Source organism: Rosa chinensis, chromosome 4 (assembly GCF_002994745.2).
Source record: "Rosa chinensis cultivar Old Blush chromosome 4, RchiOBHm-V2, whole genome shotgun sequence".
NCBI lineage: Eukaryota > Viridiplantae > Streptophyta > Magnoliopsida > Rosales > Rosaceae > Rosa > Rosa chinensis.
This window is the reverse complement of record NC_037091.1, coordinates 43,000,109-43,072,197: the sequence shown is the minus strand read 5'-3', so window position 1 is coordinate 43,072,197 and position 72,089 is coordinate 43,000,109. Positions and strand designations below refer to the sequence as shown.

At 38.7% G+C, this 72,089-nt stretch overlaps 3 protein-coding genes and 2 long non-coding RNA genes across 16 annotated transcripts in view; 4 read left to right on the top strand and 1 right to left on the bottom strand.

The window, feature by feature from the left end:
* Positions 1-3,052, top strand: part of LOC112199973 (putative disease resistance protein RGA4) — a 6,485-nt gene extending 3,433 nt beyond the window's left edge. For 2 of the 5 annotated variants that reach the window (XM_040517322.1, XM_024340969.2), the window contains 5 exons: positions 53-163; positions 685-803; positions 1,516-1,674; positions 1,833-1,894; positions 2,382-3,052. The gene's annotated coding sequence lies outside the window, so the exon portion shown is untranslated. The other 3 variants (XM_040517323.1, XM_024340968.2, XM_040517324.1) reach the window with 3 other exon arrangements.
* An 8,790-nt stretch (positions 3,053-11,842) lies between these two features.
* Positions 11,843-27,512, top strand: LOC112195929 (disease resistance protein RGA2). 8 transcript variants are annotated; one of them, XM_024336165.2, is made up of 12 exons: positions 11,843-11,962; positions 16,536-16,660; positions 17,463-18,283; positions 19,156-21,063; positions 21,184-21,370; positions 21,470-24,131; positions 24,235-24,317; positions 24,432-24,476; positions 24,983-25,108; positions 25,823-25,981; positions 26,140-26,201; positions 26,714-27,512. In XM_024336165.2, the coding sequence occupies exons 4-7, from the start codon at positions 20,822-20,824 to the stop codon at positions 24,237-24,239; spliced, it is 3,096 nt and encodes a 1,031-aa protein (XP_024191933.1). In that variant the 5' UTR covers positions 11,843-11,962; positions 16,536-16,660; positions 17,463-18,283; positions 19,156-20,821; the 3' UTR covers positions 24,240-24,317; positions 24,432-24,476; positions 24,983-25,108; positions 25,823-25,981; positions 26,140-26,201; positions 26,714-27,512. The 8 variants fall into 8 exon arrangements, with proteins under 8 accessions (XP_024191933.1, XP_040373908.1, XP_024191931.1 ...); XM_040517974.1 differs by having other exon boundaries at positions 17,670-18,283; positions 19,156-21,370; XM_024336163.2 differs by having other exon boundaries at positions 19,156-21,370; positions 24,983-25,101.
* Positions 27,513-36,309: 8,797 nt separating this feature from the next.
* LOC112195930 lies at positions 36,310-37,670 on the bottom strand. The gene is made up of 3 exons (XR_002934849.2): positions 37,543-37,670; positions 37,213-37,349; positions 36,310-36,381 (listed from the first exon to the last, which is right to left on the bottom strand). It is a non-coding gene; the product is annotated as an uncharacterized LOC112195930 (long non-coding RNA).
* Positions 37,671-45,817: 8,147 nt separating this feature from the next.
* On the top strand, positions 45,818-48,523 carry LOC112199350 (putative disease resistance protein RGA3). The gene is made up of 2 exons (XM_024340380.1): positions 45,818-46,369; positions 46,472-48,523. The coding sequence occupies exons 1-2, from the start codon at positions 45,818-45,820 to the stop codon at positions 48,521-48,523; spliced, it is 2,604 nt and encodes an 867-aa protein (XP_024196148.1).
* An 8,812-nt stretch (positions 48,524-57,335) lies between these two features.
* On the top strand, positions 57,336-59,635 carry LOC112200538. Its single transcript, XR_002936357.2, has 3 exons — positions 57,336-57,509; positions 57,630-57,721; positions 58,867-59,635. It is a non-coding gene; the product is annotated as an uncharacterized LOC112200538 (long non-coding RNA).
* The last annotated feature ends 12,454 nt before the right edge of the window (positions 59,636-72,089 follow it).

Sequence of the window (72,089 nt, the reverse complement as noted above, 5' to 3'; positions counted from 1 at the left end):
ATGCATTAACCAATCCTACTTTTTCCTTTTGGTATAAATTATATGGTAGCAGGCTCTATCGCACTTGATGGGAAGATCAAATGATGCTTAATAGGTGATGATCCAGTCCCAGTAGTTCAATCACCCATGTATGGCTTGTCTGCTGTGTTTCATTGAAGATAAGGTGACCATGATACTGGAAAAATATACTTAATTAAATTCAATCTAATTATATCATATTTGCTCCCTCATGAAGGATAGACATACTATTAGAAATCATTTCAGTCTGTTATAACTTAGAATTTAACATCTTTTCCATGAAATGCAATGCTGGTTTGGATGCCATGTTCCATTCTTTAAGGAAGACTTGCAATGAAATAAAAATACATCTATAACCATTTTGATTAATAGTCAATTCCTCGATTGCCATTTGCATTTTCATTCCCCGCTGATTTAATATTAAGTAACTTTCCTTTACAAATTTACGAGGTTTCGATATCTTTTAGCTGCATACAGAGTTGTTTGAAACCAGTGGTGCAGTTACTTGATAAAGAAGTTTCCACAACATTGTTTTCTTCTGATGTTTATGACGCATAATGAACTTGGAATATATTGATGCAACCCTACTAGGATGATTGCTTAATTACTTAGCTTCACTTTATTCATAGGTTGTATAGTCATTGTAACCTGTTATACTTTTCTCAGGTGTTAATCAGCATCAGCTATGAGAATGAGAAATTGAGAAGTATCCACCTAAAGTGGAAGCTATGCAAACAAAAGATGAGGACAGCAGACATAAGTGGCTGGCTTCTAATATTCCAAAGGTAGATTGTAAGTATCTTTGTCAAATGAGTAATTTGTGTATGTTCTTGTTCCCTGTATTGCTTCCATCTAGTTTTTTTAACTTATCAGTTATCCTCATTTCTTGTGTCCCATTATTTCATTTCCTTTGTGAGTACTAGTTTTTGCAATGGGAAAGTTCATCCTCTAGTATAACCAAAAAGACATCGATAAGGATGTACATTATTGTTCTTATTTTGAGTTGAGGGAGTGATGTTTAATGGCATTTATTGTAATGTATTCGCCAGAACAATTCAGACCCTCATTCATTTGCAGTTGTCAGACAATAGTGATCCCTCGAACAATGATGTGAAAAACTACTTACTGCTGAATCTAGCAGGAACCTCACCATATTACTGCAACTGGAAATTATTGGTTTTCACCGTCTACGTGAAGTTATGCTGAGGGTCCCAATTGTGAGATTACTTGTATTCCAATAATATGAATGGATGGTAAAGTTAACATTAATATCCTAGATGCTCAGTACTTTGTTTAAAATCAACTGTAAACTTTCGAGATCCCTTTCACCTCCACAACTGTAAACTATCCACAGATTTTTCCTTCACGACTATTCAGTGTAGCGCGTCATTGCTTTGTTGTGGAAAAGCTGTTTGAAGCATTTAATAAAAGAAGTAAACTTGTTATCCTTCTCTCCTCCTTCTCCTCAGCACTGACGAATCATCTTTTAAAAATCAGGTCTGTATTAAAGCTATGAGAGACCTCCTTAAACTAGCACAGTGGGATATTCATGGGGTTCAAGTTCCAGAGGAAACATTTGCCTTGAGTGTTTAAAATTTCAGTTGTGCACGATCGCTTCCATTGATGTTCCAAGTCAAACCAGTTCCTAAAATCATTGTAAGCTTTTCAAACCCCTACCTCTTCTTCCCTCCTCACGTTCCTCTTTAATTTGATTTGCCAGTTTTCAAATGCATTGTACTCTGCTCTATAGGCTATTTACTTACTGCAGTGCTGGCTTTATAATTGTTTTGGCATCATTTGTAATCTCTCACCAGGCCTCTCTATCCTGCTCAAATGGAAGAGCAGCTTAACTTGACATGGTCCAAATGAAGTACAGGTACTTCAGTTCTCCATGTTATGCATGTATTCGTTTCATTGAATGTTATGCTGTCTCATGTTCTGTTTTATTCTTTGTATTTTCCCTCTTTTGATGGGTTTTTCTTTTTCTTCTCTTTCTTAGTAGTCAAATGTTTCATAAACTTTTAAGTAGTATACTAAACTTAGCAAAATAGAATGAAACATCAGTTACCTTTTATTAGTTTCAACTATTCTCTGTATTTCCAATCTCTGCAATCTTCTGCTTCCAAGTAGCACATTGTGGTACAATAATGATTCACCTTTACATAATGATACCATTCATGTATCTGCGATAAAACACTGGTTAAGTTTTTCCTTTGCAAGCTATTTCTATTATGTTGACTTAATGATTTCTTCTATGTTCATTTGGATATTTTTGATCAGTTTCTTCTAGTAGGTTTGGTGAATTACCTGGTTTTTTTTTTTTTTTTTAATTTCCAGTCTGACTCCTCTCCTCTCTTACTCAGATTTTGTCTCAAGGATCAAGGAATTGGAGCACCCAAATTCGTGGTCTCAGGTGGCTGCTGTTTGTTTGGATCTGGCGAAGGCTGGTAACTTTGCCCTATATGACAACAAACTCCATCTGCATCTTGGATAAGCCATTTGGTCAAGCATGAATGGTTTCTAGGAAACAGGCATTCTAGTATCTGCGAGCTGTATGAACAACCTCCTGTCAGATTTCACATTTTTGTGCTCCCTTGGTGTTTCAATGAAAGCTTAACAAATGGAGCAACAAACAAGTCCTGGAGGACCTGGACAATTTGGTACCGTGGGCTTGTTTATGAGTTACTCATATATGGTTGTGGAGCTTATTGTGAGATTCTCGGCACTTCTTATACTTTCAATTATCAAGCCATATTTCTGTGATTTGAGCAATTATCTTTGGCGAGGTAAAAATGGCATCAGTTGTGGTAGTCTAAAATATTATGTTCTTTGACTCCTTTGAGCATTAGTCGCTTGGTTGATAATTTTCATGGAGAACTGAGAGATCAAGTGTTTGTGAGCTTTGGGTGTAATTGGGGTTCTCTGTTGAGAATGGGTGAGAGAAAGTGCGAGATTACTTAACAAAAGAACATTTTATTTTGACATTAGTGGATTATTGCCGTGGACAAATTGGGGTGAACCACGTTAAAACTTAGCTTCTTTGTTGATTGTGGTGTTCTTTATGATTCTAGATTTTTCTCTTAATAAAATGGGTGCGATCTTGGGCTAGGGATACGAATTGGTGAAATTCCAAGCATGTAATAAAGGGATACAAGAATACAACTTTTCACATTTGCTTTTTCTTGCAACAGTTTCTGCTGTTTAACATATATAAGGGCAAGTGAAATAAATCAGAACTGATCAGGTGAAATCATTCTGAATGTGGTTCTAATTATCGTCAAGTTTGCTTACCTCACGCATTTTGAATTTTGTACTTTGTACTTTGTATTTAATAATCTGCACGGTTTGTTCTTTGAAGCCAATGTATGCTTAAAATTGATATCCGAATCGCTCTAGCCTTTCACTCAGATACAATCTTGGTTTCTTAAAGATGCAGTAAATGAAAAGGGTGAAACAACAATAGACAAAGATTAAAATTTTAGATCCTTAAGGAGGATGAAAACTGCTGCACAGTTTTAGATTCAATGAGCTCTGATACATTAAAAGCTGCAATTTTGAACTTGTAGCAACTAGAAAACCTGGTTAAATGGTTGAAGGGTATATTAGAGATTGGAATGCCTCCGAAAAGTGCCTTGTTACATGAGGTATGCTACATTTTGTTATACCATTAAAAAGACAAAATGGCATTTAGATTGCTTCTAATTCTTGTGACTGTATTCTCTGTAAACACTGTGGCTTTGTTCTTTGTTGAAGTTGACTATATTTTTCGTCAACGGTATGCGAAGCGTGGTTATAAGTTTGTCCCTTTCTGGATATACCATATGTTTTGTGAATGATATCCTTTTCTTTTGTAACCTGTTCACAAAGAAGATCTGGTGTTAAGATTTAAGGATTATAACTGCATTGTTGATAATCGATCATATAGGTCTCCGGCTATTTCTTGCGGTGCAGATGCAGCTGTCCTCCATCTTGACTGTGAAGCTTCACAAAAGATCAGAACAACTATAAAGTATGAAGCTTCACAGCCAGCTCCTACAGCTTGCCAGCTCCTACAGCTTGCAGAAGCAGGTGGGATGTGTCAGTACTCTGGGTCTCTGCCAACCATGCCCAACGTCCAGTTCACACTATACATCATTCAAGGGCACTGGACCTGGGTTAGTACTCTGTACCATTCACTCACCCTTGAGATTGAATTGTTAAGCTCGAAGTCGGTATTGTAGATTGTTCTCTCGAGGAGAATCTACAATACCGACTTGAACCTTAGGAATTCCATAATCTACGGCGAGACCCCCCGTCACCATGGCCACCCGAAACGCTAGCAACAACACCTCATCAGACAAAACTGTGGCTTTCAAATTTCCAATCGCACAGGCACGCCGAGCAACCTTCACTGCTGCAATCCAAACTCAACTACTTAATTATCTTCTTTAGTTCTTTTCTCTTTCATTGACTAGTTGGGAGAAAGCGGATTTGGATTTGGATCTCATCCCATATTTTTGGATGACAGATACCTCTAAGGCTCTATCCCATAGCTAGTTGGACATCCCCCTTCCAATCTTCAACAAATATTCTGTTCCTTCCGTCCGATGAACTCAAATGATGGCCATTATAGCACATCCTCTGGACACCCATCTCTTCTTTCTCTTGCCAAATAATTTTTAGCTTTCACTCAATGACGCCACACAGGAAGCTGTGGGTTGTCCCAATCCAACATAGCCGCCCTTGTCCAAAGGGCGTTGACAATGAAACATCGTGAAGAAAGGTAGTTAGTCTCTTTCTCAAGGATGAAGCAATAAATTATCTAGGTAGGCAACTTCCTATATTGTATTCAATTCCATGTCTCGTATTGTTTTAAAAGGATTAAAATATTTGTATTTACATATCTATTGGAATTTTGAAAAAGAGAGATATCGGAAATATTGAGATATAAGAGAAAATATATCGTTTTTGAAATAGTCAATTTATTAGAATTACATATACATACATATGAATGTCAAATTCTTCTACATCCAAAAAGAGACCCTAGATGGTTGAAAAGTCGCTTGCTGGTTTACAAAACTGCAATATCAGACCAAGACATATGACCTATATAGTACGAATTGTAGTGATGAACATGATAGTTATAGATCTCTTTAGAGCCGCCGACTATTTCCCCTATAATGAGATAATAACTCATTAGTCTGTTCTCTTTGTCCGAAACTTTAATATAATTGAGGCCAATCCCATATAATTGAGAAAGATGAAGTGAATGAGTTACTTTTTAAAATTGCTTCATCATGAATTATCCTTGTCTAGATTCATCTTTAGGAAATTTCTCCTCACTTGAATTCCACTCCTCACTCGGATTTTTCTCGAAGGGAATACTCCTCATCCAAATTTGCTTTGAGGAGATTTCTCCTTACCCATATTCGCTTTGAGGAGATCTCTCCTCACACAGATTTGTATTTAGAGAATTACTTCTCATACAGAATCGCGCCTTGATGATATTTCTCCTCACCTGGATTCACCTTGAGGGGGATTTCTCCTCATCCAGATTTTCCTTGAGGAGATATCTCTTCGCACAGATTTGCATTTAGAGAATTATTGAGTCTTTTCTATTTTTTTTTTTCATCAGATTTTATAGATATTTCTTTACTTTATCAGGGATATTTGACGATGTCGGAGAAATTTCGGGAGAAATGATAGAAGATAAGATATTAATCCCCTAAGATATATCGGCTCGTCCAAAAAGGGAGATATATAGGAAATATTGCTGATATTTCAATCATTGATTAAAACAAAGGGTACTTGACTAGAAGATAGTGCGCATGCATATTATAAATATACTAAAGTCCCTAGAGCTCGCACTGTTCATAGCACTGTTTGACTGAACGGACAGTTTTGCCCCTTTTTTTTCTTGTAATTTACGATTTACTAGTGAAGATCTGTCTTTTTCTAAAGGGCGGTGGTCAGACCTAAAACAATTTGGGCTTATCAGTTGGCCTTCTTGAAGCTACAATTACTGCTGAATACACCGAGTCACCGACAGTGTTTTTTTGTGTGTGTGTGTGTGTGTGGGGATAACTTTAGAATGATCGAGAGATAGCGAGAGAGAAAAAGAGAGGGCGAGACGGAGAGCTTCAGTTTGAGAGAGAAATAGCACGAGAGAAAGAGAGAGAGAGAGCTTCAGGCTGCGTTCTATCTATCTAGGGATAGAGAGAGAGAGTTTGAGACTGAAGAAGAGGGAGATGGGAAGAAGTTATGGTCGATTCGAACAGAAATTGAGTGAACTGATCATCCCAAGTATTCTACGATGGGTTCGAATTTGTTTGAGTTACTTTTTTGTCGGTCTCTCACCTTTTCCATCATCATACATCACCGTTTTGGGTTTTTCCTGTTCAAGAGCCAATCTAAGTAGTTTTCAATTAATCTGGGTTTGGATTTTGTGGTTTTCTTTTCAGTAAAAGCAAGAGAAGTGTTCGGTTTCTTTTCTTGGTAGGATTTGGATGTTCTTCGGTTATATCATGTTGTGCTTTTCATTGTGTTATTTGTGTCTGAATTTTATCTGATATTAAACGGTGGCTTCCTTGATTTCATGGATTTGTTTTGTGATTTTTGATTAGATTAGTGTATGCGATTTGGCTTTGTTTGGTAGTCTGGGTTTTAACTTTTCAACGCTCCCAAGATTCAATTTTTTTTGAAGATTCTGAGGGAAAAGGATTGGGTTGAAAAGAAATAGATCAGGCTTTATTTTTAATCTTTCTCATTTTTGTTATCGTTTAGTGAATTATGAACAATTTCTGTGTGCCAACGATCGTGAAAAGGTTGGTGGGATTTCGGTTTGGTACAAACATACTCTAAACTGATTTTCTTGAATCGGTATTTTTTTTTCTTTCCAATTTTCTAGCTATTATAATCAGTGTTGTTTCTTTTTGTTTTGTATCCAATGCTTTGCATTTTGAGTGAGTCGAGTTTATGACGAGAAGATTGGATTGAAAGCAAATAGAATAGGTGCGGTATTTGATTGTATTTATTTTTGTTTATTTGATTAGCTGAAAATTGTGTTTGCTGTATGTGATTGGGCTCTAGCATTAGACTTCAAATAGAACAGCTCCAGTTGGTGAATTGGTTGTGTATCACAATTTTTACTTTCTTCCTTTTGAAAAGGAAGCAGGAATATGAACTATCACAGAAAGATTTTTGTTTGAATTGTCCATTTAATTAATACTTTTTAATTCAATTTTCAGACTATCAACTCAGCTACGATCGAGAGAGAAAGAGATTGGGTGTGTTTCCCGCGGTTCTGAAAATGAAAGGATAAGAGGAGAAATTTAATCCCAAGGTTTGAGAGCTTTTGTTATCTGAGTTTTGTTCTTCTTCTATTAAAGTTTATTTTTTATTATTATTTTTTTTTTGGTGAGAAATTTGTTGGATACTTGAATCACTGTGGTTGATGATTTTTGTTCATTTGAGTCATTATGTTTGATTGTTTGGTATCCGAGTTCTCAAAGTTTATGCATTTGATTGATCATGGGTTGTTAGGCAAACTGCTTCTCTGTACCATTTGGTTCACACAACAACTCTCTCTCTAGCTTCTGGGCACAGTTTTTAAGCAAACTCTATAACCTGTGAAAAAATTGAGGGTTTAAACACTTTGATTACCAGCAACCAAAAGAAGCATTAGTGTTTTTTGTCAACCAAATCTTAATTGGAATAAAACAAATTAGCAACTTATGTTCATTATTGAAATGGTCATTTTTACATGTTCTTACATTGTTTGCTCAAGTTTTGTTACATTTGACTTCTGTAGTGTTTTGTATGGTCCCTTCACTTTGCTCATTATAGATGTGGATACCAGTTTAGACTTGGAATAACTGACAGCTAGCATATTTTCAATGGCTCACCTAGCATTTAGAAGTGTGTAAGGATTTCTTTCTTTAATACCATCTGTATTCTGTAAGGTTTAGGTTGTTCAGTTTCTTTGCATCCAGGTATATATTTAAAAATTGATCATGATATTACTTTAAAATTCTAATATTATGAAATCCTCTTTTTCTTATTGAGGTTATTATAGTGGTTGTTTGTGACTGATCGGACTTCTATCATACTGCATTTGTTATAAGGTTTCGTTGTTTTAGAAGAGAGGCAATTTATATTTGCTTGAATTGGTTAGGTATACAGGTTTTTAACTTGCTATCTTTGCTATCATATTTCTTTTGATGAGTCGATCGTTTATCACAAGTTCTATTTTAGTAGTCTCTCTAACATTGCGTAGATTTGTCCTTGCACCAGTTCTATTTTAATAGTCTCTAACATTGTGTATGTTGACTGCAGGTTAACTCTTTCTAAGGCGTCAGATTCTTGAAGTATCAAATGATGAAGAAGTTTTTTTTTTCCTTTTTTTAAAGAGGATCAACAAATGATGTTTACATCAAAAGCGAAAAGCAAGCACTAATGAATTGTTTTGGCGTTAGCATGAATAGGATTTTCTCCTTTTGCTTAACACCTTTTGTGCATATATACCTAGAGCAACTAGAACAACTATTTTTTAGAAGATGCTCTTGCGGCTACTGTAACTAAGGTAAGTTAAGATAGCCAATTTATTGGCAGCTACCATAGATATTGAAAAGTGATCATATTGTACTGTTTTGTCGTTTCTATTATGTTTTTTATGTTTAGTTTTATACTAACAATTGAAGATGATGAACAAAAGGGAGTAGACAAAGGCACAATAGAATAAAGGGAATCCTTAAGTTTAGAAACAAAGTTGCTTAAACTTAGTACGTTTCATGCTCACAATTCATATCCCGCAGCAAAGCACGGGCACTATTCCTAGTGCAAACTATGACCATTGTCGACAATTATTTGTATTTTTTTTTTTTGAAAGAAATTTCCTAAAACTCAACCTGATTTCGAAAACGAAAAATACGGAAGGTGGAAATGATGAATAAAAAAATGATAAAATTATATATATTAAAGGAGAATGAGTGTGCTTCCTATTTTCCTCCTCTCTTCTGTTTTGGCTTTGCCCCCGACAGGTGTTGGCTGCCTGTGATGCCGAGTGGTGTGGTTTGGCTCTGCGTGTTTGCTCTAGAGAAGGACACATGCTTCTTGATCTGCTCATCATTCCATTTCTCTGGTAAGCAATTTTCATTTTTGATTTCAGTTACTTGATCACTATTTTCTGATTGTTTGATTTGATTAGGAGATTGTTTCTTTGGCGAACTGTAGGACAACTAAGATCAGAAGTGCCAATCCTTGGTCATCTCCTAATCGCACCGCTTCGAAGAAGTGGGTTTTCTTTGTTTTGATTGCATACCGCTTGATTCTGCTTCTTCTCTCCAAAGAGAGAGAGGGGGGAGGGAGGGAGGGGAGTGAGAACTAAAATGCATGATAATATTTTGGACTAAATACTGTTTAGTCCTTGAGCTTTTGACCATAAAACACTTCAGTCCCTGACCTTCTAATTTCACATGTTTAGTCCCCGTACTTCAAAATTTCAAACCAATAGGTCCTTGCCGTCTAAAAGTCGCGGTGAAATGTCTATTATGCCCTCAGTTCTTTTTTTAAAAATAAATTTATTCCTTTCTCTTTTTATTTATTTATTATTTTTTCTTTATTTTATTTATTCTTTTCTTTCAAATAGAAAGAAAGAAAGGGAAAAAAACAGAAAAAAAATAAACAGAAAGAAAGAAAGGGAAAGAAAAAAAAAATTAATTTTCCAAAAAAAATAAAATAATTAATTAATTAAAAAAAAAACTGAGGGCATAATAGACATTTCGCCGCAACTTTTAGACAGCAAGGACCTATTGGTCTGAAATTTTGAAGTATAGGGACTGAAGTGTTTTATGGTTAAAAGCTCAAGGACTAAACAGTATTTAGTCCTAATATTTTTGCAGATGGGAAAATCAACTCTTATCTATACTATTAGAGAACCCACTTTGTTAGTCAAAGTGGCTGTGAATTTACGTAAATATCCTTAGACTATAGGTTAATTTAAAATACTTTTTAATATATGAGAGGTGTTATGATAAATAGCAAAATATAAATAAAAATAAAAATTTAGAAAAAAAAAAATCATCTCACTTGCTACAGATATAACTTCCTGCATCTTACAGTTGTAACTTCCTACTTTTTTTTCCTCCAAAAAGTAAAAAGTAAAAATAAAAATAAAACTGTTTAACACATGCATTGCATGTGTCAATAAAAACTAGTTATGTATTATTATTACCTTTCCCCAATTGATGATGAACGAATAATTCTATATTCTGTTAGTATAAATAGTTTTGGCATTCCTACATTTAACAAAGGTAAAAAATGTAAACCGTGTTTGACATTTGACTCATTAGTAACTTTAATATCTTAAGTTTCAAAAATATCACATTAGTATTTGAGCATTTGCCCCCGACCCAACATAAGTATCTATAGCCAAAGGCCCGCTCACCTAAGGGACAGTTTTTAAGGGACTGTGAGGGACAAGTGAATCTGACGGCTGAAAATAAATACATAATTTTAAGTTGTTATAATTTCTGCTTTTATATTTAATATATGTGGTTGAGATGTATTTGTCCCTCACAGTTCTTTAAAACTGTCTTCTCTAGTCAACTGACATGAAGGGTATATGGATAATTTCATATTCTAAGTTTTTTTTTTTTGCTCTCCCCTCACTCAATGGGTATTACAGGCTCCTCACCGTATTTCCCCTTCACCGACCAAACCTCCTAAAACAACATGACCAGCATACAAGGCTTGGCAAAATACAAGGTATGATAAACCAACATGACCAAGGCTTGGCAAGAACTCAGCTACAGAATTTGCTTTCCTTCGAAACATGCTTGTAGTAAATTGAAGAGCAACTCTTGGCGTTGTAATTGTCCCAAGGGCAGGAAATCTTCTCATTGAGGATATATGTCAATAAGAACCTTAAAATCTACTTCAACTTGGATTTGGTGTCACTTCCTTAGCTGCAAAACTGCAAAGGCCTGTTTTGGTTAAAGTTGAAACTAAAACCTGAAAGTACTAGATGGAACCAGTTTAAGTGAAAATGCTTGGATTGAACTGATTTATCAAGATAGTACACCTCACAACACAAAGACTTGCTAACGCAGTGTACACCTCACCACTGATGTAACATCACTGCGAGGCTGTTTATGTAGCCCACACACAGAAAGCAATTCACTATGAAATCAGGTTTTTACAAGAAACAAGTTGTGGTATTTAACACAACCACATTACAAGCAAATCAGCTAACTTGTTTACACCTTGCATAACCTATTCTACATAAGAACAAACTGATCTATAGCAGTAAAGCAATCTGCACTGTCTCAACTTCCTTCCTCACTGATCTCATGTAATACAATAAAGAAAACGCACACAATAATCAATCATGGAGAGTTTTTCATGAAAACGTTTTGTGAAGACTATGCAACACACACAACACACTTTTTATCTCAAAAACTCTACACCATAAAGTGCAGTTTCAAAACCTTTTATAGAGGAGCAGGACTCCCTCTCAATCAAATCTTTTCTTAATTACCGAATAAGATAAATATGGAAAGGTTTTTAAAACTGTTTTGAATATGCAATCAAATCTCTATTGGATATGCATTTTGAAGGCATTGTAAATCAATTTAGAATCATGCAAAATGATATGAATTAACGACACCTTCATATTAAGATCGGTGAACATGATTTCCTTGATTTCCTCTTGGTGATCCGATTATGCAATCTTCCTTTATAACGTTGAGTCACCGATAAGGCAAGAGAACTTATTCTCCTAATCCTTTGCATTTTCTGATCTCCTAGCAGCTTTGGAAAAGCATGTGTTGAATGGTAATAGCCCAATATACTTACAAAACCAAAATAGCTCAAAAATGTTATCGTTGTCTCCAACTATCGGAGTAGTAGAGACGGTAGAGCTCAAACTCGTTCTTCTTGACGGCCAGAGCTGAAAGCCCATCCCACTGTAAGTAAAATCCCATGCTTTAACCTTTTCTCATTTTCACCATTTGTTCAATAATATCGACCTTAATTTCCATTCTCAATACACAACTTGCAATTATAGCTAGAAAGACCCATAGTTCATGACCAGAGCTTCATCTTCAATCTTAAGAGTTAAGACTCCTCCGCCAAAACCCCAATCAGATACCTTACAACAGAAACCAAAGATTCTAACTTTACACAAGTCGCACAACAAATTTGTAAGATTCTTAGAACAAAGCCCAGGTGGGTTGAAGAAGACTCTCTCCTCTGAGTACCCTTTTCTTAATTTCTCTGAGGTTTTGAAGCACCAAAAAAAATGTGCTCTTCTAGCTTCATGTGGGGTTTAGCCTGAACCCATTTCCTCTTGTGGAGGCTAAGGCCTGCAATGCTGCAAAAGCTTTTCTTGTTGTGTTTTATAGGTTCGAAAGGGGCTGGAGTGTGCCTGTTACTTGTTATGTGGCTCTGTCATGTTGTCATAGGCTGGGAGGGTAGAATGTGGTGGTGTAGCTGATGTTGATGTTGAGACTGTGGGGGTATTGGATTTAAGTGTTTTGTGATGATAATGAGGTTTCAAAAGGGTATGGACTTTGTCGGCAGGGTTTGGAAGATGGAATACTCCCCGGAATGCTGCTTTCGATAAATTGATCTCTAGGGACTGTAAGGAGAAAGAATATAGTAAAGTGTCCGATCAAACACTATGTCTCTCATAAAGTTCTCACTGAGGGTTTCCAAATTTCAAATGATCTTAAGTTTAAAGGATATGCTCCAGATTTGTCATATATACCAGCATGATTCATGGTCTTTGTATGATGATTGACAAGGGATAATATCCAAATGAGTACGCTAACAAACTAACAACACCAGGATTCATTGGTTTGGAAAGAGTGGTGATTTGAACAGGCCAGGATCTTGAACAAGGATTTGTGTGATAAAGGTTGTGAAGAAGCCAGTCAGTTACAACAGAATGATGTAAGGGCTTTGTTTCCATGGAAGGACTGATTAGGGCATATAAAATTGTTTGAAGAAATGCCTGAGAAGTATACTGTTCGTGATGTGATAACATACGATACTCTAATCCAAGGTTTCTGTTATAAGGCTAAGATAGCTGAAAGTATGACCTTATTCAGAGAGTTCCTGACTCACGGTCTGCAGCCATCGGCCTACTCTTATGCCCCAGGTCAGGTGGAAGAGTAGAAGAAGCAAAAAGTTTGTGGAATGATATGAAGAATATAGGTTGGGAAACAAGTTCCGGCAGCCATGATTGTATCACTAATGGATTGTGTGATCAAGGTGATGTTGCAGAGGGAATGAATTGGTTCGTAGTGATGCTAAGCAATAAGCTAAAATCAGGGCAGAGAACCTTTTGGAGATTAATTCGTTGTCTCTCACAAAGAGATAGGTTGGATGATTCTTTACATGTTTTGGACTTTATGTTGAGCGTAGGTTCTGTAATGGAGAAAGGTATATGTTATATTTTGGTTAGTAAGCTTTGCTCAAAGAATACCATTTTGTTGTTGCATGCCTAGGGACATCTTAGAAGGAAGTGATGTTTCAACCTGTTATGTGATCCATTCTTCCATGCAACTTATGAGGTTTTTTGCTTTCTTTCATTCCATGGCTATAAATCACTTTCCAGCATTGCTTTCAGCCTTTCACCAATGAGAGGTTAGTAGGAATGGTCAGGCCCATGGTTTGCTCCCATGTGTCAGTGGTTCGAATCCCCTCATGGTACTTACATAGCTATGTGCTAGAGATTCCTGCCTCCTAATGATTGTAGGGTTTGGACTTTGGAGGTTTAGAGCATTGGTTACCATGTTATCGATTTTGTCATCTGTTTTGGTTGAATCCTATGAAATTGATATGAGTAACTCAGTAAGAATGTTTGTTCCTTTTCCGAGAAAGTCATGAGTTTTTCTTTTGTTTGTTCTTCAAACTTAATACTTATTCTTACATGATATGATATGAAAAATTTCAATTTTTTTTTTTCACTTTTGTCTTGCTGTCTCCCACATAAAAAATGTCAAGAACTTTCTTACTCAATTGTAAATCTTATGAGCATATCTCATATGATTTAACTTACCCACACCCTCGTCTAATGCTTCCCCTATAATTTTCAAGAACATTCAGTGATTTGCAGTTTTAGGTTTTGATCCTCCAGCTTTGTTTTTGCTCAGGCACAAAAGTTAAGAGTGTGCTTCTGTTTTAACCCTGGTTGTATCTGTTATTTTCTGGGTCTGTTTTTTTAGCTATGTTTTAGGGTTTTGTTGATTAGGTTGGCTAGTGGGTGTATTCATAAACTTGTTGTCTTGAATGTTCAATGCGTTGGCAGGGATGGGATTTATGCTTGTAAATGGAAGTGACTTTGGTTGATTTGATGTTGATTTCTGGGCTTTGAATTTAGGATACTTTGGCTTACATTTTACTTTTGATGAAATGCTTATGAGACTATTGACCATAAAATCATTCAGTCGTATAATTATATTATATCTGAGCTTCAAAATTAAATTGATTAGCAAAATAAATCATGTCAGATGATGAGGCAAAGGAGTTATCTTCTGTTGTTGTTACAAAAGTGTCACTTACAAAAGTTTCGCATGTATGTGAGAGTGTTGGTGGTAGGCACAGGTACATTCGGTTGTGAGCTTCTCAAGGAGCTTTGGTTTTTGGGAATTTGAAGTCATAGAAATTGATCATATCGAGGTTTCTAATCTCAATCGCCAATTCCTCTTCATGTAATGCTCCTTGAATTTTTTGCTGCTTTGTTTTCAAATATATCATGGGTTTTTCATTGTTTGAATTAGAGTTGGGTGAAGTTTGACTTTTATTGTCCAGTTCACAGTCTTTCACTGGCTAAAGATTTGACACAGGAGTGTTTGAAACATGGCTGCACTACCAGAGGAATTCCAACTACATTAATTACTCAACTGCCATTCTAGAACTTTTTAGAGAGCTCAATTCAGAGTTTTCAGGGGTGGGTAGCTCAGACTAGTTGGGCTATGTGAGAATTAATTTAGTTATGATTTCCTCTAGTGTATTTTGCAATCCTTTCGTTTTCCAGTACATCTTACTGTTATATTTGTGTCCTTGATTAATAATCTTGAGAAGAGTAGTACTCTATCCTTGGAGGGTTGTTCCAAGAATACTATTTAAGAGTCCTTGTCTCTGCCGGAGATTTCAGAGTTGATGAATAAAAAAATGGCTTATGTGAGTTCTTTCTCTCATACTCTGCATCTCTTTGGCATTATTCATTGAGCGGTGAGTTTTCGTAATGTGTCCTTTGGCAAACACTTTAGGTGGTGAATTTTTTGTATCCTAGAGTGTTGGCTTGGCAAGTGAGTTCCTGTTTTGGTATCTCATCCAACTTGTTATCAAGATTGGTGATATATAACTAATACTATAAGCCTTGCTGAGGACTTAAATGGTGTACTAGATTCTTGTCTCTTAATGATTTGGTTTTGTTATCTTAGGCTGAAGTGCTATGAACCCAACTTTCTCATCATGATCCTGAACTTATCATTCATGTACGTTTGTGTTGAGATTAGTAGGAGCTTTAACAGATGGTCCCTGTTTGTGAAGTCATTGTGTACGCTCTGTATATGATTTGGTGAATGAACTGTTTGTAGAGAATGAAAGAGTTTCATTTGGTGTCATATATATGTAGAAAATAAACTGTTGGGTTAGGGGACTTAGGGTTTAGGGGAAGAAGTACATGCTTCTTTGGAAGGTATTCTATCACATACATAATCTATTCTATGTATGTGTAGATGGGTGGTAATTTGCAGTCTTCTCAAGATGACTGCAAATGGATGCTAGTCAGAACTACAGCTTTTAGATGTGCTTTTATTTGTCCAAAATTTACTGTAATGATCATATCCTATATGATTTAACTCACCCTCATAAAAAATGTCAAGAACATTCTTATGCCATTGTAAATTTTAATATCATATCCTATATGATTTAACTCACCCACAGCCTCATCCCACCCCTAATATTTTTCAAGAACATTCAGTGAGTTGCACTTTCAGGTTCTCATCCTCCTGCTTTATAGTTGTAGAAAAATTTAGAGTATCCTTCATTTTTGACCCAGGTTGTAGCTCTGGTTTTGTAGTGCAGTTTCTTTTCTATACTTTAGGATTTCTTTCTCAGTTGGTCAAGTGTGGCTGTTCTACATAGCCTTGTTGTCTTGAATACTGAAAAGTCAAAACTTTGGACAATGGTGTTGATTTGATGTTGATTTCTGGGTTTTGAATTTAGGATACTTCGGTTGCATTTTACTTTTGATGAAATGCTTATAGACTATTGATCCATAAGTCATTTAATTATATCATATATGATTATACTAAAATCTAGTATAATGACATACTTTTCATTTTGAACTTTCTATCTAAGCATGGAAATTAAATTAGTTAGCAAAATAAACATTGCGATTTTTGTGGTCCCAGAGTGAACCTTCTTGCCCTGTCCCTTATCTTCATGACATTTGGATATATTTAATGATTTTTGTTTTGGCTTCTCGCGTCACTTTGTTTGTAAATTTGTTCTTGAAAATTTTGCAGCTCAGAGAAGACGTTATAGAATGTATGAGTGTTGGTGGTAGGGGAAGGTGGGTCGGGTTGTGAGCTGTTCGAGGACCTGGCTCTGTCTGGTTTTGGGAACTGGAAGTAGATTGGATAACATAGAGGTTTGTTTTCCAAGAAACTCTTTCGGTTGTTTTTAAATTTGTCATGGCTATTGCTTCATTTTTTGAATCAGAAAGTTAGGTGGATTGTGATGTTTTTTGCCCTGTTCAGTCTCTCACTGGCTAAAATTGATAACGAATACTGTAGATCTGGGTTAGGACGTGAGTGTACTTAATGTCTTATCTCTTAATGCTTTGGTTTTGCTACCTTAGGCTGAAGTTTTGTGAACCCTGAATATCGCATTGATGTTTCTGTTGAAATTATTACAATTTAACAGATGTACCCTGTTTGTGAAGCATTCATTATATTCACTGGTATAGATTGGAAGTATCAGTTAGTACCTTATATCTGCTAGAAAAGAAATTGTTGTGTGAGGTGACTGCATTAGGATAAGAAAGAACCCTGCTTCGTTGGAAGGTGATGATAGTTGCTAAAACACCATGGGTAATTACACAAAACGACTCCAGAGCTGTAGTGGTTTGCAATCTTGTTTAATTACTTTTTTCATAAAAAAGTGAGACTCTTTGGCATATAATTCCTATGTAGGGTGTAGCGTGAGAGTAGCCCATTCTAAACAAATTTGACTGAAATTCCTAATCAGCTGGCACCTTCCTGCATTCTTATTGCAATTATTATAACATAGGATCCTATAACATGTGATCATGATTATGAAATTGTGATTTAACTACTCATGTCTACCAGCTTGCTGGCATCTTCCTGCATAATATGATGATCTATATGTCAAGTAAATTTATTGAACTATATGGTCTGGTTGCTTATGATGCTTACCATGTGAATGCGCAGGAAATGATCTTCAGTTGTGAAATTGCAAACCTACATCTCTCACTTTGCAAATCGCAATTCTTACCTTGGTAATAAGAGATAAACAGTTGGTCTGTGTCACTGTTATCATGATTGGAGAAAATTTCTTTCTGTTGCATAGAGAAGGAAAGATGGCTTTCGCTTAGGCTGTTAAGGGAATACTTGCTAAAGTTACTTTGCTTGCATCAGAACAATTCAGTCTTGCCTGAGGATTCTTGGAGAATCCTTGTTTCTGGATGGGAAAGTGTTACATGATGCTGAAAAGAAACCATAAGATGGAGTGAGGCATTGGAAGATTGGGCTAGTAAACTTGGCATTGCCGAAGATGCTAATAATGTCTTAGATGAATTCCGATATGAAGGTTTTCAGAGACAAGTACAAAACCAGATGAAGAAGATGTTACTTGACTTCATGAAAAATAAGTGTGTATGTATGACTTTTCACTTCAATACAATTTTAAGACGGATCCTAGGATTACTTAACCCAGCAAAAGCAGGAGTAGATTATTTACAGTCATTGCTTCAGCACCTTCAATTACAGTTGACTGGTTTTCCCATACTTGAGGAGGTTTGGAATGATGATACTCAATATTAAAACAATTTGAAGAGTTGTTAGTCAATACTCTTGAAAACAGTTTTGTTAGTCTATAGGTGTTGATTTGAAAACAGTCAACTGATGAATGTTGGTCCATCTTGAAGGATAAAGCACTCCCAAGTGGTAGTAGTGCTCTGATAGATCCAGATCAATTGGATATTGAAAGGTTGATTGCTGAAAAGTGTGCTGGTTTACCATCAGTGGCAAAGGTATGTACCATTAAACAATTTGAATCTTCAATCATGCATGCTTAATTTTGATTTCTTACTTTTTCTTTTGGGTCAATTATCACGTCTATTTGTGTTACAGATCAAAGCTATTGAACCTTGAGCCTTCAGACAATAAAGCAATAACTATAACTTATTGAAACAACTTGGATATTAAATTTCATCACTATTTACATAAAAATAGAGTGCCAAAATCTGGATTGTTAATTAAGGACTAATAATTTTGTCCATAATCCAATCAGGAACTTACTTCTCATTCTAACGTGTGAAACCTTTATGAGCAAGGCTCTGAATATTTCCAAATCCTTCCATTGGTGCTCATTTTGCTGCAGCCCTCTTTAGAAATTAACTGCTCTCTTTAATTCCCATTCTTTTACAATAGGTGGTCAACCTTCATTGCAATCCAAACTCAACTACTTGTCTTCTTTAGTTCTCTTATCTTTCATTGAACAGTTAAGAGAAAGGGGATTTGAATTTGGATCCCATACCATATTGTGGATGACAAATACCTCTAATCCTCTCTGGTGTTTTCTAACTTCTATTTCAACAGTTTTTGGGAAGCATGATGTGTTCTAGAACACTGCAAGTTAATGGTCAGAAAAAGGAAAAAAGTAAGATCTCGGAATTTCCAGGAGCATAGGAAAGAAAAATGTCAGTTTTGAAGTTGAATTTTGAAACTTGGAAATCCCCTTTCTTAGAACAATGTTTTTTCATATTCTCGGTGTTCATAAACGATAATAGACAGGGCTAACTGGATCCAACTCTGGATTAATTGGCAGAAGGATCCCTATGAGCTTTGTGTGGCTTACATATGGGGCTGATACTGAGGAGTTGTTGATTTCTATAACCTGCAGATATTGAGAATGTACATACAGTACTAGAAATCTAAAGAAGTTCCCAGTGGAAGTGCAAAGATTAATCAACTTGAGACATCAGTTTTGATAAAGAAATAAAGTGGAAGCTCCAGCTGCAGTATTGGTGCAACTGACTCATCTCTAGAATTTACTGATTTGGCTTGCTTGAACTGATTGAAGGGAGATGCATAATCCGGAACATACATGTAAGATGGGTCGCTGTTTGATCACACCGGGTATATGACACCTCGACCAAATTATTCCAGCTTCTTTTCCCTGCTTCTGCTCGCATGCAATCTTTTTCCTCTTATAGCAGTTAGATTACTTATGAAAAATTTATAGTGCTTTAGAGTATTCATCAGAAGCTGTTAGATTAATCACTATTTACTGGGTGTCACACACAATATGCTGATGGTTATGTTCCCCGTTTCCGCCTCCAAAAGAGCAATATAGGACACTCTAATTACTTTATAGCTAAATTATTTAACCATCAAGCACATGTAACCTCTAAATTTGATTAATGCAATCACAAAAATTGCCTAATATGAAATATTGAAACCGTTTTGGACACTTGAAGCCCCAAGTTTGGTCTGCTTGCATCTTTTCATATCAAGTTTGGTCTCCAATGGATGCCAATATTGGAGGGCGGGCTTTAGAGGCCAATAATTTGACATATTTGGATGATAGTAAGCTCTATATACTTTAATTTCTAATGGGTTTAGGGTGTAGGGTTTAGGGCTGGGTCCCGACTGTCTGAAGACTCCGAACTAGGCCACAAGAAAGTGTTGTCGATTCAATTGTGGCTTCTCCGCCATTATCTCCTCTTGTCCACAAAAGTTTCAATCATGCTTGAAGGAATCTCAGCGGGCTCCATAATTTTTCAAAGCTACGCTGGCATGAGTTAGTGCCCAGCTTTCATAAAGCCAACCATACCCAGCATCTATTTCCATCAACAATCCATTATTGACCGGCTATAGCTGTTACAAGAACAAGAGCCTACATAGAAGACTCTCTGCCCTGAGATTAACAGCGATTTTGAAAACCCCGGAAAGATGTTTGTACTCTCTCTCCTTGAATGCGCTGCCGGAGAAGTGGTGAGTAATGTGACTTCACTCGCTACTGATCAATTGAGACTCGATATCGTCTGGGGGTTTCGCAAAGAGATAAATAAGCTCAAAGAATCCTCAACTCTGATTGGAGATATAATCCATGATGCTTCTCATGAACCTGAAGATCGGGAACTGCGGGCAAGGGCCAATTGGATGAAGAGGCTTACAAGCGTAGCTTATAATGCAGACGATATTCTGGATGAAATAGAATATGAAGTTCATCGGATCGTTATAAAGGAGACAAGCCTGGATCAGAAGATACTCGGCTTCTTCTGCAACAATCCTGTTGTATTTCGTCTCAAGATGGCACGCAAGATTTACAACATCAACACATCCTTGGATGATCTCTACAAGAAAGCAGCTGGCGTGGGACTCGGCATGACAAGGAGATCAAATGGAGGTGCAGCAGCAAGCAAAGATCAGCGGGAAACAACCTCATTGGTTGAGAAAAATGAATTCACCTTCAAAGATGCAATCATTGTTGGAAGGGTTGAGGTGGTGTCAAATATAATTGCAACCTTGACCAACTCCAAAATCAAGAAAAGATTCTTTCGGTGATGGCCATTGTGGGATTGGGAGGCCTAGATAAAACAACTTTGGCTCGCTCAATTACCAAGCAACTGAAAGAAGGTGAAATGGAAAAATACTTTGATGCAACATTATGGGTGTATGTATCCAATACTTTTGATGTCAATTCAATTTTACATGGAATGGTGCAATCATGTGGCGTGACGGGAATAGACTCTTCAAATCAGCAAGCATTGATGGAAAGCCTCCAGCAGAAGTTGAAAGAGAAAAGGTATTTTCTTGTACTTGATGACGTTTGGAATGAGAATGCTAACAATTGGGATGATTTGAAGCATTGTCTGTTGCAACTAAATTCTGCTAAAGGAAGCTTTGTGATTGTCACCACCCGTAGTGCCAAGGTAGCATCAATCATGGAAACACTTCCTAGGTGCGATCTAGGGACTCTATCGGATGATGAATGTTGGTCCATATTGAAGGATAGAGCATTTGCAGATGCTAATGCTCCGATACCTTCAGAACTAGAGGAAATCGGAAGGGACATTGCCAAAAAGTGTGCTGGTCTTCCATTGCCGGCAAAGGTACGGTATCTTCATCTTATTAATTATTTAATGTGTAGTGAACTATTTGATATTTAGAGATGAAGTTATGCTAAAATTTGAATCTCAAAATAACTGAAGGTTTTGGGAAGCTTGATGCGTTCTAAGAACAGTAGTAAGGAATGGTTGTCAATTTTGGAAAGTAAAATATGGCAAGTATCATCAGACAAAGAGGATAGCAGGATCATGTCGGTTCTGAGGTTGAGTTTTGACTTTCTGGAATCACCATTGAAACAATGTTTTTCATATTGCTCCATGCTCAAGAAAGGTTCCTCAATTAAAAGAGATAACTTGATCCAACTATGGATGGCTCAAGGTTTTCTCTATCCTTCTCATGATCACCAGAGCAAGCAAGCGATTGAAATGGAGGATATAGGCAATAAGTATTTTGATACTCTACTGGAGAACTCCTTGTTTCAAGATGCTACAAAGGATGAGGATGGCGTTATCAGTCAATGCAAGATGCACGATCTTTTGCATGATTGTGCGGTAGAAGTATCCGTGTGTGAGAGTTGGACACCAGACTTCGGTAATGAGATGGATGATGGTGTGATTCGACATGTCGCACGGATTCCTACTCAAAAGCTAGAAAGTATGCCAAAAACAAGTATTTCAAGACTGCGATCACTCTTTTCAAATGGCCCCGTCTCTAATACCATTTTCCAAAAGCTTACGAGTTTACGTGTCTTAAGTTTCTCTTGGCAAGCTGAAGCACTTGAGGAGTTGCCGTATTCACTTGGCAAGCTGAAGCACTTGAGGTATCTAGATCTTTCACGTACAAAAATTGAAGCACTCCCAAAGTCTATTGGCAAGCTCTACAACCTCCAAACATTGAGATTACCGATTTATTTCGGAAAGTGTCCAAAGATGATTCAAAATTTGATCAACTTGAGGCATTTTTACTTTGGTGAGGGAATGAAATTTGAGGCTGGGATTTTGGGGCGATTAACTAATCTCCGAACATTGCGCGACTTTAATGTGGATGAGGAGAGCGGTCGTGCAATTAAGGAGTTGGGTGGGTTGAACCAATTGAGAGGCCACTTAAATATTCGGAATCTAGAACATGTAAGGGACGGAGAAGAAGCAAAGAAGGCTTTCTTAGTGGAGAAAAGTCACTTAAGTGAGTTGACTTTTGACTGGTCACTCAGGCCAACTAATAACAATGAGACGGATGTACTGGATGGCTTGGAACCTCATGGTAACTTGCAAAGCTTGAAGATTCACAATTTCATGGGTGCTAGATTTCCGTCATGGATAACGAGTCTGCAAAATTTGAACAAGATTCGGTTATGGAGATGCGACAATTTTGAAGGAGTCCCAACACTCGGTCACCTGCCTAATCTAAGATCTCTTGAGATTGTTGAGATGTACAAGCTGAAACGTGTGGGAGCTGAGGTTTATGGTGATAGTGATAATAGCACAACTTTATTTCCAGCTCTGAAAACACTATCCATCTCTCGGTGCCAACAGCTCATTGAATGGATAGAAGCGCCGAGGATATCAGCTGAAGGAGAAATCGTGGTATTTCCTTGCCTCGACCGGTTGAGGATAGATGGTTGTGACAGCCTAGAGTCGATTCGGATCACACAGGGCAACGCATCTCTCCGTGAATTGAAGATTTGCGATTGTTGGAGATTATCAAGCCTAGAGGTTGGGCTCGAATACTGCACCTCTCTTCAGGAGTTGGAGATACGTGTTTGCCCTGTTCTGGTTTCAATTCCAATCCCACAGGGCATGCCGTCTCTCCGGAAATTGACGATTGAATGGTGTGGGGAAATATCAAGCCTAGGAAGTGGGCTCAACTACTGCACCTCTCTTCAGGAATTGGAGATAAAGAATTGTGACAATCTAACATCAATTCCAATCACACAGGGCATGCCATCTCTCCAGATATTGAGGATCTGCTTGTGTGCGGGATTATCAAGCCTAGGAGGTGGGCTCAACTACTGCACCTCTCTTCAGGAATTGGAGATTGGGTATTGTCAAAATCTAACATCAATTCCAATCACACAGGGCATCACATCTCTCCGAGAATTGAAGATTGATAGTTGTTGGAGATTATTAGGCCTACCGAGTGGGCTCCGATTCTGCACCTCTCTTGAGGATCTGGAAATAACTCATTGCTCTAGTCTAGTATCCATGTCAGTATCATATGTGAAGTGCGACCACCCGGACTCAACGAATGAACCGGAGGAAGTCTCTACGGGTGTCGTTGAGTATTTGTCTATACAGGAGGATTGTCGTAATCTAGAATCTATTCCACCAAATCTCCGTCAGTTGTTGATATGTCATTGTGGGAAATTAAAATATGTGCCCACAGGATTTCACCACCTCACTCGTTTGAAGACGCTCCGAATAGGTCCCTTCTGGCATAAGCTGGACGCCTTCCCTGATTTTCAGCTTGCACCTAATTCACAACTTGAAGAGTTATGGTTGTTTGGGTGGCCTAAGCTCAAGTCTCTGCCCCAACAAATTCAGCACTCTACTTGTTTAAAAGAACTCTGGATACAAGATTTTGGGGGACTAGAGGCTCTTCCTGAGTGGTTGGGAAATCTTACATCTCTTGAGTCTCTGAGGATCTGGTCCTGTAAGAATCTCAAGTATCTGCCTACACAAAATGCTATGAAAAACCTCACCAAATTGAAGTACCTCTACATTGGCGGATGTCCCCTGCTCAAAGAAGGATGCACCAAGGAGACTGGCCCAGAATGGCCCAAGATTTCTCACATTCCAAAAGTTATCTGTAATTTTTTTACCATATCAATCTCTTTTCATTTTATTTTATTTTATTTTTTTCCAACAAATTTATTTCTTATATGTCTCATTTTTCATCTTTCTTAACTCAGTCTGATGAAGCTGAACTAGAATGTCTGTTCGCGTTACAAGGTTAATCAATTCCCAATTGCCATAAATTTATCCCTAAAGCAGGGTAAGCTTTTCAAAGCACCATCTTTTCTTCTCTTCTCACATTTCTTTTTTCACTTTAACCAGTAATGCATTAACCAATCCTACTTTTTTCCTTTTGGCATAATTTATATCGTAGCTGGCTCTATCCCATGTACGGCTTGTCTGCTGCGTTTCATTGAAGGTAAGGTGACCATGATACTGGAAAAATAGACTTTAATCATTTCAATCTAATTATATCATATTTGTTCTCTCATGGAGGATAGACATACTATTAGAAATCATTTTAGTCTGTTACAAACTTAGAATTTAACATCTTTACTCGTTTGGATGCCATGTTCCATTCTTTAAGGAAGAGTTGAAATGAAATAAAAATATATCTATACCCCGTTTGATTAATAGTCAATTCCTTGACTGCCATTTGCATTTTCATCTGCTGCTGATTTAATATTAAGTAACTTTCCTTTACAAATTTACAAGGATTGGATTTCTTTTAGCTGCATACAGAGTTATCTGAAACCAGTGGTGCAGTGACTTGATAAAGAGGTTCCCGCAACATTGTTTTCTTCTGATGTTTATGACACACAATGAACTGATGCAACCCTACTAGGATGATTGCTTAATTACTTTGCTTCAGTTTATTCATAAGTTGTATAGTCATTGTAACCTGTTATACTTTCTTTGTCTCAGGTGTTAATCAGCATCAGCTATGAGAATGACAAATTGAGAAGTATCCACCTAAAGTGGAAGCTATGCAAACAAAAGATGAGGACAGCTGACATGAGTGGCTGACTTCTAATATTCCAAAGGTAGATTGTAAGTATCCTTCTCAAATGAGTAATTTGTGTATGTTCTTGTTCCCTGTATCACCTTCATCTTGTTATTTAACTTATCGGTTATCCTCATTTCTTGTGTCCCATTAGTTCTTTTCCTTTGTAAGTACTAGCTTTTGCGATGGGGAAGTTATCCTCTAGTATAACCAAAAAGACATTGATAAGGATGTAACATCATTGTTCTTATTCTGGGTTGAGGGAAAGATGGTCAATGGCAATTCTTGTTAGTAAAGTACCTGCCAGACAACTTCAAACCCTCATTCATTTGTGGTTGTCAGACAATTGTGATCCCTCTGACAATGGCGTGAAGAATTACTTACCACTGAATCTATCAGGAACCTCACCATATTACTGCATCTGGAATTTATTGGTTTTCACCATCTATGTGAAGTTATGCTGAGGGGTCCCAGTTGTGGGATTACGTGTATTCCAATAATCTGGATGGATTCCAAACTTAATATTGATATCCTAGATGCTCAGATCTTTATTTAAAATCAACTGTAAACTTTCGAGATCCTTTTCACCTCCACAACTTTAAACTATCCACATATTCTTTTCTTCACAACTATTCAGTGTAGCAAGTGTGTAATTGCTCTGTTGTGGAAAAGCTGTTTGAAGCGTTTAATAAAAGAAGTAAACTTGTTATCCTCCTCTCTTTCTTTTCCTCAGCACTGACGAATCTTCTTTTTGAAATCAGGTATGCATTGAAGGTATGAGAGACCTCCTTAAACTAGCACAGTGGGATATTCATGGGGTTCAAGTTCCAGGGGAGACATGTACATTGAGTGTTTGAAATTTCAGTTGTGCATGATTACTTCCGTTGCTGTTCTAAGTTAAACCAGTTCTTAAAATCATTGTAAGCTTTTCAAACCCCTACCACTTCTTCCCTCGTGGTGTTCCTCATTAATTTGATTCACCAGTTTTCAAAGGCATTGCACTCTGCTCTATGGGCTATATACTTAATATAGTGCTGGCTTTATAATTGTTTTCACATCATTTCTGAATTCTCACCAGGCCGCTCCATCCTTCTCAAACAGAAGAACTGCTCAACTGAACCAGGTGTGAACTAAGTTCAGGTACTTCCATTCTCCATCTTATGCATGTATTCGTTTCATTAAATGTTATATATGCCGTCTCATGTTATTCGTTTTATTTTCCCTCTTTTGATGGGTTTTTCTTTTTCTTCTCTTTCTTAGTAGTCGAGTGTTTCTTAAACTTTCAAGCATCGAGCATCTTGTTTACTAAAACATAGCAAAATAGAATGTAACATCAGTTATTTTTTCTTAGTTTCAAGTTTCAACTATTCTCTGTATTGCCAATCTCTGCAATCATCTGCTTCCAAGTAGCACTGTGTAGTACAATAATGATTTTCCTTTCATAATGATACCATTCATTTATCTGAGGTAAAACCCTGGATAAGTTTTTTCGTTGCTAACTATTTGTTTTATGTTGATTTAGTGCTTTCTTCTATGTGCATTTGGATAAATTTTTTGATCAATTTGTTCTAGTCGGTTTGGGGAATTACATGGCTTCCCCCCCCCCCCCCCCCCCCCAATATCCACTCTGATTCCTATCCTCTCTTACTCAGATTGTCCCAAGGATTAAGGAATTGGAGCACCCAAATTCCTGATCTCAGGTGGCTGCTGTTTGTTTGGGTCTCACAAAGGCTGGTAACTTTGCCCTATATTGAGAACAAACTCCATCTGCATCTTGGATAAGCCACTTAGTCAAGCACGCATGGTTGCTAGGAAACAAGCCTTCTATTATCTGCGAGCTGTCAGATTTCACATTTTTGTGCTCTTTTGGTGTTTCTATAAAAGCTTAACGAATGGAACAACAAACATGTCCTGGAGGACCTGGACAATTTGGTACCGTGGGGCTTGTTATGAGTTACTCATATGTGGTTGTGGAGCTTATTGTGAGCTTCTCGGCACTTATACTTTCAAGTATCAAGCCATATTTCTGAGATTTGAGCAATTATCTTTGCCTAGGTAAAAATGGCATCAGTTGTGGTTGTCTAAAATATTCTTATGTTCTTTGAATGTTAGTCTCTGAATTGGTTGATAATCTTCATGGAGAGAACTGAGAGATCAATTGTTTTGTGAGCTTTGGGTGTAATTGGGGTTCTCTGTTGAGAAGGGTTGTGAGAATGTATGAGATTACCTAACAAATAACATTTTATTTTGACATTAGTGGATTATTGCCGTGGACAAAGGGTGAACCACGTTAAAACTTTGCTCTTTGTTGATTGTGGTGTTCTTTATGATTCTAGATTTTTCTCTTAATAAAATGGGTGTGATCTTCGGCTAGGAATACGAATTGGAGAAATTCCAAGCATGTAACAAAGGGATACAAGTATACAACTAATCTTCCCTCTTTTGATTTCACATTTGCCTTTTCTTTTAACAGTTTCTGCTGTTTACCATATATCCGCAAGTGAAATAAGTCAGAACTGATCAAGTGAAATAATTCTGAATGTGGTTCTAATTACCATATATCTGCATGGTTTGTTCTTTGTAGCCAATGTATGCTTAAAATTGATATTCGAATTGCTCTAGCCCTTCATTTAGATTGAAGACCGGTTGCTTCAGGTGGTAAATATGCATTAAATGGAAAGGGTAGAACAACAATCAGGTTAGACAGAAATTAATATTTTAGATCCTTAAAGAGGATGAAAACTGATGCACAGTTTTAGATTCAATGATATGTGATACATTAGAAGCTGCAATTTTAGACTTGAAGCAACTAGAAAACCTGGTTAAATGGATGAAGGGTATCTTAGAGATTGGAATGCCTCCGAAAAGTGCCTTGTTACATGAGATATGCTACATTTTGTTATACCATTAAAAACACATAATGGCATTTAGATTGCTTCTAATTCTTGTGAGTGTATTCTGTATAAATTACTACTTTGAGGCTTTGTTCTTTGTTGAAGTTGACTATATTTGTTGTCAACTGTATTGCCGAAACGTGGTTACAAGTTTGTCCCTTTCTGGATATACCATATGATTTATAAATGATATCCTTTTCTTTTGTAACTTATTAACAAGGTTTAAGGATTATAACTGTATTGTAGATAAAAATATAGGTCTCCATTTCTTGCAGTGCAGACGGAGCTGTCCTCCATCTTCACTGTGAAGCTTCACAAAAGATCAGAACAACTATGAAAATTGGATAAATGATTTGAATAGTGCAAACTGGTGAGACTGTATTGCACTGGCTGCCTGGCTGGACAACTGCAGTAAATTCAAGCAGGACTCGGGTTTTCTTTCGAGCATATGCTAGGGAAATGAAGAAGATGACTATATTCAAAAGGCATAAGCTGAAGTATGTGTTTATAAGTGTGCTCACAGTTTGTGATAACTGGTGTCTATTTCGAATCATAGTGGTTGAGTCTAGTGAGCTGTGAGCTGTGACCTGTTAATAAGTTATAATTACAACATTATAAAGGTCATGAATTCAATTCTCACTGATATATGTAAGGGTGGGATGGGCTAAGGTTTTTTTTTTTTTTTTTTTAATTTTTTAATTTTTATTTTTTATAAATAGTTCCTTGGTACATTTGTGACTTGTATGTGCACATCTCCTCGCCATTTGCAGCAATGGTTCCTTCAACTTGGAATCCTTGGAGTGGATAAAATATGAGTTTTAGATTGACAAACTATTTACCGCCAAATTAGATTTGTTCTTTAAAGGACCTATAAGATAGAATGATCGAGCATATTCAAACGGCTGGTTCACTGGACTGAACCCCGTCATTAAGATTTACTAGGCGAAGCTAGCACTAGGGCCATGACATGGAATAACCTTTTCTAACTTGGATTATTTGGATGTCTTTCTTTAACTGCTACGATAAAGTATAGAATAAAGGATAAGCTAGGCTACTAAAGACTCAGAGCAAGTGACATTTTGTTCCACTATACATTTCTACTAGTTGTAGAACACTCGAACATTATGATGGATATATCCAATGCTCTAATTACATTTTCTTTCTACCATAAAAATCGAAAATTCTGCCATGCTCCGAGCATGGAGTGCTCGTCCACATCAGCACTAAATCTGTCCGTCCAATTGAGTGCAGCAATCATGGCCGCCCATTTGTGTCAACCGGTTACCTGTCAAGGAAGAGATCTGGGTCCTACGATAAATTTACAAAGGTGAAAAAAAGAGGTGTTTTTGGAGGTATTGGGGTTTAGGGGCCCACCTGGCACAAAATCTCCTTCCATACAAATCATTAGCTGCGCTCTATTCCCTTACACCTGTCCCCCAGACCCCATCGGAGCCATCCACGTCTCCCTTGAAAAATCCAAGACAATGGACCTTATAATTGGGGTTTTGGCACCCATCGATCGCCCAGTGAAGTATGGACGGTTCTGATTTGATACTTTCTTGTACACTTCTATTGCTTTTTTTTTTTCGATGACACGCTTCTGTTGCTTTTAGTTCGGTTTGTGTTCATCGTTTTAATTTCTCTGTATTTTTGTCGTTGAGATATTTCCATGCACGTTGAAAACAAGTCGCAATATTAATCTCGGTTTTGGTTTCAGGGTGTTTTTGGAGGATTTACATCCGGTAAATGACGTTTGATTCCGGCGATATGAGGCAGAGCCTTGTTATTGAGATGAAGAATGATCGCAGCAGAAAGCGAATGAGAGTCCGGCGGCTCAAGTACATGTGTCGAACAAGATCCAGCTGGACGTTAGCGACGGCAACCAGTAACAGTGCACACAGGAAGAAACCTATTGTTTTGGTTACCTGTGTAGAGAGATCATAAACTGGAGAAGCTTGGTAGGAGAAGACAACAGGAGAAAACTACTACACTAATGCAGATTGGGAAGTCCTGAACTGTCGTGAAGAAGGTTTAGATTGGGAGGAGGAGAGGTTGAAGTTGTGGAGCGAGACCAGATTGTAGAAAATAAGGGCGTTGATCTTGAATCAGTTAAGCATCTCCTCGCTCATATTAAGTATGAATTTTTATCAAATTCTTGTATTGAACAACATCAAAAACCCAAATCGATGTTGGTACGAATACCAGACAATTGAATTAAAAGTTCTACTCGAATTCTGAGGTGAACTGATGGTAATACAACTAGGTTCTCCTTAGTTTTATGCCAATTGCGTGGCAAGATGGAATTTTGAATATAAGATTCTGAAATAACCATCCAAAACCCAGATTTGAATATGAAGTTGATTTGAAAGAGGTCGAAGACTAAGCGAATGTTCTGGACTAAGTTTTCAATAGTAAGTTGTTCCTATTTTTGAAATTTAAATTTATTTTTATTTTTCTTCGGGAACTTACAAAATCCCTTCTTCTACATCCCACCTTTCTGTAACGAGGGTTCAATTTGCTAAAGGCGGAATCGTGGGGATTCACGCTACATACGAACTACGAGCGGACTAAGAGCGTCCGTGAGCATCGATTTTTACAAACTAAGAGCGTTCGTAGGCTACGGACTAAGAGCGTTCGTAAGCATAAAAGTTTGACCATATAAACGTTATTGGTTTCAATCCAAATCCAAAAATTTGGAAACTATCAACAAAGATAGTGGTTATAACTCTTTCTCACTAGGCGTACTCAAGAGTAATTGTGATGTCCAGGAAAGGTTTGAACTGAGAGAACGGTTTTAAAAGTGAGCAACGCTCCACCAAAATCTCGCCGTACCTTACTTGGTCACAACCAAATTGGAATTACCAAACAGAGTGAGTAACTACTACTTGTCTAAGCTTGATTATCCTGTTTGGATTAAATTTAGAAACTTTGACGTAATCATTGGCTTTCATTGAAATAAAGTGTCGATTTTGATTCGAACTTTATCCATTCAAGTATGTTTCCCGGAGAGCTAAAATGCCTCGTGGATAGTGCTACTACGCACACCATACTTCAAAATAGGAAGTTATTTCTTGAGATGACGCCTACTCGATCTTCAGTGACTACGATGGCAGGGTCATCTAAATTGATTCATGGTCGAGGACCAGCTCAATTCTTGTTGCCACATGGCACAATCATTAATGTCACTGAAGTTCTCTATGCTCCTAGGGCTAAAAGGACCCTTTTGAGCTTCAAAGATATAAGAGCCAATGGTTTTCATGTGGAAACACATTGTGAGAATGGACAAGAGTTCCTTTGCATCACCTCTAATGACTGTGGACATAAAAGAGTCTTAGAGAAACTTATGTGTCGATCTAGTGGGTTGTATGCAACCACTATTCGAATAATTGAATCCAATCATGTTATGAGAGATGATTTATAGGATTCCGACACATATAAGCTTTGGCATGACCGTTTGGGACATCCAGGTCATGACATGACGATCCGTATATTAAAGACTTCACACGGACATCCATTTTTCAGAACAAAAAGAAGTAAAAATCAGATTTTGGACCCCGAAAGAGAGTCTGCGCCTCATGGCGCCGTTCACCCCCAAAACCGGCCATCCTTGGCCTGCGCCGCCGTCCCCCTGCGGCCTCAGGGTGGCCTTGATGCTACCAATGCTCTTTCAACTCCAAATCCTACTTCTAAAGTCAATCGTGACTTCATGGCTCAACCAAAATCCTCATTGGTTGACTCTAAAGCCCATCATTCGTTCTGCAAAGCCTGCTCTTTAGCAAAATTAGGATCGAGACCATCCTATGCAAAGGACGCTAAAGAAAATATACCATTCTTGCAATGAATTCAAGGTGATATTTGTGGACCTATTCAACCACCTTGCGGACCATTTCGATATTTTATGGTGTTGGTTGATGCATCGACACGCTGGTCACATGTCATGCTATTGTCCACAAGGACAGCTACATTTGCTAAACTCCTAGCCCAAATTATTAAGTTAAGGGCTCACCACCCTGGTCATCCTATTAAGTCTATAAGACTAGACAATGTTGGAGAGTTTACATCAAAAACTTTTGATAAATATTGCATGTCCATTGGGATTGAAGTTGAACATCTTGTTCCTTATGTTCACACCCAAAATGGTCTTGCAGAAGCTACCATTAAACGACTACAAATGGTCGCTAGAGCATTGGTAATGCACACCAATCTCCCTATTTTTGCTTGGGGCTATGCAATATTGCATGCAGCTGTGCTTATTTGTCTGAGGCCTACTGCCACCCAACCCTTTTCTGCGTCCCAGATGGTGACTGGGTATGAGCCTGATGTCTCGCACTTACACATATTTGGGTGTGCAGTTTATGTGCCAATTGCGCCGCCACAGCGCACCAAAATGGGTCCTCAAAGACGATTAGGCATTTATGTTGGATATGATTCTCCAACGATTGTCCGCTACTTAGAACCCTTGACAGGCGATCTCTTTACCTCTAGATTTGAGGATTGTCACTTTGATGAGACAGTCTTCCTGTCGTTAGGGGGAGATAAGAACATAAATGTTCAACAGGAACGACAAGAATTGTCTTGGTCGGTCCCCACTTTGTCTCATCTTGATCCCCGAACCGCATAGTCCGAAATTGAAGTGCGGAGAATTCTCAATCTTTAGAACGAAGCAGAATCGATGCCTGATGCGTTTTCTGATATCGCTAAAGTGACGAGATCACATATACTTACTGCAAACGTGCCTGCAAGGATTGATGTCCCTAAAATTAGAGGACATGACGCCATCTCAAGGGCAACTGAGCATGGCGCCAACGTCCCCTCTCAAAGTGATGGTGACATTGCGGCTAGGCCCACGGCTCCTGCCAGGAAGCGCGGGAGGCCTATAGGTTCGATGGATTCTCGCCCAAGAAAGAAAGCGAGTTTGGCACAAAATAATCCATTAATCATCGATGTAAATAATCCATCTCATGAGGATATTCCAGATTATGGTTATGTCCAAGAGACATCATTGGGGGACGCTCCAATGTCAGAACCAATTCCAGAGAATAGGGAGATCTCCATGAATTACACTAGTGTACATGAGATGATGGATAGAAATTCTATGGCTATTGATGATGCATTTGCATATCATGTTGCAAAAGGAATTATAGAATATGATGATATCGAACCTCGCTCTGTCGAAGAATGTCAACGAAGAGCGGATTGGCCTAAATGGAAATATGCAATCCAGGCTGAATTAGATTCACTAGCGAAGAGACAGGTATTTGGGCCTATAACGCAGACACCCCAAGATGTAAAGCCTGTTGGCCATAAATGGGTCTTTATTAGAAAGCGTAATGGGAAAAATGAGATGGTTAGATATAAAGCCCGCTTCGTGGGGCAATGTTTCTCACAACGCCCTGGAATCGACTACAATGAGACATATTCTCCCGTAATGGACGTTATAACGTTCCGTTACCTTGTCAGTTTGGTAGTTTCCGAAAAACTTGACATGCAGCTTATGGATGTGGTTACAGCATATCTCTATGGGGATCTAGATTCAGAGATATATATGAAGGTTCTAGATGGACTTCAATTACCCAAATCAAGTGGCTCTAAACCACGGAGCGCGTTTTCAATAAGAATAAAAAACTCACTATATGGATTAAAACAATCCTGACGGATGTGGTATAACCATCTAAGTGACTACTTGATTGGGAAGGGATATATTAACAATGAAATATGCCCATGAGTGTTCATTAAAAGAACAAGTTCCGGATTTGCAATCGTAGCAGTTTATGTCGATGACATGAACCTAATTGGAACTCTAGATGAGTTAAAGGAAACTGCTAAATACTTGAAATCTGAATTTGAGATGAAAGATCTTGGGAAAACACGGTTTTGTTTTGGTTTAGAACTCGAGCACCGTAGTGATGAGATTTTATCCATCAGTCTGCATATACTCAGAAAATCCTAAGTCGCTTTAATGAAGATAAAGCAAAGCCTGTGAGTACTCCCATGATTGACCGTAGTCTTGAGCCCGGAAAAGATCCGTTTCGTCCAAAGAATGAGGACGAAGAATTATTAGAGCCCGAAGTGCCCTATTTAAGTGCAATAGGAGCATTATGTACTTAGCTCAATGCACAAGACCGGACATCTCATTCGCAGTGAACTTGTTAGCTCGACATAGCTCTGCGCCAACACGCCGCCATTGGATTGGTGTAAAGACAATCTTTCCATACCTAAGAGGTACAATTGATATGGGCCTATTTTATCCCTACGGGGAGAAGAGGAATGACGGAAGAATGAGATTGGACCCCATTAGGCATGCATGGCGCCGCTGTCCACCATAACACCATAGCCGACCATATTGTCGCCAGCGCCGCCGCCACCACTAAGGGTGGCCGGCCTCACCCACCTCTCTTACATCAAAACGACAATGATGTTTTGATGGGTTTTGCTGATGCAGGGTACCTCTCTGACCCTCATAAAGGTCGCTCCCAAACAGGTTATGTCTTTACCATGGGTAGCACTATGATATCTTGGAGGTCTATAACTTCCTCAAATCATGTAGAGATTATTGCTCTACATGAAGCCGTGCGTGAATGTATATGACTAAGGTCTGTAATTAGACATATTCAAGGAAGTTGTGGTTTGAAGTCTACCACGGATGAACCTACATGCATTTATGAGGATAATGCAGCTTGTATTGAACAAATGAAGTTAGGTTTCATCAAGGGTGACAACACCAAGCACATATCGCCTAAATTCTTTTACAATCAGCAACAACAATCACTTCTAAAGATTGAAGTGAATCAAATCCGATCAGAGGATAATGTAGCGGACTTATTCACTAAGTCGTTACCTAAATCCACCTTTGAGAAACATGTAAAGAGCATCAGATTGAGAAAGTTATCCGAACTCCCACGATTGTAGCAATCAGGGGGAGATATCGACATCAGGGGGAGTTATGATGTTTACATGTTCGTTCTCGAAGAGTGAAGGATGTGTTGTACTCTTTTTCTCCTCCTCGAACTTGTTTTTGTCCCACAGGGTTTTTCAGTCGAGCAAGGTTTTTAACGAGGCAACGGATGAAGGGTCACCACCAAGTTTGAGCGGCACAAGAGGGAGTGTTGAAGGAAATCAGCTTTGTGTGCCTAATCAAACTAGGAGTAGTTCCATGATTGTAATAGGAGATAATGTTCTAGAATTCCTAGTCCTATTCGGGATAGTTTTCCTTGTAGCATTAGAACATGTACTTTTCCAGCTGCAGTATTGGTGCAACTGACCCATCTCCAGAAATGACGTCTGATTTGGCTTGCTTGAAGCCTTGAACCAATTGAAAGGAGATGCATATATGTAACGGTTTGACCACACACTAGGTATAATAATGCGTAAGAAATATTGATTTTTTTTTTTTTAAAGGGGTTTGGAACCCAGCTTAGCTGGGAGGCTCAGCCCCACGTCCGGTTTCATTTATTATATTAATAGAATGATTTTGCAACCGGGGGGGGACGTAAAACCTGAACCCCGTGCTACTGGAAAACACTTACAATAATCCTCGTAGAGAACATCCTGAATAATTGCAGGAGTCTCATCTAACCAAACATCATCAATAGCAAACAAACTAGCAAGGTGCGCAAGTCTAGCAGCAACACCATTTGCTTCACGGTAAATATGACGAATTCTAACTGACTGAAAAACATTAAAATAATCTTTACAATAATCTAAAATCCGACTTACCTTAGAGAAATCCTTCTTCGAACTATTGAGTGCAGCAATCAGAATGGCAGAGTCGCTTTCAATGTCAATTTCAGACCAACCTTGGTGAATACCAAGTAAAAGACCCGCTCTACATGCCTCAGCTTCCATATTTAGGACTGAGTAAGCATGTCGAAAAGGGTCTAGATAGAGCAGCAATACCCATACCAGCGTCGTTCCTGACCACTACACCAATGCCTCCACAACCATTATCCGCTCTAAAAGCCCCATCCACATTGATTTTCAGCCTAGCACTAGGTGGGCATTGCCATTTGGTTAAAGGCCTCTTCTTTTTCTTCACAGCTTTAGGATGATACTAGATAAAATTCCCGCGCGATGCTACGGGTTTGTTTGTTCTTCTCTCTAATTTGTTCATAATAGTCACAATTGTAAGATAAAAACTGTTAATTGAAACTATTTTGATTTTACATATTACACAAAGTGGTGTTTTATAGTAGAAAAATAAAACTACTACTGTACTCTCTCTGCAAGTGAGGATGACTTATAATTTAAAAGAATACATCAATATCTACCAACAGAAGAAGCCAAGCTATGGAGCACAGAGGAGGAGGTATATTTATCCTTGCAGATTTCTTGCCTCTGATCACTATCAGAGGAATCCTATTTCCGCCTAAAAGAGTGATATATCCGCTGGGGGTCCATACATAGTTGTCAATTATCGTCACTGTTGCCTGCAGAAAACGATTAGCATCATTTGCTCTGCCATTCTGATCAATAACATGAATGAGATATTATATCAAAATAGTACAGATAAATAGTAGATTCAGTAATGTAGGATAGTACATCATGGACACAATCAGAAGATATGCAAAGCTATTGAAATCTATGAGGTTAGATACATAATAGTAGAGATAAATAATGGATTGGTAACAAATGGTACAGAAATTATGCTAGTACGGAAATTATGCAGGTTATTGAGAGTTATATGCAGCATATGCTTTGAACTATCAGAGGTAAGCATTGAGAGATACACTGTCCTTTTGTTCAAATCAAATTCAAACAGGGGAGGAGAATAGGGAATGAAAGAATTCAAGCCAATAAAAAAAAAATGTAAGAACCAACTTTTCAGGATTTTTGCTTGCTTATTTTATCTATCTGCCTTCGATTAGGATTTCACTTTGGGTAAAGAAACTACCTTATATATCCAGCCATCTAAATCAAGTGGCTTTGAATCATCCCACCTTTCTACTCGCTAATGCTTTCTCTTCCTAAATTGGGAGACAATTATTTACAAAACCAACGAATGTGCTCCCAATTCACAACCCAAATCATAAAAAGGAAAAGAAATTCCAGCCCCAATATCATTCACCAATTTCTTTTAGGCAACTAAGGGACTTTGAATCGTCCTTCTGTTTTTCACCAGTTTCTTATTTTATTTTTTATTTCTTCTTCTTGTGTTCTTTGAATTTTAAGGGAAAAAGCATACTTCCAGTAGAAGATGAAAAATTTGGGGGAAACAAATAAGAATTTGCAAGAGAAGTGAACTTAGTTATCAGCCTTACATTAGTTGCTTGCATTTGAAGAAGTTGCTTTTAATTATGGAACGTCAGTTCGACTGCTTCTTCCTCATGAAGCTCGATCAGCATATACCTTCAACTTCACTTTTGATGAGGAAAGAGACAAACTGCAACTTCTGTTACTGAACAATTGATGAATACACAGATCACTGAAAAGTTAATGAGATTAGTCATCTAGCAAGTAGCAACAAAGTAACAGAGCCAAAACTAAACAAAAAGTTTGAACCAAAAACCAATTTCAATGATGATCTCATTCACACAGAAGCAACAATGAAAGTTAAATTGAGCATCTACACTAATTGACCGACACCATACCTTGCTAGTATGTAATATTCTGGATGGTGTGAATTTGATTTCAACAGCATTAACTTGCTTGCATGAGTTGTAATGATGGGATCCCCACTGAAGCCAAAACCAGGCTGCAATGTCTATTTCTTATTTTTTTCTTGAAAGAAATTGGTATATGCCTGCGGCACTACATATAAGCAAGAGTGGAACGTGAGGTACAAATAAATCAAAATAAATCAATCTACAACTCATGGACAAAAATATTATTGATCGTACACTCTCTCTGAGGCCAATGGCCCAATATTGGCCTAAATGATTTGTGGATTTAAAATTCACAGTCACAGATTATTCTAACACTAATATTGGCCAGTGGCATGTACATATGGTTATGACAGAATGATTTTGCTTAAAACAAAGAAACACACCCGACCGTTCTATCTCTTGATTATGGCTGAGTTGATAGTCTGGAACAGTCTGAGTATCAAGTTTGAGAAATAATGGAGGTTAACTTGCTACATACTTGATACTTTTCAAGAATGTCATTAGTTTGTTCTGTTATTACTTTATGAGAATGTACCAAACACTCAAATAATTGGCTTTGACTTTGAAGGATCCCTATAACTATAGAGGTGATCAAGTTTCTTCTGTTTCTATGTTGTTTCTTCTATTTTCAGTTTCTATTACTATCTGCACAATAAAATTGAGCTATCTGCAAGTGATTTTCACCTATAGTTCTCATATATCAAAATGATCACATAAACACTCATACATAGCATCACCGATCAAAAGACCCACTATTGAAATAAGTTAATCATCTAACTTAGTTCAATCAACAAAATTACTAATATAACATTACAAAATCTTAGTTAATCCTATGAAATTTCAGCGATGATTAAGGATATTTTTTATGAGATATGACCGAATGGATAAAATGTTTCTAATGAATATCATTATCACAACAAAACCCAAATAAAATTCTGCCATTTAAAGAAAGAAAGGATCAAGGATACACCCAGCCAAGAAAAAAATAGGATGAGAATGAAGAAAAGCCTGAACCTGCACCAAAAACTTGGTATGGTTGTGATCGACGGCTATTGAAGATGAAACCAGCAAACTCTGAACTTTCTCTTCCAATTCCTTTGTCCTTTAAGCAGATCCAGAATAGATTGTCTGTTTCTCATTCGCTCCCTGTCGGTGTGAACTAATCAACAACAGTCTGACTCTGTCTATCCAACTCTTTAATAGCTCATAGGAGACGTAAAGGTGTCAGGGGCAAAGTAGGTAAACCCAAATAGAAATAGAGAAAAATTCAGCTACCGTTCCCAAACTATACTGCCAAAACCAATTTGATACCCAAACTCTCAAAAGTATCAATGTGATACCCAAAGACATATTTTGACATCAATGTGATACTTCCGTCAAAAATTTGTAACGGTTCCGTTTAAAAAGTGACGTGGCAAACATATGCAGACCAAAAACAAAGAAAAAGACCAATGTACCATTTTCTTTTGTTAATTATTTTTTTCTTTCTTTTTCTTTTTCCTTCTTCTTCATCTTCGTCTTATTCTTCTTTGATGATCTGGGAACTTTCCTAGAAAACTGGACATCATCATCATCGGGAGAGTCGATGATGCTTAAGCCTACTTTACTACTACCCCAGCTCCTTTTATGCCTGTGAAGAGGTGGTCTTGGGTAACTAAAGGGGCTGCCTAGATTCGAAAACACCCTGAAATCTAGAGGCGAAGTTGGGCTCCTAACTAAGAATGCAGACATAGAAGTCTCCTACTCTCCTAGACAGTTTCAAGATTAGCGCAAGCTCAAGATCGAAAGAGCCAAAGAGGCATCCGTCGGAGTCAAAAGATACAACGCCTTCTTGCAAGAACTCTCCGACCCAATTCAGTTCCCAAGCATTGACAACCTCCGGAGAAGATTGCTTGAAGGTTTTAGTCCTGGTTTTGAATAGCAAGCAGCAACAAGATCTGAATTAGCCGAAGCCGATGTATCTTTCTTAAACAATTTTATTTCTTAAACAATTTCATACAGAACTGAAGAAGAAGAAAAAGAGTAATATGAGTAGACTACCGGGAAGAAGTTATCATTAGAGAGCATGGAAATGAGGAAGTCTTTTAACAGCCCCATGAAGCTGAAGAAGATTTCGTCCTTACAAAGCTCCCCACGAGTTTGTCCTCAAACACCTGAGCCTCGTCCTGCTTCAGCAGAGCTTCCACCACCGACCTCCTAAGGTACACCAGCTTCAAATTCTCCGGAATCACGGCAGCGTAGCAGCTTTTCGGAACCGGAGGTGGCGCATGCAGAGCGGTGGCTCTCTCTTCAGCTTGCTGCCGCCACTTATCCTCGTCCAAACCGTTGTCGTCGGACTCATCCGACGAATCATCAGAATCATCCTCGAGATTATCAGCGAAATGCGGCCGGAACAAATCGTAGATCTTGATCCAAGCAATGGTTTTCCTGCCGAACAAAGAATGAAGCCCTTGATGCAACCTTGACCAACTCCAACAATCAAGAAAAGATTCTTTCGGTGATGGCCATTGTGGGATTGGGAGGCCTAGGTAAAACAACTTTGCCTCGCTCAGTTACCAAGCAACTGAAAGAAGGTGAAATGGAAAAGTACTTTGATATAACATTCTGGGTGTATGTATCTAATTCTTTTGATGTCAATTCAATTTTACGTCGAATGCTGGAATCATATGACGACGCGACTGGAGCAAATCTTTCAAGTCAGGAAGCATTGATTGGAAGGCTCCAGCTGAAGTTGAAAGAGAAAAGATATTTTCTTGTACTTGATGACGTTTGGAATAAGGATGCTAATAATTGGGATGATTTGAAGCATTGTCTGTTGCAACTATGTGCTGCCAAAGGAAGCTCTGTGATTGTCACCATCCGTAGTGCCAAGGTTGCATCAATCATGGAAACACTTGGTAGGTGCGATCTAGAGACTTTATCGGATGATGAATGTTGGTCCATATTGAAGGATAGAGCGTTTGCAGATCCTATATAATGCTCCAATAGCTTCAGAACTAGAGAGACTCGGACGGAACATTGCCAAAAAGTGCGCTGGGCTTCCATTGGCAGCAAAGGTACGGTATCTTCACCTTATTAATTATTTAATGTGTAGATGAACAATTTGATAGGGATAGATTTAGTTGTGCTAAAATTTGAAAATCATACAACTGTAGGTTTTGGGAAGCTTGATGCGTTCTAAGAATAGTAGCAACGAATGGTCGTCAATCTGGAAAGTAAAATATGGCAGTTATCATCAAACAGAGGGGATAACAGGACCATGCTGGTTCTGAGGTTGAGTTTTGACAATTTGAAATCACCATTGAAACAATGTTTTGCATATTGCTCCATGCTCGAGAGAGGTTCCTCAATTGAAAGAGATAACTTGATCCAACTATGGATGGCTCAAGGTTTTCTCCATCATTCTCATGATCACCAAAGCAAGCAAGGGATTGAAACAGAGGATATAGGCAATAAGTATTTTGATACTCTACTGGAGAACTCTTTGTTTCAAGATGCTACAAAGGATGAGGATGGTGTTATCACCCGATGCAAGATGCATGATGTTGTGCATGATGTTACAATAGAAGTATCCAAGTGTGAGAGCTTTACACCAGACTTCAATCATGAGATGGATGCTCATGAGATTCGACATGTTGCATGGATTCCTACTCCAATACTAGAAAGGTTACCAGGAACAAGTATTTCAAAACTGCGCTCACTCTTTTCAAATGTCCAGGTCTCTAATACCATTTTCCCAAAGTTTAAAGCTTTACGTGTTGAGTACCACTTCAATTTATGCCGCAAAATAGAATGTAACATCAGTTACCTTTTGGTAGTTTCAACTATTCTCTGTTTTGCCAATCTTTGCAATCATCTGCTTCCAAGTAGCACTTTGCGGTACAATATTGATTCACCTTTTGATACCATTCATTTATCTAAGGTAAAACCTTGAATAAGTTTTTCCTGTGCAAACTATTTCTTGTATGTCGACTTACTGCTTTCTTCTATGTTCGTTTGCATAAATTTTTTTATCATTGTTCTAGTCGGTTTGGGGAATCACATGATTATTATTATTATTTTTTTTACCTAATGTCCGCTCTGACTCCTCTCCTTTATTACTTAGATTGTCCCAAAGATCAAGGAATTGGAGCATCCAAAATGATCTCAGGTGGCTGCTGTTTGGTTTGGTTCTTGCGAAGGCTGGTAACTTTGCGCTATATTGAGAACAAACTCCATCTGCATCTTGGATAAGCCATTTAGTCAAGCATGCATGGTTTCTAGAATACTGCAAGTGAATGGTCAGAAAAAGAAAAAAAAGGATCTCAGAATTGCCAGGAGCATAGGAAAGTAAAATGTCAGTTTTGAAGATGAGTTTTGAAAATTTGAAATCGCCATGTTTTTCATATTGCTCAGTGTTCATAAAAGTTAATAGACAAGGCTAACTGGATCCAACTCTGGATTAATTGGCAGAAAGATTACTTGACAAAACTAATCAAGAGATGGAGGATACATGCAGTGGTTATTTTGATAGTGTATTAGAATACTGTGTCTAAACGTGAGAGCTTGAGGCGGTATACAACTAAGCTTCAACATGTTTCAGGGATTCCTACTTCAACACTTGAAATCAAGCGAGAAACAAGTGTTGGGAGATTTTGCACTATTGTCGAATGACAATGTCCCAGAAGATAGCATTTTCAAGGTTTGTGTGGCTTACAGTTATATGGGGCTGATATTGATGAGTTGTTGATTTCTATTGGCAAGTTGATGGATAGAATTTTCAAGACAAAAATCACAGCTCTCCCCAAGTCTTTTGGCAAGTTCTGTAACCCGCAGATATTGAGAATGTACATACAGTACTGATAAGAGCACAAAGTGTGACATTTTTAATATGTATTTTCCCTAATTTTGCTAAGTTATTCTCTTAAAATTAATAATTATAACACAGTTTATGTTTTTAGGTACTTCAAGGACTGAAATGGAGAAAACAAGCGAAAAAGAGCAGAAATGAGCGTAAATTAAGGACAAGTCGTTTTAGAAACTTTCCTCTTTCATTTTAGGAAATATTTCCTATTTTGTTTTAGGAAACTTTCTTCATTTGAACTTTTCTATTTCTGATTTTTCTATTTTAATAAGAGTCCATCACATTAAAAACTCTTGAGTGATGAAATCAAGAAAAATTGAAGGATTAATCAGGAAGAATTCGAGGAGATAAAATGGATTGTTTTTAATCAATATTTATTCTTGATTAACTTATTTACTATTGATTATAACACTAATTAAATTCTGATTTTTCTTGATTGTAGGAGTTCATTATGTGCACAATTGGAAGAAGATATTAGTGCAAATCAAAGGAGAAGAATAAGGGATGTATCTGGTCACTATTCAAGGAATATACAATGAGTCATTAAGGGGAAAAGAGATCAAAAAAATCAAGACTTTGTCATGAGAAAATCAAGCAAATTTGGAGGAGAAATCACCTCAAGATGATTGGCCATGATTGCATCACAAGAGATGAGAATTCCACTATAAATAGCAGTCATTCTCTACTCCAAAATCATCACTTCGTCATACAAAATTCAGTTCATTAGCTTAGCTCTCTTCTCTCCAAAACCCTCTCCAAATATTCAGAAAAAGCCTCTTGTCGTGAAGAGCTTTAGGACTTCTCCAAGGCTGTTCGTGTTCTTGAAGGCCAAGCCTTGTGTTCTCTTGATGTTCTCCAAGCTTCCTTGAAGATCAAAAAGTATAATCCATGGCCCTTATTTCTGTTTTCGTACTCTTTAGTATTGAATTTCAGATTTCGTTTATGAGCTTTATTATTGGAATTGGATTTTTGTTGAGAATGAGTTTATGTTAGTAATTTTCAGATTTGTTTCTTTATGTTCTTGAGTTGTTTATGATATCTTTATAATCTGATTTTGTGCCATCCTTTATATCTTTAAGCATATGATTTTGGTGCCAAATTTGTGTTCTGATTCACCTAATCGTTTTGCGGCATAAATTGAAGTGGTAAAGGCTATGTACAATGGTCGAAATTATATGCTACATGATTGTGTGTTTGTAACTTCTTATGGATGCATACATGTTTGAATTCAGAATTCTAATTGCACTTAATGATTCATATTTAATGTTGACGGATGCTCTTCAGTATTAACGTGATGTTTTATATGAAATATTTTGAGTTACGGACTTTTCCTAACTTAGGAGATTCAAAAGAAGAATTAAAGTGGTACTCGATCTCTTCAGACTTGTACTTCGAATTCATTTTTGATATTAGTGTTGGCACGATTTTAGGTTGTTTAGATTGAGATAATTCATTGCACGTTGATATGGTTTGGAAATTCTGATTTGAGTGTGAAGAAGTCAATCACATGTATATATTTATCTTTTTGTTTTATTTCGTAGGAACTTAGAAACCAAAAGTTGAATCCCCCCTTTTTATTGTTGTTTCTTGTGTAAATTTGTAGATAAATACTTGTTTTATTAATTACTAATTTAAATTGACCTTTTTGTTTAGGTGTACCCTACAATCCCTGGACTGAACGATCCCTGCTTATCCTATACTGACAACTACATTTTGCAGGGTTAAATTGTGAGGCTATTTCAGCCGCATCAATTTTTATCAAAAATCTAAAGAAGTTCCCAATGGAAGTGCAAAGATTAATCAACTTGAGACATCTTTAGTTTTTGATAAAGATATATAGTGGAAGTTCCAGCTGCAGTATTGGTGCAACTGACTTATCTCTAGAATTGACTGATTTGGCTTGCTTGAACCGATTGAAAGGAGATGCATAATCTAGAACATACATGTAATGGGGTCACTATTTGACCACACCAAGTATATGACACCTCGATCAAAGCATTCCATCATCTTTTCCCTACTTCTGCCTCGGATGTATTCATTTCCCTCTTACATAGGCTATCAGTTAGATCATTTGAGATAATTCTTTTTTGGTGTATTCAGAGCTAATTTAATGGTTCTAGACTTCAAAATTTCAAAACTTCAGAGTAATATAGGACACTCCAATTACTTACAGCTAAATTATTTAATCATCAAGCACACGTAACCTCTAAATTTGGTTTATGCAATCACCAAAATTGCCTTATATAAAATATTGAACCATTTCGGACACCTGAAGCCCCAAGTTTGAGGAATATGGACATTGGAACTCTTCAAAATCTGAGAAAAAAATGGCGGCTTTATTCTAGCATATTTGATTCTCCAAGTCAAGAATAACTGCTACTCGGTCCCTTTCTTACCTAGCCAAAAAAATTTATTAATCATTGCGTAATGAAGAAGAGCAGTTGTTAACTTGGGAATACAATTGGAAATAGGTATCTAAGCTACCCAAGTCTTGTAAGGGTGGGTTCACTTGGTTCTTTGCCTATGCTGCAAGTCTAATATGTTCTATACAGACAGACGTGAAGAATTCTACATAGGTAGTGAGTAGTGATAACTCAAATTTTTTATAAAGCTATCCCCAATAGAATAGTGTATTGTTCTTTCATAAAGCTATAGCTGACATGGAGTGAAGGCAAAGTGATACCAAGCCAACCATACGCAGCATCTATTCTCAACAGTCCAGCTATAGCTTTTACAAGAAAAACACTTGGAACACACTAAGCCTGCCTGATCGACCCTTGAGATTGAGAGTGATTTTGAAAACCCCAGAAATATGTTTATCCTTGAATCCGCTGCCGGCGAAGTAGTGAGTAAGGTGACTGCACTCGCTACTGATCAATTGAGACTCGATATCGTCTTGGGGTTCCGCAAAGAGATACATAAGCTCAAAGAAACCTCTACCCTGATTGGAGATATAATCCATGATGCTTCTCATGAACCTGAAGATCGGGAATTGCGGGCAAGGGCCAATTGGATGAAGAGGCTTATAAGCGTAGCTTATAATGCACACAATATTCTGGATGAAATAGAATATGAAGTTCACTGTATCGTTATAAAGGAGACCAGCCTGGATAAGAAGATACTCGGCTTCTTCTGCAACAATCCTATTGTATTTCGTCTCAAGATGGCACCCAAGATTTACAACATCAACACATCCTTGGATGATCTCTACAAGCAAGCAGCCAGTGTGGGACTCGGCATGACAAGGAGATCAAATGGAGGTGCAGCAGCAAGTAAAGATAAGCGGGAAACAACCTCATTCGTTGAGAAAAATGAATTCACCTTGAAAGATGCAACCATTGTTGGAAGGGATCAGGTTGTGTCAGATATAATTGCAACCTGACCAACTCCAACAATCAAGAAAAGATTCTTTCGATGATGGCCATTGTAGGATTGGGAGGCCTAGGTAAAACAACTTTGGCTCGCTCAGTTACCAAGCAACTGAAAGAAGGTGAAATGAAAAGGTACTTTGATGCAACATTATGGGTGTATGTATCAAATGCTTTTGATGTCAATTCAATTTTATGTCGAATGCTGGAATCATATGACTGCGCGACTGGAGCAAATCTTTCAAGTCGGGAAGCATTGATTGGAAGCCTCCAGCAGAAGTTGAAAGAGAAAAGGTATTTTCTTGTACTTGATGACGTTTGGAATGAGGATGCTAATAATTGGGATGATTTGAAGCGTTGTCTATTGCAACTAAATTCTGCTAAAGGAAGCTTTGTGATTGTCACCACCCGTAGTGCCAAGGTTGCATCAATCATGGAAACACTTTCTAGGTGCGATCTAGGGACTCTATCGGATGATGAATGTTGGTCCATATTAAAGGATAGAGTATTTGCAGATCTTAATGCTCCGATACCTTCAGAACTAGAGGAAATTGGAAGGTTAATTGCCAAAAAGTGTGCTGGTCTTCCATTGGCGGCAAAGGTACGGTATCTTCGATCACCTTATTGATTATTTAATGTGGGATGAACTATTTGATATGTATAGATGAAGTTATGCTAAAATTTGAATCTCAAATAACTGTAGGTTTTGGGAAGCTTGATGCGTTCTAAGAACGGTAGCAATGAATGGTTGTCAATTCTGCAAAGTAAAATATGGCAGGTATCATCAGACAAAGAGGATAGCAAGATCATGTCAGTTCTGGGGTTGAGTTTTGACAATTTGGAATCACCATTGAAACAATGTTTTGCATATTGCTCCATGCTCGAGAGAGGTTCCTCAATTGAAAGAGATAACTTGATCCAACTATGGATGGCTCAAGGTTTTCTCCATCCTTCTCACGGTCACCAAACCAAGCAAGAGATTGAAATGGAGGATATAGGCAATAAGTATTTTGAGACTCTACTAGAGAACTCCTTGTTTCAAGATGCTACAGAGGATGAGGATGACTATGGTGTTATAATCACCCAATGCAAGATGCATGATCTTGTGCATGATCTTGCAAACGAAGTATCCCAGTGTGAGAGCTGGACATCAGACTTCAATCATGAGATGGATGATAATGAGATTCGACATGTTGCACGGGTTCCTACTGCAATACTAGAAAAGATGCCAAAATCAAGTATATCAAGATTGCGCTCATTCTTTTTAAATATCAGGGAGGTCTCTAATACCATTTTTCCAAAATTTAGAGCTTTACGTGTCTTAAGTTTTTGTGAGACTGAGAATCAAGAGTTGCCATATTCACTTAGCAAGCTGAAGCACTTGAGATATTTAGATCTTTTTGGTACAAAAATCAAAGCACTCCCAGAGTTTATTGGTAAGCTCTATAACCTCCAAACATTGAGATTACCTTGGAATCTTAAAAAGTGTCCAAAGGTGATTCAAAATTTGATCAACTTGAGGCATTTTTACTTTGGTGAGGAAATGAAATTTGAGGCTGGGATTTTGGGGCGATTAACTAATCTCCGAACATTGCCTTTCTTTAATGTGGGTGAGGAGAGAGGTAATGCAATTAAGGAGTTGGGTGGGTTGAACCAATTGAGAGGCCACTTAATTATTATTGGGCTAGAACATGTAAGGGATGGAGAAGAAGCAATGAAGGCTCGCTTGGTGCACAAGAGTCACTTAAGTCGGTTAACATTTGTATGGACAGACAATGAGGTACCTAATGAAAACCAGACAGATGTACTAGATGGCTTGGAACCTCATGGTAACTTGCTAAGCTTGACTATTGGAAATTTCATGGGTGCGAGATTTCCTTCATGGATATCAGCTGAAGGAGAGGTCGTGGTATTTCCTTGCCTCGAACAGTTGAGGATAGATGGTTGTGACAGCCTAGAGTCGATTAGGATCACACAGGGCATCGCATCTCTCGGTCAATTGAAGATCAGCTATTGTGAGGCATTATCAAGCCAAGAGGTTGGGCTCGATTACTGCACCTCTCTTCAGGAGTTGGATATAGATAATTGCCGTAATCTGGTTTCAATTCCAACCGCACAGGGCATGCCGTCTCTCCGGAAATTGAATCTCGTAGCGTGTGAGGGATTGTCAAGCCTAGGAAGTGGGCTCAACTACTGCACCTCTCTTCTGGAATTGGAGATTAAGATTTGTGATAATCTAACATCAATTCCAATCACACAGGGCATCACATCTCTCCGGAGGTTGACGATTCTTTGTTGTGAGAGATTATTAAGCCTACCGAGTGGGCTCCAATTCTGCACCTCTCTTAAGTATCTGTATATAAGGGATTGCTCTAGTCTAGTATCCATTTCAGCATCATATGTGAAGTGCGATCACCCGGACTCAACGAATCAACCGGAGGAAATTTCTCAAGGTGTTGATGCGTATTTGTCTTTACAGCTGGAGGATTGCCATACTGTAGAATCTATTCCACCTAATCTTCGTCACTTGTTGATATGTCATTGTGGGAAATTAAAATATGTACCCACAGGATTTCACCTCCTCACTCGTTTGAAGGAGCTGACAATTGGTCCGTTCTGGCATAAGCTAGATGCCTTCCCTGATTTTCAGCTTCCAACTAATTCACAACTTGAAGAATTATGGTTGTTTGGGTGGCCTAAGCTCAAGTCTCTGCCCCAACAAATTCAGCACTTTACTTGTTTAAAAGAACTCTAGATATCATTTTTTAAGGGACTAGAGGCTCTTCCTGAGTGGTTGGGAACTCTTACATCTCTTGAGGCTCTGAGGATCTGGCATTGTGAGAATCTCAAGTATCTACCTACACAAAATGCTATGAAAAACCTCACCAAATTGGAGCACCTTGTTGCTGTAGGATGTCCCCTGCTCAAAGAAAGATGCAACAAGGACACTGGCCCAGAATGGCCCAAGATTTCTCACATTCCAAAAGTTTACAGTAATTTTTTTACCAAATCAATCTGTTTTCGTTTTATCAACAAATTTATTTCTTATTATGTCTCATTTTTCACCTTTCTTAACTCAGTGGGATGAAGCTGAACTAGAATGTCTGTTAACGTTACAAGGTTAATCAATTCCCAATTGCCAGAAATTTATCCATAAAGCAGGGTAAGCTTTTCAAAGCTCTTTTCTTCTCTTCTCACATTTCTTTTTTCACTTTAACCAATAATGCATTAACCAATCGTACTTTTTCCTTGTGGCATAAATTATATCATAGCAGGCTCTATCATACTTGACGGGAAGATCAAATGATGCTGAATAGGTGATGATCCAGTCCCAGTAGTTCAATCACCTCTCCCATGTATGGCTTCTCTGCTGTGTTACATTGAACATAAGGTGACCATGATACTAGAAAAATATACTTTAATCATTTCAATCGAGTTATATCATATTTGCTCTCTCATGGAGTATAGACAAACTATTAGAAATCATTTTAGTCAGTTATAAACTTAGAATTTCACATCTTTTCCATGAAATGCTGTGCTGGTTTGGATGGCATGTTCCATTCTTTAAGGAAGACTTGCATTGAAATAAAAATATATCTATACCCTGTTTCATTAATATTCAATTCGTCAATTGCCATTTGCTTTTTCATTCCCTGCTGATTTGATATCAAGTAACCTTCCTTTACAAATTTATAAGGATTGGATTTACTTTAGTTGCATACAGAGTTATCTGAAACCTGTGGTGCAGTGACTTGATAAAGAAGTTTCCACAACATCGTTTTCTTCTGATGTTTATGACACATAATGAACTTGGAATTTCTTGATGCAACCCTACTAGGATGATTGCTTAATTACTTTGATTCAGTTTATTCATAAGTTGTATAGTCATTGTAACTTGTTATACTTTCTTTGTCTCAGGTACTGTTAATCAGCATCAGCTATGAGAATGAGAAATTGAGAAGTACGTATTCACCCAAAGTGGAAGCTATGCAAACAAAAGATGAGGACAGCTGACATGAGTGGCTGACTTCTAATATTCCAAAAGTGTTTAAGTAAATCGAAATTGCAGAGAGAATTGATGGGAGAATTGTAGTAGTATTATTGATAATAGGAGCCCTATATATAGGGATTTACAGAGTACACAAAAGGTAATAGAATCCGAACATAACTAGGAAATCTAGAACCTTCTCCTATTACAACTCTAGGAGTACTAAACCCTAGTTTGAAGAGGCACACATGATGTCGACTTCCTTCAACACTCCCCCTTGTGCCATTCAAACTTGGTGATGATGCTTTGATCGTTGTCTCACTAAAACCTTGCCAGGTAACAAAAATCCTGTGGGACAAAAATAACTCTAGTTGAATGACAAAAAGAGCACAACACGTCGTTCACTCTTTGAGATCGAACATGTAGACATCATACCCCCCCCCCCCTGATGTCAATATCTCCCTCTGATTGCTACAATCATGGGAGTTCAGATAATCTTTCTCAATCCGATGTTCTTCACATGTTTCTCGAAGGTGGATTTAGGTAACGACTTAGTGAACAAGTCCGCTACATTATCCTCTGATCGGATTTGATTCACTTCAATCTTTACAAGTGATTAATGTTGTTGCTGATTGTAAAAGAACTTAGGCGATATATGCTTAGTGTTGTTGCCCTTGATGAAACCTAATTTCATTTGCTCAATTCATAAATGCATGTAGGTTCATTTGTGGTAGACTTCAAACCACTAGCTCCTCGAATGTGTCTAATTATAGACCTTAGCCATATGCATTCACGCATGGCTTTATGTAGAGCAATAATCTCTGCATGATTTGAGGAACTAGCAACAAGGGTCTACTTGTAGACCTCCAAGATATCGCAGTGCTTCCTATGGTAAAGACATAACCCGTTTGGGAGCGACCTTTGTGAGGGTCAGAGAGATCCCGCATCAACAAAACCCATCAAGACATCGTTGTCATTTTGATGGAGGGGAGGAGGAGAACGTAGGTCACCATGGACGGCGGCCCCAGAGTCTACATCAAGGAAGGTGGCGTTTTTCCTTGTGGGGTCCGATCCCACACTTCCGTCATTTCTTTTCTCTCTGTAGGGATAGAACAAGCCCATATCTATCGTACATTTTAAGTAACGAAAGATTGTCTTTATACCAGTCCAATGGCGTTGCATTGGCGCAGGGCTACATCTAGCCAACAAGTTCATAACAAATGAGGTGTCCGATCTTGTATTGTGTTAAGTACAATAATGCGCCTATTGTACTTAGGTAAGACACTTCTGACAATTAACACGTCTTCGTCATCATCCCTGGGACGAAGTGTATCCCTCTTAAGGTCAAGACTACGGACGACCATAGGAGTGCATCTTTGACTTTATCAAAATGCAAAGCATTTATTGACACGGTATACAAGTTCCAAATCTAGACAAAACCGTGTTCTCCCAAGGTCCTTCATCTCAAACTCGGATTTCAGGTGTTCAGCAGTTTCCCTTAACTCTCAAGGGTTCCAATTATGTTTATCAACATAAACCGTGACAATTGCAAATCCAGAACTTAACATGAAAACGCAGGGGCATAGTTCATCATATCCCTTCACAATCAAGTAGTCACTTTAGTTAGCGTTTCACCCTCATTGCAAATGCGCTCCGTGGTCAAGAGCCACTTGATTTGGGTAAATGAAGTACACAAGACCCTTCATTATATTCCGTATCTAGATCCTCATAGAGATACGTAGTGACCACATTCGTAAGCTGCATATTCAGTTATTCAGAAACTACCAAACTGACAAGGTAGTGGAGTGCAATGACATCCATTACGAGAGAATATGTCTTCTCGTAGTCGATTCCAAGGCGTTTTGTGAGATGCCTTGCGCCATAAGGCGAGATTATCATCTTTTTTTTTTTCTGATCACGCTATCTAACAAAGACCTATTAATGTCAACAGGTTTTATGTTAGGAGGTGTTGGCATCTCAGGCCCGAAATCCTTCCTCTTCGTTAGTGAATCCAATTCAACCTGGATCGCATCTTTCCATTTAGGCCAATTTTCTCTACATTGGCATTCTTCAACGGAGTAAGGTTCGATGTCAGTGGTCTCAATAATTCCACGTCTTCATGTACACTAGTGTAATTCATAGAGATCTCTATATTCTCAGGAATTGGTTCTAAATTGAGGCGTCCCCCAATGATGTCTCTTGGACATAACCACAATCCAGAATATTCTCATGAGACGGATTTTGATATCAATGATCAATGGATCAAGTTGTGCCAAACTCGCTCTCTTCCTAGGGCGAGAATCCATCGAACCTGTGGGTCTCCTACGCTCTCTAGTGGAACCCATGGCCTATCACGCCATTATGCCACCTTCGTGGCGTCACCATACCACCATCCATGATGGTGGTGCCGTACCCATCTCCTCTGGGTGTCACCATGTCCTCTTGTGGGGACATCAATCCTTGCAGACATGTTTGCAGCAGGTATATGTGATCTCGTCACTTTTAGGGGATTAAGATGAGACATAGTGGGGACAAACCATGACAATTCATGTCGTTCCTGTTGAACATTGATGTTCTAATCTCCCCCTAACGACGGGAAGACTGTCTCATCAAAGTGACAATTGGCAAATCCAACGAAAAAGAGATCGCCTGTCAAGGGTTCTACATAGCGAACTTATGGTTGGAGACTTATGTCCAACACAAATATATATATATATATATATATATATATATATACATACATTCATACATATACACACATTCGTTGCAATGACTTATGTTGATGCGCTGTGGCGGCGCAATTGGCACATAAACCGCACACTCAAATATGCATAAGTGCGAGATATTAGACGCGAACTCAGTCACTAGCTGTAACGCAAATAAAAGTTGAGTGGCTGCTATGAGTCGTAGACTAATTAGCATAGCTGCATGCTATATTGCATAATCCAAGCGGAAATATTGGTGCGCATTACCAAAGTCCGGGCTACCATCGTAGTCTTTTAATGGTGGCTTTTCCGTGAGACCAATTAGGTGTGTACATGGGAATATGATACTTGATATCAATACCCAATGATATGCAATAGTCATCGAAAATTTTCGATATAAACTCTCTAGCATTATCAAGTCAAATTGACAGAATAGGATTATCTGGGTAGTGAGCCCGTAGCCATATGTTCTGGGCTAGGAGTTCATCATAAGCAGCATTACTAGTGGGCGATAGCGCGACACGTAACCTGCCCGCACATCAACCAACATCTAAACAGTCTGCACGTTGGTTGAATCGGTCCACTGAATCCCCTTGGATTCTTTGTAAGAATGGAAATATTTCCATTGGGTCATTTGCATAGGATGGTCTCGATCCAAATTTTGCTAAAGAGCAGGCTTTGTAAAATGAACGATGGGCCTTAGAAGCAACCAAGGAAGAATTTGGTTGAGCCATGAAGTTACAATGGACTTTAGAAGTAGAAAAATGGGCCAAGGAGGCATTGGTGGCGTCAAAGCCCTCTTTGGGCCACAGGGGGTAGGCGGCGCTGGCCATTGATTGCCGGTTGTGCATAAGGATGGCGCCATGTGGCGCATGTGCCCTTCCTTGGACCGAATTTCGGTTTTTACTTCTTTTCGTTTTGAAAAATGGATGTCCGTGTGAAGTCTTCAATGTACTGATCATCATATCATGACTTAGGTGTCCCCAACGGTCGTGCCAAAGCCTATATGTGTCAGAATCTCATAAGTCATCTCTCATGACATGGTTGGGTTCAGTGATGCGAATAGTGGTTGCATACAACCCACTAGAGCGACACATAAGTTTCTCTAATACTCGTTTATGTCCGTAGTCATTAGAGATGATGCAAAAGAACTCTTATCCATTCTCACAATGTGTTTCCACATGAAAATCATTGGCTCTTATATCTTTGAAATAATAAAGTTCGAATTAAAGTATGTCCAAGTCATGAAATAAAAGAATCGACACTTTATTAATAGCCAATGATTACATCAAAGTTTCTTAACCAAAGTCTAATCCAAAATAAAAATCAAATTTAGACAAATCGTAGTTACTCAATCCGTTTGGTAACTCCAATCAAATATGACCAGAGAAGTAGAGAGAGATGTCGGTGGAGCGAGGCTCTCTTAAGTACCACTAATCTCAATCGCTTTCGTAGACATCATACTTCATTGGATGCGCCACTTGAGAAAGAGTTAATACAAAATTGTCATTTATTGATTAAGGCATAATTGCATTACATAATTCTTGGAAAAAATAAAAGACTATTCGAAATAAAAATATGCGGCATTTTGTCTTCATCGCTAGATTTAAAGTCTTTTTGAACTCGATGTCTTGATCACCATTGATCAAGTACTCCATAAAACATAATGTAGAGGATGCTCTCTTGATTGAGGTGTATTGACGCAATATAAATGGTCCCTAGGACCATTGGCGTTGGAATAGTGTTACCATGGCCAAAAGTGGCGCCATGGTGTCCAACCCTCAACGTCATGACTCCTTTGGTCATGTATTTGCCAACTTTGGCAATTACCTTCATGAGCATATTGATCATATCATCCATGGCAACTTCTTCTAGCCATTGAACAGTGCTCATGGTAGCCATCTTGAGGCCTACCATATTTTCCATTCACAAAATTCGTGGCTATGCCTTTCAACACATGCCATAGCTCCAATTAGCTTATGGAAATTTGTGATCCGTCTTGCGTTTACATGAGTCCGAAATAAATCAAAGGACCTCATAGCATAGACAGGGAAGGTATTGAGGGTTTTCTCAATCAATTGTTCTTCTGTGATAGTTTTTCACAGGCATGCATCAATGATCTGATGCGGAGAGCTTCCGAACAATATTCCATAACTCTGTCAAAGTTAGAGAAGTAGAGATAATTCCATCATGCTTCTAAGTTCGGAAAATTGTGAATGTTGTTAAAACATTCATGAAGTGCTACCCAAAGGTTTCTAGCGCTATCCTCATTCATGTACTCAAACTGGAGTGCCATCTCCATGTGGGGCTTCATTAGGGTAAGTGCCCTGGAATTATCTATCTCAGTTTGTGAGTCTTGAGCGGTTCCTTTAGAATAGGGCTCTTGGATTATAGGCAATAAATATCCCGTGCCCGTAGAATCCAATGGAGTAAAATCGAGCTCGTTCAAGTTTGATATCCAAAAAGGAGAAATAAGAACGGATTAGTTTCAGAGTCAATGCTTCCACAAAAACTAATATTAAGATTTCCGAGCCTTAATGCTACCAAGAAATCGATTTCCAAGAAATTTGGATTAGACCGAAACAATGATGTTTAATATGGTCAAAAATAGATGCTTGTGGACGCACTTAGTTCGAATATTATGAACACTCTTAGTTCATTGATTACGAACGCTCTTAGTTTGAATATTATGAACACTTTTAGTTCATTGATTACGAACGCTCTTAGTTTGTTTAGCGTGAATTCCCACAATTCCGCTTATTAAATAATCGAACCCATATTCATATATTGCAAATCCTGTAGCAAATAAAGAAATTTAAAAGACAAGAAAGCATGAACTTTAATCTTTAAAACTTGTTGAAATTCGGAGCAGATTCGCTTCTGAATAGCTCCCACTTCGAATGGTGTACAGGTCTCAAAATGACTCCAATATATATGACTGAAATTTGGAGGTTAGATAGAAGAGACAGATACGAACAACTTTGATGAAGGACTGATTTTGATCTGAGGTCCCAATCAAGACGTTTCGGGGCGTGCAAACAGGCTGATCTGCACAGAAATGAGTGTGCTGCTGTGCTGCATGGGCAGCAATAATGCGACGATGCTGCAGGGGCAGTAGGCTGCACACGGGTGCTCAAGGGCTGTAGGGGCAGCGCGGGAGGCAGGGCTGCGATGCGGTAGGCTAGCACAGCTAGGGCTTGCGGTAGTTTTTGGTGAGGGGGTTTTCGGGTTTTGGTTTTAGGGTTTTTTTTTTCTTTTAGGGCTAGGGTTAGGGTTCGTGCTGATAACGTGTTTAAGTAAATCGAAATTGCAGAGAGAATTATGGGAGAATTGTAGTAGTATTATTGATAATAGGAGCCCTATATATAGGGATTTACATAGTACACAAAAGGTAACAGAATCCGAACATAACTAGGAAATCTAGAATCTTCTCCTATTACAACTCTAGGACTAAACCCTAGTTTGAAGAGACATACATGATGTCGACTTTCTTCAACAAAAAGTAGATTATAAGTATCTTTCTCAAATGAGTAATTTGTGCATGTTCGTGTTCCTTGTATCACCTTCATCTAGTTATTTTCAGTTTTTATCATTTCTAGTGTCCCATTATTTCTTTTCCTTTGTAATTACTAGTTTTTGTGATGGGGAAGTTCATCCTCTAGTATAACCAAAAAGACATTGATAAGGATGTAACATTATTGTTCTTATTTTGGGTTGAGGGAGAGATGTTCAATGGCAATTCTTGTTAGTAAAGTACCTGCAGACAACTTCAAACCCTCATTCGTTTGTGGTTGTCAGACAATTGTGATCCCTCCAATAATGATGTGAAGAATTACTTACCGCTGAATCTAGCAGGAACCTCACCATATTACTGCATCTGGAAATTATTGGTTTTCACCATCTATGTGAAGTTATGCTGACGGGTCCCAAACTCCCAATTGTGAGATTACTTGTATTCCAATAATCTGGATGGATGCCAAAGTTAACGTTGATATCCTAGATGCTCAGATCTTTGTTTAAAATCAACTGTAAACTTTCGAAATCCCTTTCACCTCCACAACTGTAAACGATCCACAGATTCTTTCCTTCACAACTATTCAGTGTAGCAAGTGTGTAATTGCTCTTTTGTGGAAAAGCTGTTTGAAGCATTTAATAAAAGAAGTAAACTTGTTATCCTTCTCTCTTTCTTTTCCTCAGCACTGACAAATCATCTTTTTGAAATCAGGTCTGCATTGAAGCTATGAGAGACCTCCTTAAACTAGCACAGTGGGATATTCATGGGGTTCAAGTTCCAGGGGAAACTTGTGCCTTGAGTGTTTGAAATTTCAGTTGTGCATGATTACTTCCATTGATGTTCTAAGTTAAACCAGTTCCTAAAATCATTGTAAGCTTTTCAAACCCCAACCTATATCTTCTTCCCTCCTGGTGTTCCTCTTTAATTTGATTCACCAGTGTTCAAATGCATTGTACTCAGCTCTATAGGTTTACTTACTACAGTGCTGGCTTTTTAATTGTTTTGGCATAGTTTGTAATTTCTCACCAGGCCGCTCTATCCTGCTCAAATGGAAGAACAGCTTAACTTGACATGGTGCAAACTAAGTTCAGGTACTTCAGTTCTCCATCTTATGCATGACTTCGTTTCATTGGATATAATACTGTCTCATGTTCTATTATATTCCTTTTCTTTTCCCTTTTTGATGGGTTTTTCTTTTTCTTCTCTTTCTTAGTAGTCAACTGTTTCATGAACTTTCAAGTATCAAGCATCTTTTTTTTTTTGAGAAGAAAGTATCAAGCATCTTGTATACTAAACTTATCAAAATAGAATGTAACATCGGTTACCTTATATTAGTTTCAACCAGTGTTTTCAAAGGCATTGCCGAGGCGCGCCCGGGGCGCGCTCCGGTGTGGGGCGACCGGAAATTGCCTCGCCGGATCAAAATGAGGCGTGCTGCTGGAAAGGCGGTCGAATAGGCGACGGAGCGCCGCTTTTTGCAGAGGCGGTGCAGAAAGGCAGGAAGGCGAGGAAGAAGAACTGAAGAAGACGGGAGGTTTTTTTTTTTTTTTTTTCATTCCGTCAAAACGACGTTGTTTTGATTTTTTTTTTTTTTTTAAGTCCCCATATGACATCGTTTTCTTCTGGGTCTCTTACTCTCTTTCCCCCAAAACAGGTAGACTCGTTCAGAAGTCAGAACGCAGCGCAGCCAAGGAAGAGTGGAAAGACGAGTGTGTGGGTGCGTTGCTTGGCTGGTGGATCTACGAGGTACAAATTGCAATCTCACTTCACTTCTCTTTTCTTTTTCTTCTTCAAGTGTTGGTTTGATTGAGGAACCGATGGTCTTGGTTCCATCTCAATTTTGTTTAGCTTGATTCTTTTTTTTTTTTTTTTCATATTCAAGTCTTTTTTTCTTTGCTTGCGATATTAGATCAGCCATGAGTGAGAAAGGGGAAGATGAAAGAGACAAAGCATGGAAGTACACAAAAAAGTGGAAGGGGAGAGATACTTTAGATGTGTATTTTGTAATCAAGTATGCAGTGGCACTATATCTAGACTTAAGCATCATTTAGCAGGTGTTGGGGGTTGTATGAAAGCATGTAATAAAGTCCCTGCAGATGTGAAGAAAGAGTACGAATTACTTTTAAAAGTATTTAAAGATGATAAAAAGAAGAGAAGTATTATGTTGCGTGAGATTGGGGCAGGAATTGGTGGAGGAAGTAATAGTTTTGATTATCCATTAAGTGAAGAATGTGGGAGTAACCTAAGTAGTACTACACTGATGCAGCATTGGACATTGATGATTGTGATGATATTCATGTGGGTGTGGATGGATATGATGATTATGAATTGGAAGAATGAAGTGCAGTTGTTATTTTCGAATAAATTTAGTATGAACCTATGTATGATTGAATTTAATGTTATGAGAGTGCTTATTTAGAACCTTATTTAAGTATATTCATATTATTTATAAATGTAATGTATTATTATAATAATTAAGGGAAAGGCTTCGCCTTAACGCCTTGAGGCACTCGCCTCGCGAGGCTCTAGGCAGTCGCCTTCGCCTTCGCTTTCACATTTGAAAACATTGGTTTCAACTATATATTCTCTGTATTTCCAATCTCTGCAATCATCTGCATCTTCCAAGTAGCACTTTGTGGTACAATAATGATTCACCTTTACATAATGATACCATTCATTTATCTATGTGGGTATGGATAAATTTAATATATGCTTAGTTTTTCCTTTGCAAACCATGTCTTTGATGTTGATTTAATGCTTTCTTCTATTTGGGTATGGATAAATTTTTTTATCAATTTGTTCTAGTCGGTTTGGAGTATTACATGTTTTTTCTCTCTCTCTCTCTCTCTCTCTCTTAATGTCCACTCTGACTCCTATCCTCTCTTACTCAGATTGTCCCAAGGATTAAGGAATTGGAGCACCAAATTCCTGATCTGAGGTGGCTGCTGTTTGTTTGCCTTTCGCAACTTTGCCCTATATTGAGAACAAACTACATCTTGGATAAGCCATTTAGTCAAGCATGCATGGTTTCTAGGAAACAAGCCTTCTATTATCTGCTAGCTATATGAAGAACTTCCTGTCAGATTTCGCATTTTTGTGCTCTCTTGGTATTTCCATGAAAGCTTAAAGAATGGAGCAACAAACAAGTCCTGGAGGACCTGGACAATTTGGTATCGTGGGCTTGTGTATGAGTTACTCATATATGGTTGTGGAACTTATTTGTGAGCATCTCGGCACTTGTTATACTTTCAAGTATCAAGCCATATTTCTGAGATTTGAGCAATTATCGAGGTAAAATGGCATTAGCTGTGGTAGTCTAAAATATTCTTAGTTCTTTGAGCGTTAGTCTCTTGGTTGAAATTTTCATGGAGAGAACTGAGGGATAAGTGTGTGTGAGCATTGGGTGTAATTGGGGTTCTCTGTTGAGAATGGTTGAGAGAAAGTGCGAGATTACACTTTATTTTGACATTAGTGGATTATTGCATGCCGTGGACAAATTGGGGTGAACCCTGCACGTTAAAACTTTGCCTCTTTGTTGATTGTGGTGTTCTTTATGATTATAGATTTTTCTCTTAGTAAAATGGGTGCGTCCGAATTGGTAAAATTCCAAGCATGTAATAAAGGGATCGATACAAGTATACAACTAATCTTCGATACAAGTATACAAGTAATCTTCCCTCTATTTGATTTCACATTTGCCTTTTCTTTTAACAGTTTCTGCTGTTTACCATATATAAGAGGGCAAGTGAAATAAATCAGAAAACTGATGAAGTGAAATCATTCTGAAAGTGGTTCTAATTATCATCAAGATTGCTTGTCTCACTCATTTTGAATTTTGTAATTGTATCTAATTATCTGCATGCACTACTAGAATAAGTGAATCACACGACACTTATCAGACAACACATCGAATTTTCTGTCGTCTGAGTTCATCAGACGACAGATTTGTTAAACCGGTCGTTTGTTCTCTTCTTATCCAACACATGGTCATAAAGATGGAATGTAATGAAATTGCAAAACAACAGGAACAACAACATCTGTTGTCTGAAAAACCCAAAAAAAAAAAAATTTGGCTAAAAAAATTAGGTCAATCTCGCACAAACCTTTAGCTCCAGCCTCTTTCCATTCCCGCACAAACCTCTGACTCTCACTCAGCCTTGCTTAGTTCAACCCCTGCTCCCTCATTCTCATTCGATGACAGGATGACTTAAGGTTCAGATTTCAGTCATAATCGTCATCGTCCCTCGACCACAAATCCGAAGACTATTCTTGTTCCTTGAGGAAGCTGTGGACGAGCTCAGACAGACAAGGCGAGACGTCATCACCGGATTGCTCATTCCCGCTGCTGACGTAGCTCTCCCTTCCAATCGCTCATTAAAGTTCTACCAATTCGGCGGTGCTATGGATTCAGAAGACTTACCGTTGCGCCAACCTCCTCGCCTCTTCACGGAGACAGAAACAGTAAAAGCCACCACCAGTTCAACGGTGCTCTGGATTCGGAAGACTTACCGTTCAACGACGCATCGAAAGACTTGCACACTCTTCCAAGTAACCAATCCTTTGCTCTGATTCAAATCCTTGTTCTGTAAATTTATGGAAATTTGAGTTCATTTTTAATTCGGATTCATTGATTCAGGACCTTTGTCTTCGATTTTCGCTTCCAATTCGGTTTTTGAGGGCTTTTGTCTTCGTGTTGCTTATCAGGTAGCTCTCTATTTTATGTCTTTCTCTCTGCTCAACTCTCAGTGTACTAGATATGGATTTTGGTTGGATGATTTTGGGTTTGCTTAATATGGGCATAGTGTGATAGTTCTTGTTGCAATTTTACTTGCTTGTATGGGTGTCAAGAACATTTGGAGAAAGAAATTTGGTATTTTCAGTTATGCTTCATGATTTGAGTAAAGAAATGAATTCTGGAAGTGATAATTTTTGGTTGGGTTGAAGTCCTAATTAAAGAAGCAACAAGAGACGAGGCAGGTTGTGTTGTTGGCATAGGAGGCAGACTGGCAGAATCAACTGGGCTTTAGAGCAGGCCTTCAATTTGAAGCCTGATTGTAGTGAGATTGGGATGATTTCGTTGTTTTTCGAAGACTGATGATGGAATGATGCTCTGGTATATGTGGTTTTCCCTTTTTTTGCCTTTGTTTTCAATTATGATCCCCAATTTGATAGGGGTTTTTCTTCTATATTTTGCAAGTATCTTGAACAAACAACTAATTTTTTTGGTTCCTGGTAATCGTTGCTCTCTGCTATTTCCTTTCCCATTCCCATTTAACTAATTTTGGTTTCCCTGTTCAGTCATCCACAACCAGCTTTTGGTTTGTCTGAAGACCTTGAACTTGCTCTTGAAACCAAGAAGTTATAAGTACAACATGGGAATAACACTGAATGCCTTTTCAAGGTAAAACAATATTGCTTGAATATGCTTCCTTTATGATTCTGAAGCTTTTGTCTCATAGTTCTATTCTTAATTTGTTATTAAAGACTATTCATCCTAGCAGGCTTGCTATATGTATTGGATGCTGTATATAAGTTTGTGGTTCTGAGTTATTGGATGGTTTTCTGAACACTAAGAGCAAATCAATTTGTTTCAGTGGGAGAAAAGAGGGAAAGCAGCATATACCCAGCAACACATTGATGAAGTCGGAAACGAGTAGGCAAAATTTGTTGTTAAAACATATATGTAAGCAGTAGTATTGCATCTAGTTAGTGGTTGGTGATGTATTTTGGTAACCTTGATTTTACAAGATAGACAATATTATTACTTGCTACATTAAGGTTGTTTTTGGTTAGGATTGCTGGATTTGATCGTATCTGGATATAACTATGTACTTTTGGAAATGTTTTGGATTGACAATGTAAGGAATAGATGTAATTGATATATGACAATGTTTTATTTTGGATTTGTTTGGGATATGATTGAACATTCATATTTGCAACAATTGTGCAGAGATGACTGTATTTTCCAAAGGTATCACACAACAGAAGGGTTCACAAAACCATTGTTTGAGGTCCACTTACATATCACATCTAGAAACAACAAATAATACATGTTGTCTGAACTTCATTTCAGACAACAGAAATAACAAATTGACATTGTGTGATCTCCATTCTGGTAACATGTACAATAAAGTTACTGTCGTTTGATATTGAAATCAGACAACAGATATAACAATAATATGTTGACTGAGATTCATAAACCACAACTAAATATAATAAGAACTGTGGTCTGAGTTCCTATTAGACGACATATCCCATCAGTGGACTGTTATACCTTATGCAAATCCTACAACACAAACAAATTACTAACTATTGTCTGAGTTCCTATCAGACGATAGATTCCTAAATCTTCTGTTGTTTTAATTGCATAACACACAACAAAAACAATATTGACGCTTGTTGGAGATTCATTTCAGACAACAGCGTCATTCCAATAGTGTGGTGTGATATTCATTTCAAACATCATATAGTTGTGTTGCTGTTGTCTGAGATTCATCACACACAACACAGTTTTCCTAAAACTGTTGGTGTAATATAACTTTTCTCAACAGTTAATAAACGAACTGTCGTGTGAGTTTGTAACAGACAATAGTTAAACCTAATTATTTTAATTTGGAAATATTCAGACGACACATACTTAGCTATACATGTTGTGTGAATTTTGAACAGACAATGGTTTTTAACTGTCGTCTGAATGAGGTCAATCAGACGACAGACTATTAGACAACAACAACTTTTTCATTCAGACGACAGTTAATGAACTGTCGTCTGATTCACTTTGTGGTATAGTGATGGTTTGTTCTTTGAAGCCAATGTATGCTTAAAATTGATATCTGAATTGCTCTAGCCTTTCACCCAGATGCAATCTTGGTTTCTTTGAAGACCGCTTGCTCCAGGTAGTAAAGATGGAGTACACGGAAAGGGTAGAACAACAATCAGGTTAGACAGAGATTAAAATTTTAGATCCTTAAAGAGGATGAAAACTGATGCACTGTTTTAGATTCAATGAGATTAAAAGCTGCAATTTTGGACTTGGAGCAACTAGAAAACCTGGTTAAATGTATGAAGAGTATCTTAGAGATTGGAATGCCTCCGAGAAGTGCCTTGTTACATGAGATATACTATATTTTGTTATACCATTAAAAAGACATAATGGCATTTAGATTGCTTCTAATTCTTGTGACTGTATTCTCTGTAAACACTTTGTGGCTTTGTTCTTTATTGAAGTTGACTATATTTTTCGTCAATGGTATGCCAAAACGTGGTTACAAGTTTGTCCCTTTCTGGATATACCATATGTTCTGTGAATGATATCCTTTTCTTTTGTAACTTATTAACAAAGAAGATCTGGTGTTAAAGGATTATAACTGCATTGTTGATAATAATATAGGTCTCCATTTCTTGCAGTGCAGATACAGCTGTCCTCCATCTTGGCTGTGAAGATTCACAAAAGATCATAACAACTATGAAATTGGATAAATGATTTGAACAGTGCAAACTGGTGAGACTGTAGTGCACTAGCTGGACAACTGCAGTAAATTTAAGCAGGACTTGGGTTTTCTTTTGAGCTAGGCTAGGGAAATGAAGAAGATATAACCATATTCAAAAGGCATAATGCAGTTGAAGTATGTGTTTATAAGTATGCTCACAGTTGGCGATAACTGTTGTCTATTTCGAATCGTAGTCGAATGATAGTGGTTAGTTCCTTGCTACATTTGTGACTTGTATGAGCACATCTCTTCACCATTTGCAGCAATGGTTCCTTCAACTTGGAATCCTTGGAATGGATATAAATATTAGATTGAAAAACTATCTACCGCCAAATCTTTCTGACTTGGATTTGAATTTCTTTCTTTAACTGCTACGATAAGGTATAAAAAGAAGAATAAGCTAGGGTACTAGAGGTACAGAACAGGGGACATTTAGTTCCACCATACATTTCTACTAGATGTAGAACACTCAAGATTATGATGGATACAATGCTCTAATTACTAACTCTTTCTAAAATAGAAATGCACATAATGGTTATGTTATATGAAAAACTGAAGCCTATATGTGAATAGTCTGTACCATCCTCGGTGTAATTACAGAATGGATATATGTATTTCCTAACTAAAGGAACTTATCAGTATGTCAACACTTTAGGAATTTAGTCTTAGGAGTGCAGGCCTGTTCGCATCCTAATAGAGGATTGCAGTACAACTTGAATCCTAATCAAAACTGCAGATCTTTGATGATGTTATGATTTATTCAATTCGCCAAACCATCCAAAGTAAAATCTTCACACATAACACAAGATCTGTTGACGCAGTAAAACCCTCCAAAGAGGTAAACAACAGCGGGCACTATGCTGGTGAACAATCCACTATATGAATAGGAAACTACATAAAGATCTTACACAACTCATCTACTAGAACCAATCTAGTGGGCAACAGTGTCTTCTCATCTTTGCTTCTTTCAGATCAGCGAACTTGTTCTCCTTTGTCAATCTTGAGATGGCACAACTCTCACCTTGGTTGTCAATCACCTCAAGGCACAAATCATGTATGAACTACCAACACACATGAAGCATAAAACTAGAAAACTTTTTTGACAGAAAAAGCTTGGGATTTGGTAATCCTTCAAAAGCTAAACAAGGAACAGCTTATGAAGAATTCTCAACAACAATATTGGCTCAATACTTTTTGAGGATGAAAGATCATAAAGCTCTTTATAAACGTAGCAGATATATGTTTTCTGTCCTGGTGTTGCCCACCCTAACAACGTGAAAAACACGTATATATAAGATATGAATGAACTAGCTAGGGTCTCCTAGGGTTTCTGCTACGGAAAGGCTTTTCAAAAGAGATTTTTATCCATGGATTAAAATCAGACATTTGAAAAAGGAAAAGCCCATAAACCAATTTAAGAAAGTTTGAATGCTTTGGATAAAACCTTCCAAAAATTTGCATATCAGTACATTAGGATTGAAAAGATTTTCACATCCTACAATAGGATTTAAAGACAAGTTCAGTCCTAACCACTTGACAAGCATGCACATGTATGCAAGACATACCTGATTGATGAGAGTTGTGCATGAAGCTTGAAGCATTCCATTCTTCTAAGGATCCAAGAGTAGAAAGCTATTACATGAAAACATGACTCTTAGTTGTTGTGCTTAGGAAGGGCCAATCAATTAAACATTGCACTAACAATCTCCCCCTTTGACATTTCCTAGGCAAAACAACATATACATTTAACCATACAATAGTTGATCCTATACTACCATGACCAAAGAAATATGAACTTCCAAGTTGTAATCTAGACACAAGAAACATAACACCCGTGAAGAACATGTATGGTTGAAGTAGTGTAAGCATAAGCCTATGAAACATTAAACTTCCAATCTACATAACACCCGTGAAGAACATGTATGGTTGAAGGAGTGTAAGCATAAGCCTATGAAACATTAAACTTCCAATCTACATAACACCCGTGAAGAACATGTATGGTTGAAGGAGTGTAAGCATAAGCATATGAAACATTAAACTTCCAATCTCTCACCCTTTTTGCCTGGAAAGGACAAAGGGACCAAAGCATATTGTGCACAAGATTTCACTCCCATTAAATTCAATACTCATGTATTGGTAGCAGCGGAAACAAACATTAAACAGGGGTTAGGAATAAAATGTCAAACTGATCCTGCAATAGAATTGAACCTTCAAACACTTTTGAATATCAGTATTGTTTGGCTCCAGTTTTCCTTGAGCTGGTCAACAGTCTCTTTTCTTGCGTGGGCGTGCCAGCACCATTCGGGTGCGGTCGTCGGGGGTGTCCCTTGACCTGACTTCTTTCAAGAGATTGTGGACGAGGAGAGCACCAACCTCGTCATGGGATTCTTTGTGCCTCATGGCGAGGACTTTGCTGAGCTTCTTCAAAATCACAATCGATACTCAATGTTGTAGATTGAGCAGAGCGAGAATTACTAGGAAGTGAGGAGAACTTGCTAAAGCGTGACTTTAGCTTGGCTGGAAGGTTTGGTGGCACTGACAGTCGGCTCTTGAGGAGACTAGGACTGGAGTGTGACTACCGGTAAGAGAAGGAGAGGGTTTCTCTTAGAGAGGCTTGGATAATCTTAGAGATTGTTGTGATGAATTGTGTGTTGAAGTGTTTAATTGTAACCTCTATTTATAGGCTACCATGCCAAAGTGTTTATTCTTAAACAAATAATAGTAGAGATAAGGAATGATGAGTTTTGGAGATAAGGAAGCATAATTGGAGATAAGAAATGATGAATTTCGGAGATAAGGAGATAAGGAAGCATAATTGGAGATAAGGAATGATGAATTTTGGAGATAAGGAAACACTTTCGGCTCCTTTATTCCTTCAATTATATCTCCATCAAGAATTCAGATTTTGACGGTGACTTCTTCATAACAAATGTTCCACTATGAGTGTAGATCATCCTGGTAAAATTTCAGAGCTTTTGGTATAGTGGTTGGGCCGGAAACGCTGCTGGACCTCTTACAGGTCCAGTTTTCCAGTTTTGCTTCTACAGAAAATTGGACTGATTGTTTGAAGGCTTTCCACTCAAAAATAGCTCTGGCACTCTTCATAAGAAATTATCCTTGGGCTTTCTAGATTTAATCTAGAAAGTTTTAGCTCATTTGGATTTCGTTTGGTTAGTCTGTCGCCCCTCCTTCCTTGTTTAGCTCGGTTTCTCCTAACCGAAGTAGGAAAATGTGCTAAAGTTGACTTTTCATGCTTCCATAGTTCCATAGTAGGCTTTATTTAGCCTCTAAATATATATTTCAAACTTGTCGATAATATATAGCTTGAGCCACTGACATTGGCTCAATTTCTCCAAGACGTGCCTTGTCAAGCCAAAATGCTCATTTTGGGTCCAAACATTGCCCCCCAGACCTCGAAGTCAAAGGTCTTCGTCTTGACTGAAGAGGTCTTGAATCAGCACTACTCTTATAATGTTGTTGCTCCAAAGCCACTTGTATTGGCTTGACTGTTTCCATATAGACCTCTAAATAGGCCATAAAGCTTGAATGCCATACTTTGAATTGCCTTTGTTATGAACTGACACTTTCTTTGCCAACTTTATTGCCCCCCCCCCCCCCCCCCAATGGATCTGATGTCTGGTATGCAGTGAATTGGTGAAACTTGGGCAGGTTGTAGGAGATCAGAACTTTAGCGTGCCCCCCATGCGAAGGTGACTGCTTTTGATCGCGAATGAGGATCCTTCTCTTCCTTGGTGGTAGCTTCGCCATCTGTATAGCAACAAGTATCTGCCTTGTTCGATGGCTCTTTGTTGATTTTCTCAAATGTAGGTGTTGGAGCCGCTTTCCTAGCTAGATCAAGGCCTATAGTACTTGGCGAAATAAGATGCAAAATAGCAAACCGTTTGCTGTCATTTAATCCTTCGCGAGTCTTATGCCGAAGAGGATGATTGGATCTTGGCTATCGACATCATGACGTGTGACCAAGTGAAACCACCATATTTGCTGCAACTTTAGCATCTAAAACCGCATCAGTTTTAATCATGTTTTATTTAAAAAAACATCAGGCTACTATGCTGGCCCTGCGGTGGTAGGAAAAGGTGGAATATCTTCACTGTCGCCTTAGATGCGATTCTCAAGATGGAATAATGATTCATTAATTATCAACTAGGGCCACTCACTGGCCCAGCTAATAAATTAATCACCAAAAATATCTGAGCTATAAATCAAGGTGTAATGGAGAAGTATCTTCACTGTCGCCTAAGATGCGATTCTCAAGATGGAATAATGACTCATTAATTATCAATTAGGGCCACTCACTGGCCCAGCTAATAAATTAATCTCCAAAAAATATATGAGCTATAAATCAAGGTGTAATGAAAAAGTGTTCCTTGCAACCTAGAAATGGCATCCAAGAAACCATTCGTTATCGATCAGGCAGATGAAATCACTGAGAAAGCCGCATTCACCTGGCGGACTAACATGAGTGTTCGATGTAGAAGTCAGACCAGAGAGGAGAGAAGTCGACTGATGGGCTTTGGTGGCGGTGATAGTCAAGCGAGTCTGGGTCCCACACCTCGCGATCGTTTGCCAGATGATGCTATGGCCTATTATGGGCTTCCCATCCGCCGTCCCATAGAGGCTCTTTGGCAGGTGCCTAGTGATTTTAGCAGTTGGGGACCAAGGAGGAAAGTAGGCTTCTGGCCTACCATCGCTCCCGAGGAAAAGGTTTGGTATCAGGAGGTCCGAGCGAGAGATTTGCCCGATGGGATGCGGTGGGTATCACCCAAACCATCAATCTATGCTTCTGTCTTCCCCATAATACTAGCCCTGCACCGCTAGCCGCCGCTCTTTGCTTCTGGAACACCTCCAGCAATACATTCGATTTCCGGTTTGGGCAGATGAGCATAACTCTGCTGGATGTTTTTACCATCACGGGGTTGCCCATTGACTTTGACTCCTATGTGCATGGTCAGTTTGGTGGCATTCAATTTTCTTTGAGAATGGATATGGCTAGTCGGAGGCATCACAGCAGATCCTACCCAATCTAGCGCGACTATTACTGCACCCAGCGTGACCATATAGGAGGTATCGCATTCCTGGAATTCTGGCTTTGCAAATTTATCTTTTGTATTTCTTCCAACAAACCTACTGGGCCGTGGAATTCTCTGGCCACTGCTCTCTACAATGGTACTTGCGTTGGCCTTGGGCAACCTGTATTGGGTACGTTATATCGTTCCCTTTATAGGGCTGTAATGCGCCCCTTCGATACCGACATTAGTGGCCCTTTCTGGATCCTTGCCTTTTGGCTGCCAATTTCCCTCGCTTCCGTCGCGATGATATTCCAAAGGAACCTCTAGTCGATTCCCTTTTGGGGAACTGGCTTTGCCACAACGTATGGTATCGAGCTCCTCCCTACTCCGAGTGTTTTATTTACTTGTACTTGCTGGGAGAGATGCCGGACCCAAAAATAGTCCTTTCTAGGTGTTTCCCTCCTCCCCTTGACGATGGCTTTTTGCCCAGTGGACGGGATCATAGCCAAAGAGCCCTCCTGGCCTTTCGTCGCGCCATCTCCTACTTGGATATTCGTCTTGCCACCAACCGCGTAAGTTATGAGCTCTATGCCCCTAACCACTTCGCTCGCCAATTTGGGTCGGCCCAGTTGGTACCCTGGCCTTTGGTTAATTCTACCAATTACTACACCTCTTGGCGGAGATTAGCCCCACCTGGGTCTGCCCCCTTTTAGAGTCAGTTTACTTTGATAGTGATTCCCCCTTGGGTCAGAACGTTGTACCCCCTCAACGATGTCGACGATGATTATGCTAATTGGTGGAAAGAAGTTTCCGTGAACTGTTGGGACCTGCCACATGACGAACTCTTCTTCCTGATCTTTCGTGGAATGAGTAGTCCTGGTCCGAAGGACCGCGAGATTCTTGAGCGCTTCTCCAAGCCTGTAGCACAACCCCCGCGACCTATTCTACCATCTCGCTTATCGCGTCCAGGGATACAAATCCACGAGCCTAGGGCAACAGTAAGTTTTTGTCTTTTTTCACCATTCCTTTTCCTCATGAAATGATTTTCCCGCTCTTATTCCTGAGTGTGTTTTGCAGCAAACTACCCGGAGCAAGACAGCCTCTGTTTAGGCCTGGAAACAAAGGGCAATAGTAGAGGAGATTCCTGATGGAGAGTCTTCTCATGATGAAGATCCTGCTGAGGTAATTTGATTAAGAACGATCCCAAACTCGCATATTTGGTGCTTTCCCCCTTTTTGAATTGTGATTCTTTTCTCGTACAGGCCACTGCTGTCTTTGCTTGCAAACACGATCGATCTCAATCCGTCGAAGAGAGTTTTGAAGATGATGAACCTTTGGGAATGCGATTGGTAAACTCCGGCCCTGTCTTATTCTATTTACATTTTAGAATCTAGGCATGATCTTCATTATATATCTTTTGACAAGTCCGTCAGAGGACCACTGATCCCTCTCACCTGAGCGAGGCTGGATCCTCAGCCGCTGCAGAAGAGCCAACTCTCTCGCTAGTTCAAGCATTAACTAATCCCATGGCGCCTCTTCCGTCTCCCACATCTATAAAGCATCTGCAAGGTCTTACCATTCTAATAACGATCTCCGATGACGACTCCTCAGAGCATGAAAGCGTGGAAAACCACTCTGAGGCTTCTGCCGCTTATGAGCAACTGATGACGACAGAGATTCTAGCGACACTAGAGGTCCAAGAGGTGAATGAGGTGAGGCCTCTTCCTCTTGGAGACCACGTACCAGATATTGACCCGACAGCTCGAGAGGTAAGCCACTGTTGGCCAATGCTTTCCATTTCCCTTTCTGATCCAACCCCGCTCTCTGACATTTCTGAATCTGACCAGGATTCTGTTTATACCGAGGAGGTGGCTGCAAACGCTGAGGCTCCTATCGGCGGGACAGTCGCCCCAGAGATGGAAAATGCTACTGACGGTGGTGGTGCCCCCCAAGTCTCGCGAATAAATGAGACAACCGTCGGAGCCGAGGGCTCTGTGCTTGAATCTTCTCCACTTGCCCATGGTGAGCTGCGAGTTGAGTTTCCAGATTCTCTTGCGGCTGAAGGGACAGACCAACCTGTTGAAGATGAAGAAACTGAGGAAGCTGTCCACCCTTTTGCATTGGTGGTTCGTGATCTTGTGGCGCCTCCGCCGCCTCTTCTTCCTACCAGATTTGAGAGATCGATGAGGGTGTTGGAGGTAACTCCTCCTTCTGCTGTGGATGAGGCTAAGATAGTGCTTCACGAACATCTGGGTCCTCGGGTATTGGAGACTGACATCCTCTCGCGAGTCTTGGAAGCTCTAAGGTATCTTCGCTAGGAGAAGGTTTTGACTCCGTGGCAATTTAGTGTTATCGACTCTCTGCTGAATGAACTTGATATGGCCCGCCGACGTCAATCGACCGCGAACACCTAGGCTCACGACGCTTAAGAGGCTTTGAATAGTGTCTCTTGAGAAATGGACATCTCCTGCGATATTTTAAATGAACGAGCCATCCGCCTGCGAGAACTACAAATCCAAAGGTCCGACTTCAAACTTCAGATCGAGGACCTCCAAGCCCATTTAGCCTTTGTTGAGAATGCGATTGTTGCAGAAGAAGCTCAACTCGATGAACCTTTAGCTGCTTCTGAAGAAATGGGCCGCAACCTGGCCGGTATCAGAGAACGGGCCACTCAGGCCGAAGCTGGTGCCATTGCGGTGAAACGCCACGTGGAGGAACTTTGTTTGAAATTGAGCTTTGTGGGCCAATCTCTGTAGGCCCCCTCGAAAACTGTTCGGTTTCCTCACATGCTATTAATCCCTTCTTTTAATAGCTACCTCCTCAAAAACCGATCCTCACATGCTGCTAGTCCCTTTTGCCCGAGATTTGGAATCACTAATCTCGATTTACTGACATCAGTTTTGAAATTGAGCTTCATCCAAGGGTGGGGATTTGCCTGAAGTCCCTATAAATAGTTGTATTTTGGGAAGGGAATACTCACAACAACTTTTCTGAAATATTCAAGAAATGGCCTTTCAGTCCTTGCTTCTCTTTCTCCTTCTTCACAAATCTTCCCTTCATGAAATGACCTTTATCCTCTAAATTTTAGGCTTTATGGCGTAATCTTAAGCCTGGGTTAGGCCTTATGGAGTAATCTTAGGCAACCCCTTGTTTCGCCTTTCTGGAATCTTGCAACAACAATGCCATGCTTCAGATTGGTTTAGAAATGCGAGGGGGCTCCGAGTGTGGGATCCACGATCATGCGAGATCATTTTTGTTAGAATCCCACACGTAGAGCGAAACGGAGAAAGGGAGGACAGCCACTCTGAGGTTTGTCTTTCCTCCTCTGTTTCCTTCCTTCTGGACCCGGCCCGTGTTGTGCCCTCCAAATGGAAGGGGCTTTGGTTCTCACCTCCTTCTCCCCCTTTCTCTTCTTGTTAGAATCTTGGAGGGATGAGAAGGGATGGACTCTTTGAAGGAATGGGTTCAAGCTACAGAATGGTTGTTCCTATACTTCACGTCCAACTAATGGTGGTTACCAAGGCTAGAGGGGGTGCAGAGACTCAAGCTGATATTCGGTTCCTTCACTTTCTGCCCCTCCTTGAGATAATGGCG

What these genes read in the sequence shown, in the direction of transcription:
- LOC112195929 (XM_040517974.1), top strand. Translation starts at nt 20,822, where the DNA reads ATGGCCATTGTGGGATTGGGAGGCCTAGATAAAACAACTTTGGCTCGC. An exon ending in GTCTTCCATTGCCGGCAAAG is followed by an intron (nt 21,371 to 21,469) that starts GTACGGTATCTT and finishes AAATAACTGAAG; the next exon opens with GTTTTGGGAAGCTTGATGCG.
- LOC112199350 (XM_024340380.1), top strand. Translation starts at nt 45,818, where the DNA reads ATGGCCATTGTAGGATTGGGAGGCCTAGGTAAAACAACTTTGGCTCGC. An exon ending in GTCTTCCATTGGCGGCAAAG is followed by an intron (nt 46,370 to 46,471) that starts GTACGGTATCTT and finishes AAATAACTGTAG; the next exon opens with GTTTTGGGAAGCTTGATGCG.